This window comes from Microtus pennsylvanicus, chromosome 3, assembly GCF_037038515.1.
Source record: "Microtus pennsylvanicus isolate mMicPen1 chromosome 3, mMicPen1.hap1, whole genome shotgun sequence".
Lineage (NCBI taxonomy): Eukaryota > Metazoa > Chordata > Mammalia > Rodentia > Cricetidae > Microtus > Microtus pennsylvanicus.
The window spans coordinates 79785451-79857539 of record NC_134581.1 but is presented as its reverse complement, the minus strand read 5'-3'; positions in this window follow the sequence as shown (position 1 = coordinate 79857539).

Sequence of the window (72089 nt, the reverse complement as noted above, 5' to 3'; positions counted from 1 at the left end):
AGCACCCTGGAGAGCAAGACAAGATGATGCTGAGTTGGAAGATGGTCTGGGCTGCATAACTAGATTTTTGTTTGTTTGTTTTTTGTTTTTCAATATGGAGTTCCACTATGTAGTCCAGGTTGTCCTGGAACTCACTCTCTAGACCAGCCTGGCTTCAAACTCAAAGAGATCTGCAGGCTTCTGCCTCCCAAGAATTAAAGGCATGTGACATCACTGCCCAGCAATTAGACCCTGTTTTTTTTTTTAACTGAGCTATATATTTTTCTTCACTTCCCTCCCTTCTACCCTCTTCCATGATCCCCATGCTTCCAATTTATTCAGGAGATCTTGTCTTTTTCTACTTCTAATGTAGATTAGATTCATGTATATCTCTCTTAGGGCCTTCTTTGTTGCCTTGGTTCTCTGGAATTGTGAATTGTAGCCTGATTTTTCTTTGCTTTATGTCTAAAAGCCACTTATGAATGAGTACATATTATATTTGTATTTCTGGGTCTGGGTCACCTCACTCAATATGATGTTTTCTAGATCCATCCATTTGCCTGCAAATTTCAAGATGTAATTATTATTGTTTATTTTTTACCACTGTGTAGTACTCTATTGTGTAAATGTACCACATCTTCTTTATCCAGTTGAGGGGCTTTAAGTTGTTTCCAGGTTCTGGCTATGACAAATAATGCTGCTAAGAACATAGTTGAGCATATGTCCTTGTGGTACGATAGAGCATCCTTTGGGTATATACAGCTATATATGCTGTCAACCCTGTTTTAAGAGGTAAAATAAGATAAATAGAATGGAAATAGAGTTGACCTCTAAGCATTCTGCCTGATCATCCACTGTTTCTTTCGGCGTGAGACTTATTTGCAGCACTGTGATTTATTCTTTATTTTGGTTTGGAAGCTGAATGTCACTGATGTGAGCAACCTCTCTGGTCGTTGGGCTTTGGCCAGTTTCTGCTGCAGCGCACCATTTGTACTTAGCACTAACTACGTGGACTTGAGAAAACCATCCAGTCTTTTAGAGTCTCTGATTTCCGATTTGTAAAAGAAAGGAATTTATAATGTTTTGCAAATGTGCCGCAGGAAGAGTGTGCAGCCTGTCATCACGGGAGCTCAGTGAACACACACTGAGCACGGAACAAATGCAGGCAGGGATTGGATCTTCCATAGCCACCATTGTCATCCCCACAAAAGCCTCGCCTGCGCCCACCATGAACAAGTACTTGTTAGGTATCTGTAAAATAAGCAGTATCTGTTGCTGATGACGTTAGAGGCAGGAGAGCATTTTGAGCTGGCAGGTGTTACTAACGTGTGAGGGATCATTAGCCTTGCCCTTATAACCCACTGTGCTCTGAGGCTCTAAGCTATCTGCGGGTTTCTGCTGAGGACTGCCGGAAAGATTCCCTGCTGCCTCTGTCTCTGGCATCTTGTTTGCAACTTGCAACAAACAGCAACGAAACACGTACAGGGCCTAGTAAAGAACAGAACACAACCGTATGAAACAGACTCAGAAAGGAAGTATTTCACATAATCTGCAGATATGGGAAATGTATTTTAGACTGAAGACCAAAGGAGAGTGTATTTTGGGTGGAAAGTGAAGACAGTAGTCACGTTTATTTCGTTTTATTTTATTTTTCAAAGGAGGCGAGGCAAAGGGATTTTGTTAGCACTCTTTCAAGGAAAAGGAAACGGCATCACAAATGAAGAGAAATTCTCAGAAATTTGCTGTTTTCACCTCTTTAAGTTAACAGGCTAAATTGTCTATGTGAATGGAAGCCAGTTGACAGCCAGGGATGGGAGGTGATCACACTCCACCTGGAGAAATGCACAGCACCAGCAGACACCTCTGTCTCCCTGTCACACTGTTCACTGTGGCGGAGAGCAGGAGAATCGGGTCACATTGCACAGATGCGATCCTCTGTGAGGTTAGGACGCTGTAGCAGGCACGCGGGTTCTGAGCAACAGCACCAGGATCCATTTATCTTCATTTCTTATTTACAAAACCTCACTGAACACATCCGCTGGTCCTGCTGGAGAAAAGAGACTTCCTGAGACATGATGTAATTCTTGCAAAGGGGAAACACATGCTGAGTCCTGCAGTACAAAACAATATCGAGGTGCTGATAGCTGGGCTGTCAGTCACATGACAGGATACAGCCATAACCAGGCAGCACCCAGGAGTCCTTGGAGTGTGGTATTGTGGGGGAGGAGGCAAGAGTCTCTGATGCTTTCCAAATATGCAGACTCCAGTAAGTTTCTAGAACCCAGGGAGAAGCTTTTCTGTTTTAGGTGTAACAATCTCCTTCCTCATAATATGCATCCCTCAGGCTCCCTTTCTGCTCAGAAACAGAAGGGACTTGTGAGACTGCTGGAAAGAAAGAGCTCCACAAATCTACATCTTAAAATCCAGCAAAATAAGTGACAATTTTATCAGCAGCGTCACTTTTTTCCCGGTTATAGAATAATATTATCTAAGTTTCAGAGGATGGAGACATAGCTCAGTGGTTAAGAGCACTTGCTGTTCTTGCAGAGGGTGAGTTCAGTTTCCAGCACTCACACAGGACAGCCCATAATCACCTGTAACTCCAGCTCTAAGGGACCTGATGCCCTCTGTTGGCCTCTGCAGGCACCCACACTCCTGTACATATACCAGCACACAAGCATGCATGTCTACATAATTAAGAAGATAAATACACTTGAAAAAAATACGGGTGTTTCAGAGCAATGAGCTTGCTACGTTGGCATAAGAGCCTCAAAGAGACTTTAGGTTTTATTTTTCTTAAAACAGTTAAAAATTGGATGCATATCCGTAAATGTCAAGAGATGAAAAGTCAAGGCTTGACTAAGATTCAGCTAGCAGGATAGCCCTGTGTTAGATGCTATGAAAGTTACAAAGGTGTCCAGTAACAGAGGGGACATGAACTTCATCATATCTTAACTAGACCGCTTGCTAAAAATGTAATTTCCAGGCTATTCATAATTGCAGTCAAGTTTGAGAAATACTGGTATGAGCGGCATATTATGGGAACCTAAAAGAAGAAATTACTCCTGGAAGGCTGACAGTGGGCGGCTTCAGGAGACATGAACTCTGAGATGGGTCTTCCCAATGGGCAGCTGGAGCGCTGTATAAGAACTTGGAAGCAACACAATGGAGGACCAGAAAAAGAGGAACAATGCAAAGCCAAATTGCATTCTGGGTGAATGAATTTTCAGATAAATTTTAACGGTCCCTTTAAAAAGGTTACCACATTAGAAGATTAGAATTTTATATTAAGTCATATAAACACAAACTCTTCATGTGTAAATAATAACTGAGTCATAAGAACAGTAAAATAAAAAATAAGGTTTCTTAATCAAGATCAATATTTTATTAAATTCTATGAATGCATGTATAGTAAGGTTTTTTTCTTTGTTGAGATAAGTTCTCTCTGCAGAGTCCTGGCTGTCCTGAAATTCATGTATAGACTACACACAGGCCTCAGACTCATAGAGAGCTGCCTGTCTCTGCCTCCCGAGTGCTGGGAATCAAGGTGCGTGCCACCACACCCAACTTAACATGGTCTATTTTTATACTCTTTGGGAGACAGATTAGTGAAGAAGTAAGCTACACAAGGCTGCTTTTCATTGTCTTTTTCCTTGATTTAGTTTTGGTGAAATGTCTATAAAATTGTGTACCCACTCATTTTAGAATATATATAAAGTCATTTTTCTCCTCTGTGTGCTTTGTTGTTTTTGTTTAAGATAAGGTTTCTTGTAGTCCAGGCTGTCCCTTAATTTGCTGTGTAGCTGAGGATGACCTCCTGATCCTCCTGTGTGTCTTTCCCAAGCAATGAGATTACAGATGACATCGTTGATTTCTTTCTCCATTCGTGTATGTTTTCTTTTAAGTCAAGGCTTAGTAAACTATGACTTAAGAGCCAAATCTAGCTAACTGCTTGCTTTTGAGTGCAACTTGGGAGTTAAAAGTAGTTTTTAATTTATAAGGAAGGTAGACAGACAGAATAACATAAAGGGACACTTTTTATGTCCCAGAAATCTTAAAGTGTTTACTATTTGGTTATTTATCAAAATGTTTTTGTCATCTCTATTTTGTCTTTGATTTTAATGAGTATTTTTGAATGTGTGTTTTTCAAGGGATATATATATCTGAATATATATATATATAATTTGTGTACGTGTGTGTGTATGTGTGTGTATACTTATCTGGATTTGGTAGCAGGGTAGTTATGGGTTTGTAACACTTGTCACAATCTTTCTACTTTATAGGCTAGCTTGAGAAACATTGGTAATATTGTTTATTTATGTTTATTTTTTTAATGATCTGGTAGAATTTAGTGGTAAATCCATTTAGGCCCGGGATTTGTCTTTTTCTTGGAAGATTTTTTTGAGTAATTCGTGCTCCATTTCATAGCTTGTTATTGTTCTAAGTTGTTTATATCCTTTTGGTTGAATATTGGTAGGTAATATAGTAACAAGGCCCCAGACCTTAACATGACTGACTTTGTGATGGAAGTGCCATTCAGACTGTGAAACTCAGCACGTAGACAGCGCCATCTGCCAAAAATGAAAACAAAGATCTAATCCATCAAAGTCCATGAGTATGGGAAAGACTCTGAATGTACTAGCCTTGCCTTTTGCATTCTTTTATTTTGTTTGTCTTTTTGGTTTTCAAGACAGGGTTTCTTTTTGTAGCTTTGGAGCCTGTCCTGGAACTTGCTCTATAGACCAGGCTGGCCTCAAATTCACAAAAGATCTGCCTGCCTCTGCCTCCTGAGTGCTGGGAACACCTGCTGCCTTTTGGCTTTTATAGTTCTGCTTCTGGCTAATAGTTCTTGCTAACTACAGTACACAACCCAGAACCTGGTTTTTGTGCTTCAAAGCTCACGCTGAGAAAGGTTCGGGCTGCATATACTGATATCCTGAACACCCAGTGTTGCTAATACTTTCTGTTGACTTAGACCCATGTCTGAGCAGTCTTCTCTGGTGAATATCCCACAGCAATACATATCTAGAAATTTAATTATGTCTTCCATAGTTTCAAGTTTTTTCAAAAATATAGGTTTTCATGCAATGATCTGATGAATTTCATTGACGTTTCTTGTAATAGCTATTCTTTTAGTCTAATTCTGTTAATTTGGGCTTTCTTTTTCCTTTGTGTTGGCTAAAAATTTGCCAACCATGCTTTTAGTTGGCAAGAACTGGCTCTGTTTCATTGAGTTTTTATATCCTTCTCATTTCCATTTCATTGCTTCCTACCCTGACTTTTGTTATTTCTTTCTGTTTACTAAGTTTGGATTTGCCTTGTTCTCATTTTACTAAGACAATAATAAGTTGAATCCTTACGGTTTTTATTTAGGATATTTAACATTTTTATATGCAGGCTTTGAGATCTATGAACTTCCCACAGATTTGTTACATTACATTTTTATTTTCATTTGATTTTAGGAATGGAAAAGATTTGCCTTCTGATTTCATTAATAATCCATTAGTCATTCAATAGTATGTTCAATCTCTATGAAGTTTTATACATTATGCAGGTATTTTTGCTGTTGTTTCTACTTTAATTTCTTTGTAAGCAGATTAGATAGAATCAACTCATTTAATTTTCTTGTACTTGTAAAGATTTACTTGGTGTCATAAAATGTTCAAGTTCCGTAGGCAGGAAAGAAGAATCTATATTTTACTGTGTTTCAGTATTCTGTAGCAGTTTGTTAAATTCATTTTAATCAATGTAATTAATTTATTTTAGTGGTTCTCAACCTGTGGGTTGTGATCCCTTTCATAGGGGTCACATAAGACCACTGGAATGCACAGATATTTACATCATGATTCACAACAGTAGCAAAAAAGACAGTTACGAAGTAGCAATGAAAAAAAACTTTATGGTTGAGGTCACCACCACATAAGGAACTCTATTAAAGGGCTGCAACATTAGGAAGGTTGAAAACCACTGATTTATTTATTTATGTGTATATCTGTGAGTGTGTGTTATATGTACACATATGCAAGCTCGCTCATGTGTGTGTGTGTGTGTGCATGTGACGATCAGAGATTGATATTGTCTTTGTCAATCATTTTCCACCTGATGGTTTTGAGAGAGGGTCTCACACATCCCGAAGTCTGTGGATTTGGCTAGAGTGACTGGCCAGTGAGCTGTAGAGAGCTTCCAGGCTCTGCCTTCCCAGTGCTGGGATTACAGATGCATCTTTCAGCTCTTTATTTTTGTTCTTGTTTTATTCTTGTTTTTTGAGACAGAGTTTCTTTATGTAACAGCCTTGACTGTCCTAGAACTTACTTTGTAGACCAGGCTGGCCTTGAAATCACAGAGACCTGCCTCCCTCAGCCTCTGGTGTGCTGATATTAAAGATGTGCACTACCACTACCCTGTCCGCATGTTGCTGCTTTGTTTGCGGGGTCTAAGGATCTAAACTGGGGCCCTTGTGCTTGTGAGGCAGGAATGATATTGACTGAGCCGTCTTCCCAGCTGGTATTTGATGCTTTCTTAATCTTCTTAATTTCCTTATTTGTTGTTTTAGGGCAGTTTTTTTATTCCTGAGTCCTTATGGATGTGTGTAGGCAGAGATTTTCATCAGGATGGCCAGCTCCCCAAATAACCACACAGAGACTTATTATTAATTATAAGTGCTCAGTGGATAGCTTAGATTTGTTGCTGACTAGCTCTTTCAACTCAAATTAACCCATCTTTCTTATCTATGCTCTACCATGTAAAAATACCTTTTTTCTTGAGCATGACATGTTCATTTCCTGTTTCCCTCTACATCTGACTGGTGATTCTGCCCTCCTTCTTCTTAGCATTCTCTCAGTCTGGCTCTCCCCCCTAACCTTTTTCTGCCTAGCTGTTGGCCAGTTGACTCTTTAATATACCAATGAGAGCAATACATATTCACAGTGTACAAAAGGATTATTCCACAGTAGACATGTTCATCTCTGTAAACAAGAGTTGGTGAGTCTGATATTCTGGATTGGCAATGATTGTCTTTCAGTGTTTGACTACACCATTCTGTGTCCTTCTGGGTTTTAGAGTCCCTAAAACTTCAGAGCTGAGGAATTTACTGTTGCTCTGGTGAGATCACATTTGTGTGTGACTTTGTGTCTTTTCCCTTGAAGCCTTTAATCATTTTTCTTTGTTTGGTATGCTTAATATTTTAACTATAGCATGACACGGGATGTCCTTTTCATGGTCGTGCCTTTTGAGTGTTCTAAGTGCTTTCTCCATCTGATGGTCCATCTCTTCATCCAGATTGGGAAAATTTCGTTAATGATTTTTATTAGCTATATCTTCCACCCTTTTAGCTTCAATGCTTCCCTTCTTATATGCCCATGGCATACAGAGCTGGTCTTTAAATGACATCCTATATGTCTCAAACATTCTGTTTCTGTGCTCTCATTATTTTTATTTCTGTTATCAACTGAATGTCTTAATTTGGGTACCTGGTCTTGAAGCCCTGATATTCTGTCTCCCACTTCTATGGCACTGGTGAAAATTTCCATTGAGTTTTAAATTTTAAGCTGTCTATTTCCAAAAGTGGATTTTCTGAGTTTTGGACTGAGTTTTCCTCCCAGAGTCTATGTCAGCTTTCGTGTTTCCTCTAGCCGTTTGTGTGTGCTCTTGGATTTATTCAGGATTTTTTTCTTGTCCTTTTCAATTTTGCATAATCACTTTTTAAAGTTCTTTACTGGAGGTTTTTCTAATTCACTGTCATTGAAGTCAGTGGATTCGTCAATTTTAGAGAAGTCATGTTACTTAAATTTTCAGGTTTCTTGGTTTTCTTCATTGGAACTTATGTATCAAGGCCAAGGATATTGGTTTTCTCTTTTCATTTGTATTTCCAGTGGAAAATTTTGCAATCTTCAAGAGGGACTATATCGTCATATGGTTGAGGTGATGTTTCTTCTCACTGTACCAGAGCTCAGTGGCTAAAATTCTTCACACACACTCTTGGGACAGTGGGATCAATCTCCAGCGGTATTCTGATGGTCAATGACTCTCTGATGAGGTGACCACAAGTGATGGCTAGTCCTCTAGAGCAATGCTGTGAGAACCAATTTAAAAACCATCACCTCCTCATCTCCAATAATTTGGGGGCAGTGAAGGAGAAAGGATAGTACAGTTTGTATTAAAATACTGATTAGTAAGGTAAGTGATCACTATTAGGGCAGGAGAGAAAAAATTCAAGAGGAAAAGATGAACTGAGGAAAAGGGGCAGCTTCAGATCAAAGGAGAGAGGAGGAAAGAAAGAAATACAGTCATTCTGCACCTTGCCAGCATGCAGTAGTGCAAGCAGAAGGACCCTCAACTTCAGCTCCAGGTTAACTGTGCTCCTTAGGAAGTAAACAAACCAAAGAGGGGAAAAAAGAAGAAGCAGGATGGGGCTGGGCCTCTCAGCTGAACTTGGTATCAAGTAAGAAAACTATAAAAACTAAGGAAGGTGTAAGATGGTATCTTAAAGTTGTCTTGATTTGCATTTCCCTGATCGCTAAGGAAAAAAAAAACTAAGGAAGGGGAATGGGTGGGGGTACAGAGTCTACATGTAACCCCTCACCTGCGTATGACAGCGAGGCATCTCTCAGAATGACCTCATCCTTCATGCCTCTGTGTTGTCCCTTGTGTGCACAGACAGGCATGCATGCCTTTTTGTGGGGCTTAAATCAGATTTCCACCCCATAGTGTAATGCTAACTTGGAGTTTCCCTGTCTCTCTAGAGGTGTTCCGCAGCCCAGGTCTCAGAATACTGTCCTGCAGCATTTGCCCAGTGCCATAGGTCCTCATGGTAAGGAGGAACCTCAATCTCCTGAGCTGCCTCCTTGGTGGCTTAGTAGGTGTCTTTTAAAATGGCTTCTTGCCAGGTGGTGGTGACCCACACCTTTGATCCCAGCACTCGGGAAGCAGAGGCAGGCAGATCTCTTTGAGTTTGAGGTCAGCCTGGTTTAAAAGAGCTAGTTCCAGGACAGGCACTACAGAGAAACCCTGTCTTGAAAAATAAAAATAATAAAACAAAACAACAACAAAAACAATAAAAACAAAAGGCTTCCTTTCATTGTTAATGTCTAGTGCTAAGAAGAGTTATTTCCCCAGCAAGGCCTCTTCCTCTATGCATGCAACTGCTCCATGAGTCTCCCCTTTCTCTCTCTGTCTTTTAGATGGTTTGTTACTAAATGTACAAAGAACAGTTTCTGAGGCTCTCTGTTTGCCTCTAGTCATGGTTTGCTCCCTCTGCAATTGCTCTCCTGCCGGGAGACCCTCGGGGGCTGAGTCCTGGTCCCTGGGCTCCGGATTCTCTCTTCTGTCCTGGGCTCCAGATGTCTTTCTTCCTTTGCTATTGATAGCATAGCATTTTTCCCATGGCCGCCCCTTATAGGATGTTTGCTCCCTATCTCTGGTTTACTCTCCAGAGATGCTAGCAGTGGTGCATGGCTGTGACCAGCCATCTTCCTGAGCTCAAACAGAAAACAAATCATAATGAAACAATAAAAATATCTTGTCACTGAAGCAGCCAGCGGTACCGGCAAGAGTCGTTTTTCACACTTTCTGTCCACTAGAGCTCCTTTCCTTGTGTCTTAGGTTCTGTCCCTCCTGGGGCAGGAAAAGGCCGGGAGTTAACTCACCCTTTTGTATTTTTATGTTGCTTTCTAAAAGACCACTGGGAACGTTTGTGGCTAGAGTTAGTTGGAAAACCTTTTGGCTACCCCCATGGCGATAGGAGCGAATGTGGCACACAATGCTCCCAGGCAGAAATCTATTCCCAAGATGATTGCTCTGCACACTTGGTGCAGGGCTGATAGTCAGGGCTGCCATGTGTTTGGGTCCCCGGCACCCTTTGTGAAGCCCAGCTGGAGGGTGGGAAGGAGTTATGAAGGGGCACTTGGTGGGCTCGTGTGGTGCGGTGGCGGGCGGTGATGGTTTGTGTAGCTCATCTCTCACGATTTTCGTGTTGGAAACTGAGCTCTCATACGTGTGCTTACTTATTCTTGGAGCTCCTGAAGCAGATTTCCTGAGCTGTTCGGACAGTTGATTTTTTAAAAATTATTTTAAATTATGTGTTATGTGTCAGTGTGGGGTTTCTGCATGTGCACCCAGAGGCCTTTGGACTCCTTGGAACTTGAGCTACAGGTAGCAGTACCTGGTGCAGTGGCTGGGAACTGAACCTGGGTCCTCTGGAAGATGAGTACAGGCTCTGAACCACTGAGCCATCTCTCCAGCTCTGCTGTTGTGATCTTAAAGGGAGGTGAGTTCCGAGTCCTCACGTGTTGCAGCCCAGCATCCCATTATACAGTTCTCAGTGGGTTAGTTTTGGGAGCACCCCCTGTATGGAACTGGGGCCTCTTTCCTATCAGCTCTGTTTTGTATCAGCACAGGCACGGCTAGCACACACAGAAAAACTCTCACCCCAGAGATCACGAGCATAAAACAAACAGACAGACAAATACCAAAAAAGACACCTTTGTGTTGAATGTGCTACAGAAAAGGCAAGACTGTCAGTTAGGATTGGCTTGGGGCAAACACCACATAATGGCGGAGCATATGCTACCGTTTAGGATAAGTGGGTTGCTTCCTTACTGAAAATTAGGTTAGGTTACTCTATATTCTGCCAATAATTGCTTCCACTGGCATAGCCCTAATTGCTGTTCCTTCCCACTCTGTTCCCATCACAGAGGTGCTTCAATCAGACCAGCTCCACTCTTTCCTTCCATCTGTGACTCCCAGATGGTTCACGCAGAAGACGCCTGCATTTCCTAGATGAGGACAACAGAATAAACGCCCAGTCAGCATGTTGAGGATGGAGCAGAATAAGACATGTATACCAAAGGGATATCTGGCCCAGGCTAGGACTACGGCATGAGCAGAGAGTGTTCTACTCTTGCTGGTGCCTTGGGAGCTCAGGGCAGACACCCTCTAGCACTGGGACTCAGACATTTGAGAAGGTACTGGCTAAAAGATGCCATGGAGTTCTGTGAGGCTGTAAAAAACTGAGATTCTGGAGCCGTTGTAATTGGAATTAACTGCTTCTGCTGCTGAGTTGAGAAAGCACTGAGAGAAACAGCAAATAATTTGGAAGAAAATGGTGCTCTGAATGAGCCGTATGGCCAGTAGGGATCCAATGGGGATGAAGAGACACAATTGCATGAATCTTTACCCCAGCATTATGTATCAAAGTGGTGAAGGGCTTGTCTGAAGCTAAGAATCGATAACCTAAAACTCAGCATATCAGGCTTTGTGCATAGTGTACGTGACCCTATGACCTCCTCCTTATCTCCTTGGCTCTGAATTCGAGATTCTTTCATGTTTACAAGTCCCCTTCCACGCCGGCATAGCCATTGGAAGCCATGTGTACAGCTGTGATCTTTGGGATTTTCTCTTTGATGGGATTTTCTCTTTGATTTTAGATGCATGCAAGCGAAGGGCAGCCTGATGCAATGCATGCAGGAAGGAGTACTGTGCAGACGGCCATACCGTGAAGGGTGAGGGAACAAGAACACTTGAGGGCTTCTTCCTGAATCTGCTCTCTTGTGTTTTCTGGTCCTCACGTATTGTAGCATTTTTCTTGTGTGTGTTTTTCATGGAAGCCTGATCTCAGAGGTTCATCACTGTGTAGGAACAAAGAACAATGTTTTCTCTTTCTTAGCCTTATAGTGAACAATTGCAAGCGATTCTGATTGGCCAGCTTTGTCCTCAGTCCTGTCATTATGCCAGAAGATTAGGGAATGTGCTATAGTTTAGCTTAAGTCTTATGTTCACTCCTATGAATTGGTGTGACCTGAAACAAACAAGCAACAACAAGAAAACATGAATGACTATCTGAAAAAAATCAGCATTTATGTATGGTACTGTCAATCCACTGTAGTGGTTTGAGAAAGAGTAGCTCCCACAGGCTCATAGATTTGAATACGTGGTCTTTAGGGAGTGGCGCTACTTGACAGGGATTAGAAGGTGTGGCTTTATGAGAGTAGGTGTGGCCTTGTTAGAGAAAGTGTGTCACTGAGGGTGGGCTTTGGGGTTTCAGATACCCAAATCAGGCCCAGTGTCTCTCTCTTTCTGCTACCTGTCAATCTGGATATAGAACTTTTAGCCACCTCTTTGGCACATGTCTGCCTGCATGCCACCAAGCTCTCTGCCATGGCAGTAATGGACTAGACCTCTGAACTGTTTCATTGCTGGCACTAATGAAGTGTTTTTCTTTATAAGAGTTGCTGTGGTCAAGGTGTCTCTTTACAGCAATAGAACATTGACTAGACACCCACTTACACAATTAAAGACAAAAGCTCCTGGATTATGCATATAAAGCTGGGTAGATGGAGTTTGAACATAGACAAGGCTACTGGAGGTAGTGTCTTGTCTCCATTGTCACAGTTGTAGATAGCACAAAACCAAAAGTGAAGATCACGTTTTGGCACATTGTCTAGGAACCCTATGCTGCATATCTGAAAGATAATATTCTCTCTCTCTCTCTCTCTCGTAAATGTATAAATGTTTGTGTGTGTGTGCACATGTGTGTGTGTGTATATTCTAAGCTCACTGAGGATACATAATCAGTCTTATTAAATCTTAGATATTAAAGGATGGGCCACAGGTAAGGAATAGCAAGTTCTCAAGAGAAGAACATGGGACAGTATGCCAGATATAATACAAGATTGACAAAGAGATAAGGAATATGTAGGCTTAGTCTCTCATAGGAAAATGATATAACCGAGAGGATAAAATTAACACATCATCTACTTATTTATGGAGCAACCTACCACTGGTGGTTCTAAGTTACCCCATCTCTGTCCCCAGTGCTGCTTGTTCTTCCTTCATCTCTTCTCTCTCTTCTTCTCTTGCCTTCTGTCTTCAGTAACAGCAATGACTATTAGGTTCATTCAGAGAAACAGAGCCAGGAGGAGATGCTAAAGAGTGTAAGAAAATATTCTATAGTAGTGTGAGGATTGGTTAGGCAAGCCTGAAACCCACAGGGTAGACGGGGGATTGAATAAAGAAGAGTCCAGTCATTCTTCCCTCACATAACTTGCTCACAGGACCACCTTTCTCTGCGTGTTCTTTCAGGCTTCCATGATTAAGCACTGGGACAGCCTTTGCTGCATCCCGCTTTCCTGTGTCCTATGTGAGTTAGTGCTCAGGGCGACTGTTCTTTCTAGGAAGCAGTTCTTACAATGCCGATTCCTTTCCCTACCCCCTTGCACATCTCTACAGTAAGCTCACGTCTCTGATTCCTAGACGAGATTTTAAGCTTCTATGAGGAGGTCTTTGTCATTCCCCATTATTCTTCCTTTATAACACTGTGTGGTTAGTCATAAAATTCTATTTTTATGAAGACACTCCTTAAAACAAGATTACTCTCTAGCTATGAACGATGTATTGATGCGAACGGTGTATGACGTACATCATAGTTTCAGGCTGAAGCAACACATCGCAGAATACCATGTTTAATAATGGTCTATGTTTTAGTGAATCACATCTCTGTATTTGGGGACACCTGTGTATGGTTTCATGAGCACAGAAATTAAGATGGACAAGGACATCCACTGAGCCATCCCCACTGCTCTATTGACCATCTTGGGCAGTGGTTCTCAATCCTGAGTTCACTTTAGAATCAACTGAAGAGCTTTAAAATTGGCTACAAGAGTAGGATTAGCCTTGACTTGAACAAAAAGACCTTTATTTCAGTGCTGAGAAGCCCTGACCTGACATCCTGCTGTATGAAGTGATTCAGAAGTGTGCTTTATGTTTAAGAAACCATGCACTCAAATGCACTCCAAACCACATAATCTAAATGTGCTTCTGGCGTTACTTAATTGTGGAAGTAGAGAAAAATAGTAACTTAGCTGAGAAATGGATTTCAGATGATCTGTACTAGTGAATAAATAGAAGTTACATGTGTATGTACTACATATAATCTATGTGTATTACACAGGGATATACATGCATGTAAGTGTATATGTTTGATATATGGGTGTAGTATTTCTATAAGGACCGTATGTGGTTATTTTGAAAGGAAGTGAGTTTATATTAATAATGCCTTTGCCTGTATTTTATACCTTTCCTTTTTTCTAAACAAAAGGCATTGGCCAGGGCAGGCTTCTCTGGTACGGACCAGAAGGAGGAGGTCTTAGAATTTGCCTCTGGCTGGGGACACAAGCTTTGGTAATGAAGATGTGGGCAAGCATCATCTGGTCATAACTAAGTCATATTCCAGGTTCCTGGGATTTCCTCTCCTCAAAGCAAAAAGATAGATATGGACCTCTAAAGAGGCAAACTTGAAGTATATTCTACAAGGAGAAAATTGAAGTGAACTATTGGCCTTGTTCTGGCAACCCTGGCAACAAGGACTTACGGCTATGAGGGTTTAAAGTTACAGAGAACAGTTCACATAGATTCGTCTGCTTTTGGTCTGTCACTGCATCTGACAGAGGAGCCCAAGCGTGGGTGAAGCGTGAAGGTTTGACGGTAACACCTAGGTGAGGTCAACTGCCCGAGAGTCAAGTGATGGGAGACACTGGGTAAGCACAAATGATCTGATTTTCATTTAATTAATGATTTTCACTTAATTAATGATTTTTTGAGAAAGAGCTTTCACTCTTTCTATGTAGCCTTGCCTGGGCTGGAGCTCTCTGTGTAGACCAGACTGAAACAGAACTCACAGAGAGGGCCCTGCCACAGCCTCCCATGTATTGGGATCAAAGGCATGTACCCAGCTAGCACAAGTTGCCTGTGTGGACGGGTAGGCTGGCGCCTTCAGTTTCTAGACTCTTCACTTTCAGAACTTATTCCTGCCATTATCATTGCCATTATTAAGAATCAGATTGCTTGGATGTATTTAGTGATGAGGTAGGGTTGACTCATAATGGCGCCTGAATTTTAGGGCTTCTGCCCATTATTGGTTAAACATGGCTCTTATTAAAAAATTAGATGCATGTACACTCACAGTGTTACAAATTATATTAGAACCAAAATGATAGGGCTTCTGAGATGGCCCAGAAGGTAAAGGAACCTGCCACCAAGCCTGATGACCTGAGTTTGATCCCCAGAGTTCACATGATGTCCTCTGACTTCCACACAGGTGCACACACCAATAACTGTCCCTCAGGTGTCATTTCCTGTTAATTTTGTTACATTTCACTATTCCATGTGTGCTTGAAGTTGCTTTTACAGAACAGTGTAGCGTTGGTATTACTCAATTCTTCCCAAATTTGTGTTCAGAAATAATCACATTAGCAGCCAGAGACTGGCCATTCTGGGCCGGAAGGCAGCATGTCAGGCTCACAAGGAGGCTGGCACGCAGGGAGTTTGGCTGTAGCCAAGCAGCTCAGACCGGCAGCTGAACTACTGCTTGTGATAAGCTGCAGGCAGGCCATTTTCCTCTCATTTTCACACTGCATGTACAGGCTTAGCAGTGTATAAGGCCAGTCACAAATATGACTAAGAGTCATGCAGGCTCATACACCAGAAAGGATGTGCAGGAGCGGATGCCTAGAGCCCAGATTGGCCTGACTCTCCTTATAGAAACAAGGACAAGAGTTTGGCAAACTCTATGAATAAGCTCATGCTGGGCATCAGGGGCTATATAAATTATTATGATAAACAGTATTATATTATTATTTATACTATGCACAAGAATGGATTTACACATTATTTGTATTGTTTTATTAATATTTGTAAATAGTTTATTATAGCCTTGTGTCAGTAACATTTTGATAGACCTTTATCTTCTATCCTCTACCCTATCATCAATCTATCTATCTATCTATCTATCTATCTATCTATCTATCTATCTATCTATCTATCTATCTAATATATATATATATATATATATATCCATCTAAATACCTCTATTAAAAAATCTGTTAAGCATTTATCAGGACACTACTACATTCCTTCCACTATAGAGTTTCTTGCTCACAAGGTAGCCTGGGGTGCAGCAAGAGAATGAAGAAAAGACAGACTGTCTCAGTGGGTTCTTCTCTGTGAATGCTGTAGACTTCAAAGGAAAAAAGGAGCTGCATATGTGATTCGGGGACTCAGTGCAAGACAATGTTGGAAGGCCATCTGAGGTCCACACACTTCCTACCTTTAATTTCCCTACCCGGAGAGGGGATCTCTGAGCGTTAACACAGGCTCTGCCCTAGAAGCATGAGTTGCCAGGAGCAGCAGCTATGGGGAGGAACAAGGGATTGGAAATGAAAGCAGAATCCCCCTTGGCTCCCCCCCCCCCACTCTTTCCTGCAAAGTATCTAATTTACTTGTTAGAGCCAACCACACATTGTTCGTCCACACTGTCTATTTTTTAGTCTTAATTGATACTAATTAAAATCAAAATAAAATTACGGCTGTGACACTGGGCTGGGGATTTGATCTGCTGCCAGCACGCCTGAAACCAGTGTGGGTTCCCACATAAGAACTCGCGTTTGGAAACTCCAGGTATTTTAGCAGTGATTGCACATCCAAAAAAAGAAAAAGAAAAAAAGGTGGCATGCTTACTCCCTAACTCTTTTCATGCTTGTATTCTAAACATAGCAAAAATCAGGTTTAATTTTTTTATTGGGATGCAAATGCTTTCATTCATTCACAATCAAAAGGTACACTTGGTACATGTGAATGAACATGGATAGGGACCTAGGACAGACGCTAATTGTTTATCTGTCGTGCTAATGAGGCCAGGCTCCTGGGTTCTGCATTCCCATAAGCCTGTTATCTGGAGAGAAACTCTGACCCATAATTACAGAGGGGAGACAATGGGTGGGAGTACCTTGCAGCTATGGTAATTACTCATTTGGGAATAGGGAAGGAGTATATGAATGACTCAAAGCAAATTAGTCCTTGCCATTCCTGGAAGACAACTCAAAGGATTTTTTGGGGGAGGTAAGTTCTTAAATGTGTTACAACACAACTTAAGATTTTGAACTGGATAAAGCTAAATAGCTTAAATCTTACCCAGAGGAGATAACACAGGTCAAGTATCTAACTATATAGGTTGAGTCATGAGCTAACAAAGAGGTGACATTCTGAGTTAGATGAAGGGGTTCAACCACCATGCAAGAGTTAATACTCATTACTGCATGTTAGATAAAATGCTAAATGCTTTGTATTCTCTCACAAAATCTTCATAAAAGTCTATGAGGTAGGGAATGCCAAGAGTGCCCCCATTTGGCATCTATAGTCTGTAGCAGAAATTTCCCTACTTTGTTGTAAACTACCTACCTGATGTTTTCATCAATATATTTAAAAAGTGTCCTGATTCATGATTTTCTTTATTTTGTTACTATATAAAATTGTTGAAATGGCTACTTCATCAGAACATGAAATTTGAAGTGACCTAAATCTGTATTCCTGAGCCATGCTTCACTTAGGTTTCATCCGGAATAGAATATCTTTTATCCACTTGTGCTGTCACCAAAGGGACATATTATGATCTACTGATAAAGGAGCCTCGTGGTAGAATAGTATTTACATGTACTGTTCAAAAAATTATTATTATTATTGAGAATTTCATACATGAGTATATTTATGTCAGTTCTACCTACATTCCATCCTCTAACTCCTTCCCTATTACCTCCTCCCATTTTCTCTCAACTTCACGGCATTTTCTTTCTTAATTACCGTATATATAAGTAGATATATTCACATATGTGTATGTAAGCCCAATTGCTGTGCCCATTTAGTGTTGCTGATAAGTGTATGTGTTTGGCAGTGACCACTTGAGATTTGATAATCCACTGGGGGCTCATTGTCAGAAAACACTAATTTCTTCCTCTCACCAGCTTTGCTTGTAGCTCTCATCTAAGGGTGGAGACTTGTGAGAGTTCCCCTGTTCATGCTGGCATGCAGACTGGTATCGTCATAATGCGGGTCCTGTTTAGTCGACTCTGTCAGCAACATTTTAGCTTCCCTGTCACATGTAGACTCCCTCGCATAGCAGATAACTTGACCTTCTGGCTTTCACCGTCTTCCATGGTGTTCCCTGAGCCTTGGGTGGAGGAGTTGTGCCATAGATGTCATCAACTGGAGACAGGCACCCTGCAGCCAGGCGTTCTCTGCATCTTGAGGAGTCGTGGATATCTGTGGCCATCTCCATCTGCTACAAAAGAAGCTTCTTTGGTGAGGGGTGAGAGCTGCACTTATCTGTGGCTATAAGGACAGGTATTTAGAATGCAGTTGGGAATGATGCTGATTTTGAAAAGTGGCAGTAGTTGATATTCTCCTTGGGTCTATGACCTCAGCAGCCACAAGCAATTCTCCAGGTTAACAGTACCAGGTAGGAATTCCCATCTATTAAAAGGTTCTTATACCCAGTTAGATGGCTGTTCACTACTCCCAACATACAAGTGCCACTCACATATCCTTGGATATGACTCCCAAATGACACAGGCTGTCACCACTGCCCTTGTTTGGCTCCCATAACTTCCAGAAGACACCACACTTTAGACACAGGGTTTAGAGGAACAGAGCTGGAGCTGATCTAGGCCTCCTGTCTAAGAATTAGCTTTTATGGCATCTGAAAGGGCTGAGTGAGCTTCTGAGGGGGAAAACAATGAGTCCTCTTCAGCTGTGAGGTCTGCAAACCACAATGCCCAGCACAGCAAGCTAGAGCCATTTGCTGCTTTAAAGCCTGTTCCTGCTGCTGTTGCGGTTCTTACCAGCTTCTGCCTCTAAAAACAAGACATTTGGAGAATAACAGATTCAGAAAAAGTAAGTTAAGTATTTCAAAGGGCAAACAGGTGGACTTGGATCTGACTTTGAGTCAGCATCATTGAAAAACCCAGCTCCTCCACCAGCGTTCTATGAGCTAACTCCTTAGCACTTCAGGGAAAATTGCTCACCTTCTGTAGGACTTGTTACTTCCCTTATATGATGGCTATGATGATCTGTTCACTTAAAAGCTGTGAGAGTCAGGAGAGTGTCTAGGAGGAGTATAAAGGCTTGTGTAAACATAGAATATTATCATTCTAGTGATGATATAGGATATATGATAGGTATTATAGATGCCGTGAGTACCAGAAAATATTGATGGAGTCATTTGTTTATAAGCTGATTAAAAAAAAACAAAAACAAGGTTTACATTGAGCCACTAAATGCCGGAAGTAAAGCATTGGCTTTGGAGTCAATCCTTTTGGAAACTTGTTGTTCTTGTTTTTGCTGCAAGGCAGGATCTCTCTGTAGCCTAGGTTGTCTTCAAACTTACCAACTTCCTTCTTCCACTTCCCAAGTACAGGAACTACAGGTGTGGATCCTCATGCCTGCCGTCTCTTTGAAATTCAGAGCATCGTTTCTTAACCCCATCAATCAGTAGCTGTGGGGATTTGACAAATTACTCAAACTCGCAGAGCCCCCACAGCCAGAGCTATTTCAGGACTGGTGGCAAAGGTTAATTAGGATGCGACAGGTGTTCGACAAACACATAAGCTCCTTTGCCTGACCTTGACCCTTGCTGTGTGTTGTGAAATTTGTGGAACTAGTGAGAGACAAGTAACACTGTAATTTTAGACTTAGAAGAGACTTTGAGCTCATCTTATCAAAACTTCCGATTTTACAGAATGGAAAGGTGAGGTTAAAAGTGATGGAGTCAAGATCACACAATCAACCAATCACAGACCTAGAAATAGGCCTTCTAGCTCACAACGTTCGGGTTAGCTGTGGTACCATGTAAGCTGGCTTTCATCACTGTGATGAAATGCTCAAGGCGATCAATTTAAAAGTAGGAAATGGTTACTTTGGCTCATGGTTTGGAGATTTCTGTGCATGGTCAGCTGGCTCTGTGGATTCTAGGCTACATGAGGCAGCATATCACTGCAGGGCCCACGATGGAGAAAAATTTGTCTACCATGAGGCACCTGGGAAGTGAAGAGAGAAAGAGAACGGCAGGCCAGAGTCCCCTCTGGGGTACATGTCCAGTGGCTTTTCTTCAAGCTCCCTCTACGCCCCAGCTCTTTAAAGTTTCCATTACCCATCCGTCGGAGGACCAAGCCTTCATAGTGGGCATCTCAGATGGATTAAGTGCAACCTTCTTATCCCATTCCAAAACACAGACACAGGAACTTTCTAGGAAGGTGGTTTGTAATAGTGAGCCAGGCTTTTCTGAGCCCGCACAGGTGACTCCAGAGCCATTTCTAGTTGGAAGGACATATATGAGTGATCCACCTTGACATTTATGCACCTATTTATCTCTCAAGTACTCAGAATCTTGAGTCTTATTCCCAAAGAACATCCTCGACTTTTGAAGGAAAAATAGCAGCACATGAAAAAGTTCGAGCATCCAGAATCACCTGCCAGGCAAAGCATATAAAGAACTGTAGGTGTCTATGGCCATCTCTGCATGGGTACCTCTGGAGGATGAAGACTGCTCTTTAGGTTTTAAGAACATGTCTTCTGCCTGAGCTAGTGGGAGCTCTCGGACTATGGACTGACAGCTGGGGAACTTTTATGGGACTGAACTAGACCCTCTGAATGTGGGTGACAGTTATGCGGCTTGATCTGTTGGGGCAGGGCCCCAGGACCAATCCCAGGTGCATGAGCTGGCTTTTTGGAGCCCATTCCCTATGGTGGGATACCTTGCTCAGTCTTGATATGGGGGGGGGGCAGGCTTGGTCCTGCCTCAAGTTGGTATGCCAGACCTTGTTGACTCCCCAAGCAAGGCCTTATGTCCTCTGAGGAGTGGAAGGGGGCAGAGGGTGGGAGAAGGGAAGGAAGGGGGAACTAGGGTTGGTATGCAAAATGAAAAGTAATTTTTTTAAAATTAAAAAACAAAAAAAGGAATATGTTTTCTGTTTGTGTGTATGTGTGAGTGCAGGCACACCCATGACAAGGAGTGTGTGGAGCCAGAGGGACATCCTTCTACACTGTATGATGGAAGAGTATGTGTATGCTAGGTTAGCTTGCCCACATGCTTCTGGGTGGGTAGTCTCCTGTCTCCACCTCCCATGTTGGTCTATGACTGCAGGGATCACAGACTCACTACAGAATCTGGTTTCTCGTGGATCTTGGAGATTTGAACTGAGGTCTCTATGCTTGCAGGCCAGTGCTTTATTCAGTTCTGGATGTGAAATTCTCAGAAGTAATAAAAAGAAAGGGCTTTCGATGCAGGGATAGGAGTATGTAGGGTGTGTGAATTAACAAATGCAAGAGAGTGTTGGGGACCACTATTTTGGGCCACTTGGAAATTAGGTAGGAGAAGTAGATTGGGACACTATAGAAGGCTTTGAATATTGTATAGGATGTGTGTTCTACAGAGAGTGGAGATCTTCTCAAATGTTAGCAGCAGCGGAGCACCAAGGACATAGAAGGAACAATTTCTCTGGTGGTGCTGTTGGAGAAAGGCTGCAGCTAGGACACATTAGATCTGATTCGAGTAAGCTGCTAGGATGAAGGGCAAGAGTGAAGCCCTTGAGGGAGGTGAGAAGGATGGTATAGAATCCCCAGTGAGTTGCAGACCAGGAAAACTCACGGGTGATTTGTCAAGTGGGTGATGATAACACAAGCCACAGTTCTTTGACAAAAACAGAATGCAGCAAAAGGATGTGGTGGGAGGAGATGGCGGGGACTTTGGAATAATGACCTTCTAGGCATGATGTTTAATGTGCTGGCAAAATGGAGAAGCCCAGGAGGGCAACAGATACAGAGATGCCAACTACAGACCCTTTGGTGCCAGCTTGAAATGCGAAACTCAGAGATTCTGAATTATTGAGGACCCAAACACTCTGCCGTATAAAATCCCACCTGTTACTGAATTATTCAGATTTGATTTTCCTCTCAAGATGAACTGAGCAAGGAATCTGATTCCTCACTTATTTCTACAAGTGGGAAAAAGAATGAGTTCAAAAGTATCATTGATTTCTGAAGGTGCCTGGCAGATGTTTTATAAAGTGAGCAACATCACACACTGTAAAGTATGGCATTTAATGACCTCCTTTCATACACAGCTGCTCATGTATACACCACCCAGATCTGGATCTAGAACTTTCCAGTATCTCACAAATCCCCTAGAAAGCTTTTCCCCATACCACATCCCCAAAGATGGCCCTTCATCTATATAGATCATTTTTGTCTACTTTGAATTTTCTATAAATTGAATAAAACAAGGTATACTTGTTTCTTTTAGCTAAAATTCTTATAGCTGAGTGTAATGTTACACACTTTTAATCCTAGCATTCAGGAGGAGGAGGCAGGTGGATTTTTGAGTTCAAGGCCAGCCTGGTAAACATAGTGGCTTCCAGGACAGCCAGAACTACCTAGCAAGAACCTGTCTCAAAAATATCTCCTCCAAAGTAAATAAAAATTAAAAAATAATTGTCATAATTTCTCAATGGAGGAATTTTGCATGTAAGTGGAAAAAACTTTAGAATGAGCATGCTCACATTTATGCTCAAATTCTGCCATTAGCATTTTACTACAAGGGATCCTCTTTGGAGCCTATTTTACATTTACTTTTTTGAGCATCTTATACATGAGTATTGTATTGACCTCATTTCTACCTCACACTTTACCCCTCTAGCTCCTCCTGTGTCCCCCTCCCCGACTCCCTCTCAAGTTCATGGCCTCTTCTTCAATTATTACTCTTCGGAGTTAGCATCTCATCTTTACTTTTGATTCATTCGTCTCTTCTTTACTTTTCCTTCTTTGTAAACTGACATCTTCATAGATTATTTATTTGTCTGTATTCAACTCCAGCTCTACTACTTTTTTATAAGCTACATGCGTTTATCCTAATAATCTTCTGTTGATTAAGGGCACTTTTAAACACTACAAAATTACTTCATGTATAACGTGGGAATTTCCCAATAGCACTTTGCGTTGCTGTCTCTCCTCCTGCCCTCAGTGTTCCTGACACTGCACCTTTGATTTTTGTGCTATGAGCATGTTGCTATAACTTTAAAGAGCCAGCAACTTTTGCAAGAGATTTGTCGTTAGTTCTAAAGTGTCATTTATTGTCGCATGCATTTGTGGCCGTTCTCAGCTGTTTCCTCCTTTGTGGGAGTCACATTTGTACCTGGTGTTCTCACTCTTCTCGGAGGACTTTCTGCTAATCTCAGTCTGCTGGCAAGAAAAGAACCAAATTCTTCCTTTATTGTTTGTTTCAAAATCTTCCTCATTTTCCTTTCATTTGTTAGAATTGAAATATGAAAAATATGTTTGCGAGGTATAGACTTTTTGGTTGTCAGTTCTTCTCATTTATATCCCTCTGCGTTGTCTCTCACCTGTTCGATTTCTCATAAGTGTGTTATCAAATTTCCCTTTGTCCTTGCTTGTAATCCTTCCTATAGAAGTTGATGCTATAATAACACATTCAAGTCATCTCTGGTCTTCAACAATTTGATCGCGATATGTCTCTATGTGTGTGTTTCTTGTTTCTTCAAATTAAAAAAATTTAAGCTTCTTTATCGGAAAAAGTTTACCGTTTTCTCAAATTTGGAAAAATTTCTGTCATTAGTTTTTCAGTATTGCCAAGTGTGTTAGCCTTCTCCCGTAACTCCCCGGCGTTTCCTGGGGATCCAGTTCTCCGCGTGCAGAGCCACACTGTCCACGCTTCTCAGGGTTGTTCTCGTCTGTGTAGCTGCCCCTGTTTCCGCCTTCCACCTCACTCATCTCTTCCGCTTTCCGCTTTATCAAATTCCAGACATTTGATGCTCAACTCTAGACGTTCATGTCAGTTCTTCACGTCTTCTGTCTCTATTCATCACGACCACGTTTTATGAGAACCTCCTGAACATGTGGATGCTGCCTGCTGATTCTATCCTCTGTACCACTTGGCAGGTTTGTGTTGGTTCTCCAGGTTACAGAAGTGTTTCCTGCTTCCTTGAATACCTGCTCATTTACAAAACATTATTTTAATTTTGATAAAATATATGCAAACATAAGCATAAATAATTTGGAGTGCACAGCTGAGTGGTATTAAACATGCTCATAGGGACATGCAGTTTCCTGGAGTGTTTTCTTCCTTCAATGCTGAAACTTTATGCTTACGTAAAATTCAATTCATTCTCCTGCTCTTTTAGGCCCCAGTAATCACAATGCTATTTTGTATTTCATGACTAGGACCACTATAGATACCTAATATTTTAGACATTTTTTTCTTACATACAATATATTTCATTTGTCTTACTGTTTTGAATACCTATTTGTATGCACATTTAAAGGAGATTGTTAGTATAGAGTTCAGATTAGCCTGGGCCTTGTTAAGCCCAGGTTGATTTAAGTGACCCTAATGATAGAAACACAGGGATGAGCCACTATATCTGATCTCCTTACTTTTTAAGGATATATAATAATAATAATAATATAAAAGGAATATAATAATATTACTTTAAAAGTATACACTTATCCATTAATTCATAGATGGGCACTTGTACTGTTTCCACCTTTGGCTGTTATAAGCAGTGGTTCTGTAAATATAGTCAACTGTTGAAGGCTACAGCACAAGAATTTCACTTTGTTGGGTGCAAGATTTTTGTTGTATTTCTTTAAAGATAGGAGCTTTCTTTTAATTCACATACAAAAAGTTGCAACTAGCTTTAAGTTTTTTTCTTACTGGATAATTCTAACCATTTTCTGTTTAGTTAATTTATGAGGTCACTATTAAGCAGGGAAGAAAAGTTAAAGTGGCTGCTTCCTGACTCTGGAAGGAAACAGCGGAAAATGTGTATCCTGCAAGGTGTAATTTTTAAGAGGAGAGGAAGGGGAGATCAGCATTCGAATGGGCTAGGATGGGTGGTAAAGGAGATGGAAAATGAGGGAGAAGGGGAAGGGGATGAGGAGAAGGGGATAGTAGTATTTGTCCCAGAGGGGAACAACGGACTGCCTCTGGATAGAGAGCAGACAGACGTGACACATAGGAAATGGTTTATAAATGTAAAGGGGGAAACCCATGTAAGAATAAGGTGTTTAATTTCAGTTGGGTACGTCAATTAGGTGAACCAAAGGGGGCTTTTGGTTGCTGGACTTCAATACTTTGATAGCTAGACCTTGGTAGTCAGCCTCAGGAGGAGGAAGTGACCAAATAAGGGAGTAGACCTTGGTGGCTAGCTTTAGGAATGTAATCTAATGGTTTTTAGCGAGGCAGAGGTAATAGGGGGGAGGGCAAGACCTGGCAGAGCCATGTTTGCCAGGCTCAGGCCGGCTAGAGTTCCTTCAGTCAGGATTAAAGTTGTGAACAACCATGCCCACCCAGCCTCTGGGAGAGTTTCTTAAGAGCAGTAGTTACTGGAAGGGCAGGTTGTGACCAGACTGGAGCATTTGTTCAGGGTGAGTGCTAGCTTGGCCCTGCTGGAGAGTCTGAAGGCAAGAACGCAGGAGGCACAGGAAATCTGGGCTTTCATGGCTGAGTGGGCTTTGTGGGTGGGTATGCTCTGCTCTCCTCAAGGAGATTTTTATCGAAGTAGTCAGGCAGACAGTTTTCTCTTTTACAGCTGCTCCCCTGCTTCAGGCAATCTCCTTCCCTTTACTGTCTGACAACTCAGGTTCCCATCTTCCTTCAGAAGTTGGCTCAAGGTTCATCTTTACCAGGAGACCTATTTGGTGCTTGGTCTGTAAAAAAATTTTAATCTGGGTCAATGATCTGTTAAAGAAAATGATTCCTCATGCTGGACTAGAGGAATGACTGCTGAGAGGCCAAAGCGGCATAGATAGCATCGAGAAACTGGACCAGTGGAGGTCACATCGGCCAGTGTCCAAAAGAAATTGCATGTTGTCGGGTTTCTGTCCTGCCCGGTTTTTGCAGTCGTTAAGTCCCAAAGAAATCACACAGAGGTTTACATTAGTTATAAACTAGTTGGCTTAGTAGCTCAGGCTTTTTATGAACTCTTATAATTTATATTAGCCCATTATTCATGTTTATGTTAGCCATGTGGCTCGGTGTCTTATTTAGTGAGGCAGTCACATCTTGCTTCTTCTGTGGCTGGGTCACGACCTCAGACCAAGCTTTCCTCTTCCCAGAATTCTGCTGTTCTCATTGACCTGCCTCTACTTTCTGTCTGGATGTCATGCCTATACTTCCTGCCTGGCTACTGGCCAATCAGCGTTTATTTAAAATATAATTGACAGAATACAGACCATTGTCCCACACCAATTGCAGAGCTGGTCAGGTGACAATGAAACCATCTCTTCCTTTTAGATTTTCTTTGTGTGCTCTCCCTGGGGTGACACCCAGATCCAGGAGGAGGTTAATAGACAGATCTGAATGAGTAGGCTGTGTGTGGCTACCATGTTCTTGTGTCTGCGACCTTGGAAGCAGGAGGGGGCCAGTGGTTTTAGAATGGTGTGGAAAGAAGCTAATGCAGATGGTGCTTCTTGCAAAAACACACAGAAAATGGAAAGTTTGCTTCCAATTAGTTTATAAGTTGTGCGTATGCTTGCTCTTATTTTATAACCACACAGTGAAAATAATTAGATCTTAGTGAATTTATAAACGGTTTAAATAATCATTCAGTTTATGTCTTGACTATTCTCGTCAATTTCATTGATGTGTAATTGACACAAATAAAATTGACTTTTTTAAAGCACACTATTTGACAAACTTTTCACACATGTGCTTATATATCTGCATGCACTTACACGCACTCACACACCATGCAATCATGGTCATGTTGAAGATACGACACATTCCTGTCAGCCCTAAATGTGTCTTTATTCTCCTTTGCTGTACATTTCTTATTTCTCTTTCTGTCTCCAGTCAACGATATTGTTTCTATCATTAGGGATTGCTTGTTTGTTTCTCTTAAGAATGTTAAATCAAATCTGGCCTCTTTCAATAGACTTTTAAAAATATGTTTAAATTTTTTATTTTATGTCCATGAATGCTTACCCACATGTTTACCATATGTGTGCCTAGTGACTGGAGAGACCAGCATGGGGTAATGGATCCCCTGGAATTGGTGTTACAAATGTGGATGTTGGGAACTAACCTTAGGTCCTCGGTAAGAGCAACAGTCCTCTTAATGGCACAGCATCTCTCGGGACCCTCAGTAGCCTTCTGAGATTTGCCCACACCATTTCCTAGAAATTTGTTCAGGAGCAGCCACCAGATAAGTGCACATAGGTGTAAGTTTCTAACTTCTGCTAATTAAGAACAAAATCGTTAATAACTTTTCATGGAAATATATCTTATGTTGATGGAGGAGGGTCATCTGTCTATCTCTTGCTTTCATTGGTTAATTAATAAAGAAACTGCTTGGCCTGATAGGGCAGAACTTCGATAGGCGGAGTAGACAAAACAGAATGCTGGGAGGAAGAAGGCAGTGAGGCAGACGCTATAGCTCCCTCTCCAAGATGGACGCAGGTTAAGATCCTTCCCGGAAAGCCACCACCTTGTGGTGCTACCCAGATCATTAGAAATGGGTTAATCAAGATGTGAGAATTAGTCAATAAGAGGCTGAAACTAATGGGCCAGGCAGTGTTTAAGAGAATACAGTTTCCGTGTAATTATTTCGGGTAAAGCTAGCCTGGTGGCGGGACGCAGCCCCGCCACTTTATGTCCTCAGGATACATGCCCAGAAGTAGGATGGTTGATTTGTTTAACTTTAAGAATCTTCTACTTGGTTTTCCAAAACAGCAATGCTGTTTTCTATTCCCATCAGCAAAGTCTAAGAATCACAGTTGCTCTTCATCCTTTCCACTGCTTAGATTTGTCAGTCTTTTTAATTTCATCCTTAACATGTGTATGGAAAAGCAACGTCACTTCAGTTTGTTTCTATCCCTCTAACAAACTGACAGTGATCAAACTATTTATTTCTACCTCTTTCAGTGTGTTTTTGTGATGTGTTCTTTTATTTTGATGAAAGGTTTGTTCAAATATTTTGCTCTTTTATTAATGGATTGTTTTTCTTATTGAATCCTGAGACCTCTTTATTTGGTCTATGAATGAGTTCTTCATTAAATGTAAGTTTTAGAAGTATTATGTAACATGTCTATTTTTAAATTATGTTTTACATTTGTTGGTTGTGTGTGTGTATGCACACATATGTGCGTGTGTAGTCACAGCGCACACGTGGAAGTGAGAGGACAACTCATTGGAGTCTGGCTGTACTTTCTGCTAGGGTTGGCAGCACACACCATTGCTTGCTGAGCCATCTCGTTGGTCCTTGTTTGTTTATTTATTTTAGTGACTGAGGTTTGCAATGCAGCAGTTTTAATAAATTATTTTGATAAATTCCAAGTTAAGTTGTTATACATAGCTCATGTTCTTGGTGTTGTTAGGGTCTTCTATAAAAACTGCTTAAATAAGACACATGGAGATTTCTATCTCATGCTTGACTTTGGACATCTTACAGCTTTAGATTTATCTATGACTCATGTCTAGTTAATTTTTGTGCATAGTACAAGGGTTGCCGTAAGTATTTTCACACATACATCTCAACTATTCTAGTGCACTCCCATCCGTGTTCAAACACTATGGATCTTTCAGTTTAATCAGCTGGCCACACCTGTATGTCTGTCTCTGTTTAATGATCTATGCTGTGCACTAAGCCAGTACCAAACTGACTGATTATTGCAGCTCTTCAATCTTGAGATAAGATAGTATATAATTCTTTCAAGTCATTTTAAATTTTCAAAATTGTTAAGCTTTTCTTAGATCTTTTTCCATGTAAATCCTAGGTTCTGTTTGTCAGTCCTGAACACTTGCTGAGGTTTTTGGGGGGATTATACTCAGGGAAAAGTGCTATCTTAACAGTGTGAACCTTTTAATCCTTGAGCTCCACACATCTTTCCAGGAGCTTCGGTCTTCCTTAGGATTTCCTAACTATATTCTGTAGTTTTTAGTATATCAGTTTTGTACACACTTGGTTCTACTTCTTTCTAAATATTTAATACTTTCACAGCTATTTTAAGCAACATTAAAAATTCAGCTCTCAGTTGTTTGTTGCTACTGTTTAGAAACACAAATAACTTTTGTTTATTGATCTTGTGGATTAAATTTTTAGGATCACTCCTACAAAGTAACACACATTGTTTGTCTGAAACAACAGGAACTTAACTCTTCACAGTCCTGAAAGTCTGAAGGGACACAGTAAGGTTTACTCCCTGTGGGAGTCCCCAGGAGGATTGTCCCCTTCTCTTCTAGCTTCTGGTGGTTGCCCTGTCTTTTCATGTCTTCTTATTGTATCTCTCTAATTTCTGCCTCTATAGTCACATGGCAGTCTCCTGCTCTCAAAATGTCGGCGTCCAAATTTCCCTCTTAGAAGACGCTAGTCATTGAATGAAAGGCTCAGCTTAGTATGGCCATGGTTTTGTTTGTTTTTTTATTTCATACAACTTTATTCAAGAAAATGATGTGCTGCTATTGAGCAATATGGATATGCTTGTCACAGTGTATAGTTACATCAATGCTCATGCACCGTTACAGACACAAGGCTAACCATAACGTAGCACTTACCGTCCGCCACACAATGCTTTCTACGCTTTACTCATTTAATTGATACATTTTTTTATCAGAATTCATAAAAATAAGATATTCAATACACAGTTCGAAAACTTGAAGCTAACCTTTGAAGTATTTGGAGAGGAAAGTTCGGTTTGCAAGGTTAAACTAAAATCTTTAATCTAGCATCTGAGAAAATTACACATAAAAGTTAGTAGCGACCCAGGCAGTGGTGGTGCACACCTTTAATAATCTCAGTGCTTCAGAGGCAGAGGTAGGCAGATCTCTGTGAGTTTCAGGCCAGCCTGGTCTACAGAGTGAGTTCCAGGACAGGTTCCAAGTCCAGACAGAGAAACTCTGTCTTGAAAAACCAAAAAAATAAAGAAAAAAATGAAAGAAAATCAGTAGAAAAAGAAAAAATATCCCAGATCACTTGAAACAATATAAGCTTAATAAAATACTTGGATATTTTTCTTGGATCAGAAACCATATCAACTTTTAGGAGCAGAAAAAGATTCCATATGTTCAATTTAAAAAGAAACCTCAACTGTCTTCGCTCATGTCTCCTTTCTCCCTACATTGTTCACTTCAGAATTAAGATTAAATATCAAAGCCTGGCTAGGCAATTTCTCACCTCCTGAAGCAGCTTACACAAAAGTAGCCCTGCTTTGGCTCACATTTCCAGGGGTTCAGTTTACAGTCGTCTAGCTCCACTGTGTCTGGGCATGTGGTGAAATAGAGCATCATGGGAGAGAGCTGGACAGGGATGCTTACCTCATGGCAGTCAGGGAAGAGAGGAGAGGGAGACAGGGAGTGGGAGGAATAGGGAAAGGGGAAGGGAGGGAAGGGCCATGTTTTGATGTGATTGTATCTGCAAAGTCTCTATTTCCACATAAGTTCACATTCATTGGTACTAGAGGCTAGACTTCCATCATACTTTTTTTGGGAGACAAAAGTGTACTCACAACACCTTGGGTCCTGCAAGCTGCTTAGCTTTATATACTGTTTCTAGTATTTATTCGTACAGGCTATGTAGAATTTCTGCATTTGTGTATTTTTGACGAAACACTGGACCATATTGAAATAAAAGCCCCTCTGTGTTAATTATCACCAGGCATTAAAGGGTGTTGTCTTAATTAGGATTTCTAGCACTGTGAAGAGACACCATGAACCATGGCAACTCTTATAAAGGAAAATATTTAATTGGGGCTGCATTACAGTTCAGAGGTTTAGTCCATTATTGTCAATGGCAGGAAGCATGGTGACATGCAGGCAGACATGGTGCTGGAGAGGTAGCTAAGAGTTCTACATCTGGATGGCAGGCAGCATGGAGAGACAACGAGACACTGGGCTTGACTTGAGCATCTGAAACCTCCAAGCTAACTCCCAGTGATACATTTCCTCCAACAAAGCCACACCTCCAACAAAGCCACTCTCTATGAGTCTATTGGGGCTGTTTTTATCCAAATCACTAAAGACGCTTCTTGTCTTTGATTTTGGTCTATCCATTGCAGTATTGATGAAGAAACCTAAAGTCTCCTTTGTAAGTCTATCAAGCTTCTCTGCATACAGGGCATTGTCCAAGTCATCACTTGGTTTCCCAACTGCTTAGCAGGTGAGGGTTGGACAGAGAGAGGCCTTGGATTCAGGTGCAAAATTAGGGTGACACCACCATCATCATCAAGGAAAATAGTCTCCTGCTGGAGTGTGAACGAGTACACACTGAAGCTCTGGGGCTGCCAGACACCCACTTTTCAGCACATGGACTGAGACCGGAGAAAGAAAGGGAGAGGATGAAGCAGACAGACAGTGAGACGAGAGGGAAACAGTCCTGTCTGACTGCACAACACCTGTTCAGAACACGCTTCCAGCTCCCTGGGATGCAGGCTCTTCCATCCCTCTGAGTCCTGCGTGTTTCCACATTAGCCACACGGTAGAGATCTTCACCCTGCTCCCCATAAACCACTTGAAACTTGCTGCTTGAGAACGTTGGTCAGCCTGCTCTCTTAATATCTCCGATGTTCTTATCTCTTTTCCCTCCTGTAAAGTCAAACTTTCCTTCATGCTTTCTTCTTTTGGCTAATGGAATTCTTTTCTCTGGTAACAACAGAGGCTCGTCACCGATTTTTAAAACCCCTCTCCCGTTTTTCTTCCTTTGAAATATTTCTTTGGTGTTTTGCATGCCTACTCCATTCATAGGGCTCCAAACTTACTCATTCGTCACATTGTGTTTCTCGTCGCTTTGTATTATTCAAATATTACAATTTCCCAGCTATCTGCACTGCTTAAAAATGGCATAGATCAGATAGCTTCTGCTATTTCCTACCCTATTCATTAGTCAAGGTCAAGTTTAAATGTCATTTCTACTATGAACCTGTATTGACGATGTGTTTTTTTTTCTTCTAGAAAGAATATAGACAATTCTATGGATATAATCTTCATTTGCATGTGTTTATGTGCACCACATATGTTCCTTGTGCTCATGGAAAGCAAAAGAAGGCACTGGAGCTGGAATTACAGATACAGATGGTTGCGAGCCACCATGTGGATGCTGAGAACCAAACTTAGGTCCTCTGCAAGAGCTGTTAAGTGCTCTTAACTGCTGAGCCCATGTCTCCAGCCCCGTGGATGCTGGGCTTTATTAATGACCTTCTATTATGCATCCCGAAGTTGTACGATAAGCAGCAAATAGAGAACTTCATTAGTAAGCGTGTGTGGAATGAATTAGTGAGTGAATGAGATGCTCCGTCTACTTTGCAACCTGTGCAGCTGGGAGGAATACATAACCATCACAGACTCCTCAGACACACCTTCAAGCCTCTGCCATCTTCGCCCCGCTTTACTGTGTTCTTCTAGGTGATCTCAGTCACCAAAGCTTATGTTTCCTAGACCACGCCCACATTTCTGTCTGCTTAGGATGCTGTAGCGGTGGGTGCTTTTGTGTGAATCTAAGCCTTGATTTAGTCTGCCAAATCTTGATTCATCACTTTCCCTTCCAAACCGTGCCTCCTTCTCTGCTCCTTGCTCCCCGACAGTAAATGATGACCTATTTCGCCAATTGCACAGTGCAGATGTAGCTCAAACATTTGGAGCACTGTCTGCTTCCTGGTAGGCACTTGCTGTATGCTGAATAAATAAATTCTATTAACTAAGATGGTCAAATCAATTGAAAATGATAGATTTGATGGCTACGTTAAACAATGGTCTTAGATCATAGCTAAAAAGAGAGAATGCCATGGAAATTTCCTTTCTGAGGTCTTTGAGACATAAAATGAACATCATTCGTGAAATCTTAATTTAAAATCCATACCTGAATGCTAATTATTTGTGATTTCCATCAAACTATCTGAGGCATCTTTTTGGTGGACACATGGTAGGGCTGCCCATTCCTGAACCATATGTGAGGGCTACTGTCAGTTTTCCTGAGGGAAGCCCTTTCAGAAACCTTGTATTTTGTCATATTAGGAACAGGGCTGAGAATTAATCTTTCTCTCTACTTTACTCAAGCTAATGGTGAAAACATTGAACAGACTCAGTGAGAACTAGACTGAGGTGACTTTGAGTTTTGGCTTTTTTTTCTGGTCTCTTACTTGGAACAAGTTAACATTTCTCGAATCTTGGTTTCTTCCTACATAACACAGTGGCACTTCCGCAGCACACAATTGTTTGAAAGCAAGCATGCATGGATCGAAGCTGGGTCTCCATGAGCAAGCCTTCCCAATAACTCTGAGCTACTTCTCTCTCTCGTTAGACGTGTGACATTGTCCAAGTGACTGCTTTCCACTGTTAGTTTCCTCCCTGGTAAATGACTTGTAGCGGTGTAAATGAATGCAGACAGATTGTAATAATATATACAGCTTTAATGGGGAAGTAGACTTACAGAACCACAGGTTCTGCCTGCCACGCGGGAGGCCCGGCTATCTCAGTTGGTAGAGCATGAGACTCTTAATCTCAGGATCGTGGGTTCGAGCCCCACTTTGGGCGCCACTCTGTTGTAATAGGAGCAGCGGGCTGCTTCCCGCCACCCAGCTAGCTTTACCCGAAATAATCACACAAAAACTGTGTTCTTTTAAACACTGCCTGGCCCATTAGTTCCAGCCTCTTATTGGCTAGCTCTTACATATTGATCTAACCCATTTCTAATAATCTGTGTAGCCCACGAGGTGGCTTATCAGGAAAGATCTTAACCTGCGTCTGTCTGGAGTGGGAGAATCATGGCAACTCCTGACTCGGATTCTTTCTCCCAGCATTCTATTCTGTTTACTCCATCCACCTAAGGGTTGGCCTATCAAATGGATCTAGGCAGTTTCTTTATTAATTAACCAATGAAAGCAACAGATTAGAGAGAATCACTCCCACATCAATGATTTAATTATAACTGATCGCCAGATATGTTCAAGTGTAGTGCATAACACACAGTAATCATTTTGAAGTCCTTCCTTTTTTTCTTTCCCCAGAGGTTATGGAAAACGTTTGCTTGTATTTTGAGTCTGGTAGAATTCCAACTCAACTTTTAGGCCCTCTTTCTACTCTAGGTGGCCTGGGAAGACAGGACCACAGAGGTGTATTACTGTTCGGCTCATTTGAATAATTGATGCTGTCAATAGCAATGTTCTGGAAGAGTACGTTGTCACTGTGGAAGTGGCAAGCCCATGCCCCATCATCAAGATTTGCTGTGGGAGTTGGGTGGTGGTGGCACATGTCTTTAATCCCAGCACTCGGGAGGCAGAGTCAGGCGGATCTCTGTGAGTTCGAGGCCAGCATAGTCTACAAGAGCTGGTAAAAAAGATTTGCTGTGGGGCTTTCCCTCCTGGAACCTCTAAGTGGTAGGAAATCAGCAGTGGCCTGAGAGATCTTTCCAGGTATGTGTGATTGCAGTAGCTGCTGACTATGGTAAGCGCCAGCCCGTTTTCAAACCCTTATGTGTAGCACTTCAGTTACTGTCCAGCCAGCTGCTGACTTGAGCTAAAGCAAAGCATCCTGTCCCCAGACCCACAGTTGGTTGTTTATTATTCCTGTCATTCTGCACAATAATCGCTCCCTTGCCGGGCAGTGGTGGCGGCACACGCCTTTAATCCCAGAACTTCAGAGGCAGAGGCAGGTGGATCTCTGTGAGTTCGAGGCCAGCCTGGTCTACACAAGCTAGTTCCAGGACAGGCTCCAAAGCTACAGAGAAACCCTATCTCGAAAAACCATAATAATAATAATATGATAATCACTACCTTATATACTGATGTAATCCATTCTCTTCAAACATCTAGAAAACTGAGTTTTCTGTGCCTAACAGCTACAATGAAACAAAAATTATTTTGTTTCTCAGAAGCGTGGCTCTAGCATGCAGTAGGTGAGGTGGTGGGGGTAGCTTCAGTGAATGTGCCTTTGCTGCAAGGAGAGTTGAACCATGGGGTGGGAGGAGGTGGTGAATGGAGGTGGAAGTAGGCTGCTAGAAGATGCCACCACAGAGTGGAGATGTTTCAGGATGTGCTGAGTCCAGGAAGAAAGGTTTGCTTTTACTATCTCTTTGTGTCTACTGTGACAGACCCTGCTAGTCACCAGGCTACTTCTAACTGGCGGTTTCCGAAGACTCCTCCTGCAGGAAGCATCTGTGGGGTTTCCATAAACAGGGTTGGTAGAAGAAACTTGACTAAGGTGTTGGTTCATTTTTGCCAACTTGCCACAAACTTGAGACTCCTAAGAAAAGGGAACCTCAGCTGAGGAGTTGCCTCCATCAGACTGGCTTGTGGGTATGTATGTCTGTGGGAGCATTTTCCTCCATCAGACTGGCTTGTGGGTGTGTCTGTGAGAGCATTTTCCTCCACCAGATGGGCTTGTGGGTATGTCTGTGGGAGCATTTTCCTCCATCAGATGGGCTTGTGCGTGTGTCTGTGGGAGCATTGCCTCCATCAGACTGGCTTGTGAGTGTGTCTGTGGGAGCATTGCCTCCATCAGTCTGGCTTGTGGGTGTGTCTGTGGGAGCATTGCCTCCATCAGACTGGCTTGTGGGTGTGTCTGTGGGAGCATTGCCTCCATCAGACTGGCTTGTGGGTGTGTCTGTGGGAGCATTGCCTCCATCAGACTGACTTGTGGGTGTGTCTGTGGGAGCATTGCCTCCATCAGACTGGCTTGTGGGTGTGTCTGTGGGAGCTTTTTCTTGATTGCTAATTGATGAAGAGGCGGTTAGCTCTCTATGGGTGGTGCTATCCCTGGGCAGGTGGTCCTGGTATGAGTAAGAAAGGGGGCTGAAGGTGAGCTTGGAAGCAAGCCAGCGAACCACATTCATGATGGTTTTTGCTTTAAGCCTTGAATTTCTGCCTTGGGTTCCCTCATGGTGGATCATACAAGATGAAATAAATCCCTTTCTCCTTAAGTTGCATTGGTCAGGGTTTTGTCACAGCAGCAGAAAGCAAACGAGGATGGCTAAGATGAAGGCAGGGAAGAGTAGAGGCCATTGTTGGGGAGGCAGGATGGATGGGAACGTTTCCATGTAAGAGACTTTTGGGATTTGGAAGCACATAATTTATTGCCCAAACCTCTAGCTCCCTGGACAGATTGCTGTTGGTATGTGCCTTATTTATTTTATTTTCATATTTTTTAAAGAAGAAGACTGGTTCTTGTTTCTTAGAAAAAACTGCAAAGCAGGGCATTCAAATACGCCAATGGGAGCAGAAAGGAGGGAAAAATGTACTTGGCGGGAATTCAGAGACCGCCAATTGTCTTTATTGAAATGGCACCGAATTAACAAATCAAAGGAGGTAGAAGGCATCTTCTTTAGTAGAAGATTTAAAAAAAAAAAAGCCATTGCTTCTCTGTAAACAGTATAGAAAAATAATACTTGCAAGTTTTGTTTTCCTCATCTTAAAACAAAGCAATCTGTACATGCTTTGGAAACATTTAAACGGGCTGCCTGCTTACTGCTGGAGTTTCCAAAGTCCTCTGCAGTGCGCCAGGCAGTCAGATTCTATTCCCGCCTCAGGCCCGGGTCTGCCCTCTCCCTCAATACCCCCGCCCCCATCCACACTCCTCTCTACAACGCGCACTTTGGCAAGCTCTTTCTCTCTTTCTCTGATGAATGGCCAAAAATGAGATTCTGGACGAGAACAATTAGAAACTTTAATTACCCTCCAGGCAGCACACAATTATAAACCGCATTCTTATTATTTTTTTTTTTAATAAGGAATTAGCTACAGATTGGGTAGCAGCTCCTGTTATGCTTTGAAACATTTCCTTCTATTCTGTGCAGAGCTGTGCATTCTGGCGCTCCTCTCTCTCTCTCTCTCTCTCTCTCTCTCTCTCTCTCTCTATATATATATATATATATATATATATATATATATATATATATATGCGGACTTGCCAGTTCCAGCACCTTCGAATGCATTATCCGGTCCTTTCGTCTCCAAGATGACCTGAAATGACCTTTTACTTGGCAGGAGACGTGACTCAACTGATAATAAAAGAGTTTTGAGGGGGGGAGGGAAAACGGTGGCTAAGGAGTGCGTGTGTGTGTGTGTGTGTGTGTGTGTGTGTGTGTGTGTGTCTCGCGCGCACGGAGCGGGGGGGGGGGGGGTGGTGTCGATTGGCTGTCTGCTCCCGGTTGCTGAGCTGCAAGACAGTCCGGGAGGGGTATGGAGAAAGAGAAGGCGGGGACTAGATCCCTTTAAAGACAAATACTGCCGCATTTTTGGCTAAGGCATTTCCTGTTATTAATTTTCCACACATCACCTATTCCAGAAGGAAGAAGAAAGGTTTTTTTCCCCTTAAGGCACACCAGTCTCTTTGTTTAACCCGGGACCCGAGGCTGCTCAGCCGTGACCGCGGGGAGTGCTGGAGGGGATGGGGGCGGGGCCGACGTCTGGGTATCAACCCCCCCCCCCCCCTGCCCCTACTGCGATGCCTCAACCCTTGGTTCGGACTGACCGACTTGGGGTTCCACCCCCGCAGCTTGCTTTCTTTTTGCAAGACCTTGCAGCTGCGAGCACCTTGGCAAAGCAACCTCGCCAGCTAAAGTGCCCGCAAGCGATTCCATCTTACACCAGCAGCCTTGGAGGGGCGTGGGCTTTTTCCAGAATCTTGATTTCTTTGTTGTTTAGGAAGCCTCAATTTTTCACAAATTCCAGAACTCCAATAGATGTCCCATACAAGTTTCATCGACTGGATTCCCCATTCTCAACCCCCCACCGACTTAAGTAGGGAAAGAGGGGGAAAAAAGCTATTTATCTGGGTACTCCGTGAGGTGGCAGGAGTTGCCACAGCGACAGCGCAGGACCTCCCCTGCCAGAAGCTCTTTTCGTAGCGTGCTCTGCCTCCCCAATGACCCCCCTCTTTAAAGGACACCGCTAGCCACACTGTATCAACGTGGGATGAGAACACACAGATTATCTCCACCCTGGAGGAGACAAAGGCGAGGGCTTCCTCAGGTGGTTTGCGGGGGGGGGGGGGGGGGGATGCTTTTAGCCAACTTGAGTAGGTAAGTCGTCCCTGGAGTTAAAATTGGCCTTTAGTCACCTCACCTGAGCCTCGAGAGTTTCTTGTGTACACAATGCTTGTGAAGTGCTGGCACCGGGTATGGAGGTGTCTGGTCCTTCCAGATGATGAAGGTAGGCACCTGATTGAATGCAGGCCAGATGGAGATGCTCCTAGCTGAGAGACAGGTATCCAGAGAAGTGCTGCCTAGGCTGTATGTTCTCGCTACCTGAGAAGCTTCACACTTTCTGACTTTCCTCCGCATTTATTCATTCGTTCATTCATTCACCCACTCAATCATTCATTCATTTAGCACAGATACTTTTCTGTTTCTGTGCTTGTCACCGCCCGTGAAAAGTACAATCCAAAAAAAAAAATCTATTTAAGTCCGGTGGTAGTGGCACACGCCTTTAATCCCAGCACTCAGGAGGCAGAGGCAGACGGATCTCCGTGAGTTCGAGGCCAGCATGGTTTACAAGAGCTAGTTCCAGAGGCTCTGAAGCTACAGAGAAACCTTGTATTGAAAAACCAAACCACCAAACAAACAAATCTATTCGGGTTTGCCCTAAACGAGTTTGCAAGGAAGATAGGAAACACAAGCAAACAGATCACTACAAATAAGCAGAATAATGCCCCATGGTTCTGCTGGAGGATAAGGCCTCCAGTGTGACCTCCATTCAGCTTTTTATTTTTTTTGAGACACGATTTCTACACAGCCCTGGCTGTCCTGGAACTTGCTCTGTAGACCAAACTGGCCTCAAACTCAGAGATCTGCCTGCCTCTGCCTCCCAATTACTAGGATTAAAGGTGTGCACCACCCCTACCCATATTCAGTACTTTTTTTTTAATTCAAGGAACATTTGTTGGACTCTCTGTTCAGAGGGAGTAAGCATTGTATTGCGGAGGGTGCTGGTTTCTTTCTGACCTGTCATTGAAAGGGAAGCTAGTATCACTGAGCGCTTCCCGTGTGGTACCTAATTCTGTTAGCATCCACATCCTGCTGAGTCATGTGGACTTTCACTGCCATCCCTTTCCTGCCTGTTTTGTGAGTGGGGCCACCCCTGGGCTGGTTGTATTGGGATCTGCAAGAATGCAGGCTAAGCAGGTCGCGGGGAAGCAAGTCGCGCCCTCCATGGCCTCTGCATCGGCTCCTGCCTTCAGTTTCCTGCCCTGTTTGAGTTCCTGTCCTGACTTCCTTTAGTGATGAACAGTGATGTGAATCTACAAGCCAAATCAACCCTTTCCCCTCCAGTTGCTTTGGTTATGGTTTTGTTACTCAGTAGTAACCTTAAGACAATATAAATAGTGCATTTTGATCCTGTTCATTCACCATTACCATCCCTTCTGTTCTCCCATTGTCCCCGACTCCTTTAGTCCTTCTACATTGCCCCTTAGGTGCCTCAGTCAGCGTTAGGTTGGGGGCATAGACCCCAGCCCATCGCATCCATCCTAATCCCCAGGCCTCAAAGTTGTATTGGTCTGGACTCCAAATCCCAGCATGCTAGGACCACTCCAACAGAGAATTTAAGTGAACTCCCAAAACAGGATCCTGTGGTCCCTTTTTCTTCCTCTTGGTGGTTGAGTTCAGGGCCTCTGGGTTTCCCATAGCAGCCTCCCGGTTTCCCCTCGGGGGCAACCCAAGAGCACAGGAATCCCATTAAACCTGGATAGTTTTTAATTTGGCTTGTTTTGTTTTGTGTCGGCAGAGAACTTGCGTTAGGAAAATTTCCTAACAGTCAGTTTCTCTACAGTTGCCATACCGTGTTTATAGCGCTGAAGTAAATGTTTCTCCCAGAAATCAGTGTCTCCTAGTAGCTCCTCTGGGAGGGGTGAGGCCCCAGGAACTCTCTGTGAGTAGCCTTATCCTTTGAGTTGGGCACTCTTACTAATAAAGCCATCACTTGTTATGATGGGAACACCTGGTTCTTAATAACTGACGTCATCCCTGCCCAATCTGATACGTCACCAGGCTTAAACCCTCAAGACTTTCGAAACTAAATACACCTTCTGAGGCTGGAGTTCGTGTTTCTAGGCCCAGGGCTATCTGAAAGAAGATCTGGGTTCCTCTGTGAGTGAGACTGATTTGTTTGACTTTCAAATGGATAACAATGATTTGAAAGTGATGTTTTATGATCCTCTAGGTCTCTGTGGAGTTCGTCTGGTAAGTTTTAAAGGTGAGGATCACCGAGCACGGGGCCAAGCCCATGTGAAATGCCATTTGCTAACTGATTGTGGCTTCATGATCATGACTTTAGGTTGTCTTTGAACTGATGGGTTAGAGTCGGTGGTTGGCATTTTACTTTCTTATGTCTGGGGTGGGCCAAAGGTCACATTATGAGGCTGACTGGTCTTTTCTTTTTTTCCTTCTTTCCTCTCTTTTGTTTTTGTTTTTATTGTGTGTGTGTGTGTGTGTGTGTGTGTACAAGCATGCACAGGCTTGAATGTGCAAGCCATGTGCGTGTGTGGAGATCAAAGGCTAACTTACAGAAATAGGCTCTGTCCTTCCACGCTATGGATTCCAGGGACTGCACTCAGGCAAGCCCCTTCGCCCACTGAGCCATCTTACCAGAGCCCCAATGCGTCTTTTCTTACTCTTTGTTTGCCTTTGACTTTGGCATTGCTTCTCCTACGTTTTTAATTTCTCACTTGAGAGGCAGTCTCCTGTAGCCCAGGCTGGGCCTCCAGCTTAATATGTAGCCACATCTGGCTTGGAAATTTAAATCCTCCTGCCCCTCCCAAATGCTGGGCACAATAGGTCCTTCTTTGATTTTTTAAATAGGCACTTGGTCTTGCCCTCCTCCTTTCTCCCTTTTTTAGCTCATTCAAAGAAAACAAGCATCTTGGTGCAGAAATAACTCTGTACATCATGATTTACACTACCATTTTTCCCCATAGGAAAATATGTTACATTCTGCAGGCCTCGGCCTCCGTTGCAACTGCCTGATTGCGTGTGCCAGAGCGGCCGTAGGCATCACATAAGTGAACAGTTGTGTTGCTTCTGAAGAAATGTTATCCGTGGACACTGCAGTTAGTTGGGCTCATCTAACTCTTACGGGTCATGAAATACTCATTCTTTTTATTTTCTTTCAATCATTTACAGATTTCAAAGTCATTTTTGTGCATCCATTGTAAAACTTAAGCAACTTACTTAGTATTTACACTCCCGTATGAGTTTCAAACGCCCTGGCTCCCTCAGAGTTATTTGCAGTTCATATTCTTTCTCCAGGTCCCAGAAGAACATATGGAAAACACTTTTGTGAGGAATAGGGTACCTCATAGTGGTGACCTCCCCTTGCTTCTCTCTGGGAAGGTGCCTGACAGGCTGAGCCAGGCTGGCCAGCTCAACATATTCACTTACAGGAAACCCTCCAAACATCTGGAAAGAGTAAAAAGTGTATTTACTGTGATGGTGAACTTGGCTTTCGTTGAACTTGGACTCAAGCGTCTTAGTTGTGTTCTGACTTGGGTAAGGCACTTAAGCTTTGAGTTTCACTTTGGTTGACCAAAAATAATGTCTGCTTGGAAGAGTTATGACATGGCTGAACTGTAAAGGGTCCATGTGACAGTGTGTTTTAAGAGATGGTAATTATGACATGCTAGATCTTTCATACTTGTTTGAACAGTATTAATGGACACTTGGCTCTTGCTTTAACAAGGGCAGGAGGAACTAATCTTGACCCCTGAAGCATAGCAGTGGGAACAATGGACTTGTGGCATGTCTGATATTTAACTTTTCACATCCTTTCAAGGGTTGATGTAGAGACTGATGAGAAGACAGTGAAAGATATATGTGGTAGGAAAACAACCCAGACCTTTTGGTGTAACTGACACCAAAGCTGGAGGTATGGAATCAGTGGCTGTGTCTTTAGGTTAGGGTTTGGCTTAAGATGACCTAGGATACTGGAAGGAAGTAAAAGGATTGAAAGTCTAACGCCAGTGTAGGCCAGACCTTATCTCTTGTCTAACCTTCCCAACTGACTGGTTTTCCAACTATTCACAAATGGCTCCTTTTATTTTATTATTTTTTTAAGACTAGATTCTATATGTGAGAAAAATTTCATATTGCCTTTCTGGGTCTGTCTTTCTTAGTACAATGTCTTCCAGTTCCATTCATTTTCTTGTACATAACACAACTTGGTTCTTCTTTATGTTGAGATTATACATATATTCCTTCTCCATTCCTTATCTGCTCATCTTTTCACAGGCATCTAGTGCTTCTATCACTTGGATATTGCAAATAGGGCTGCTGTAAACAGAGATATGCATATCTTTATCATATGCTTACAATGCATCACGCAAGCATATACTCAGCTGTAATATAGCTTAGCTGGTAGCTTTATAAGTAGACGTGTGTCTGAAGCAGCTCTTCACATAACTGACAGAAGCAGACATGACAATTCCAGTCCCCCAAGAGAGAAGAGAGGCAAAGGTGAAGTAGAGACAAGTGGCCAATGTTAATTCAAGTCTTCACTGTTAGTAAACAAATAGGGGGTGAAAACTCTTATTTTATGAGTTCACAGTATGTCAAGGGTAAGAGAAAAAGACAAGCGATGCTAATGTTGAGACTCATTCAGACAGTAGAGGCTGGGTCTATAGAGAAATCATTTTGAGATTAATTTCATTGGAGGGAAGTTGCACAATCATCAGTGTGCTTATTGCCTTGATCTGTTCTGAACTTCGTCTCAAGAAGCAGAGCCACGCCTGTCCACGAACAGTCTCAGCACCTGTAAATTACTAAGATTCTTCAGGGTACATTCTTACACACTCATGTGTGTGCATGCGTGTGTGTACTTTGTCTGGGATGATATATTAGATATCTGTTTTAACCCACCCTAAAATTTAGTGGCTTTAAAGAACCCCAATTTATCTCGTGTCCATGTATTCCAAAATGGCACACATTTGCAGATCCTACACAGCAAGCTCTCTGTCAAGTTCAGTAAATACGTAGGCTAGGCTGTGGTCATCTCATCATTTAATATGGGAAACTCAGCTCCCAAGATCATGTGACTCTTCATAGGCTCTTATGAATACTGGACTGTGGTCTAAACTCTCCCCTGGAGGTGTTAGAGGCCACCTTCAGTTTCATGTGACTTGAATGTCTCTAAATGGCTGTTTATTTCATCACAAGACACAGAATGAGAGATCAGTAGAGTCTAGAGAGATGAAAGTCATGGCCTCTTGAAATCTGATGATAAAAGTGACATTTGGCAATTAAAAACTCACTTATTTTGTTAGAAGTACATCACTGGTCTAGCCCACACTCACAAAAGCAGAGATTACATAAGAGCATGAATTCTGGTGAAGATCATTGAGTTGGCTACTTTAGAGCTAACACTGATGTATTGTGGGTAAAGACAAGCGCTGGTCATTTAGTCTTGAGTTTTTAAAAAGGCCACATTTTCTAGGTGCATGTTGGTTCTTAGGCTCTCATATTTGTCTCGAGTACCATTGCCGTTTTCTCGGTGAAGCACCAGATAGGTTAAGTGTCTGCACATACTGTTTTTAGTACAGTCTTTCTCTGTCTGTGGGTCCGGCATTCATGGATTTGACCCACTGTGGACTGAAAACATTTGAAAGATTTGCATCTGAACTAAACATTTATAGATGTTACCTTTTTGTTGCTACCCCCTGAAAAGACACAGTAGGAAAAGCATGTAGTATTAGGTATGACAAGGGATCTGGACACCATTTCAGTAGCATAGGAAGGCGTGAACAGTTCCACGCAAACACTATGTCATGTTATATAAGAGAGCTGAACATGCTTGTCTCTTGGTATCCATGGGAGGAATGGCTTTCTGGAACCCATCCTTTGCGTCTATGAAGGGATGGCTATCTTTGCTCATCCTCAGACATACTGCAGTGTTTGTGTTGTTACCAATGTCCTTGAAATTAATTAATTTGGTGGCAGCTTTCTCTTTGGGCAGCTACCAATGGTTATGATTAGTGAAGTATCTCAGAATGTGGGAAGCTGTGTTACCTACTTCCTTGTTGCTGTGATAAACACCATGACCAAGGCTCCTTACAGAGGTAGGCTTATTTTGGCTTACTGTTCCCAAGGGTTAGCCTTCTCCATGGGAGCGGTCACAAAAGCAGAGAAAGAGGACTGGGAATGGCATAAAGCCCTCCCCCCAGTGAAGTACTTCCTCCAGCAAGGCCACACCTCCGGAATCTATCTATACAGTGCCACCAACTGGGGACCAAGTATTCAAATACAGGAGCCTATAAGGGACCACCTTACAAGTCTGCTTCAGAAGCAGGAGGGGAGAAGTCATTGTCTTTTCTTGCCCTCTGAACTTCTCTAACCATGGGAACAGAAACTTGGCTTGGCCATGCCTGGTGTATTGTCTGCAGGTGTTAGCTAAGTCTCTCTTGGAGACAGAGCTCTTTGTTCAGCACAACCTATGTTTTGGTGCTCTCAAGGAGAAGAGGCAAGATTCTTAACTGTAATAGAACAATGATAACATATCAGGGATGGAAGTTAGCACAGCCTTCCCTTCCCAGGTATCCTTAATCAGAGCACAGGAATCTGAAGTTGTCTATGCAGGAATAGAAAGCTAGTTAAGGCTGACCTCAAGGCCTTTCTTGTTCTGCTTCTATCCCATACCACAAGCACTATAGTGCAATGTGAACTGGAATAAGTAAGGCCAAGATTCAGATTCTATCACTTTGTCCAGTGTGGTCCCTGTTATACCCTGTACCTTGTAGGCAGAATTTTTCATCAGGACCACCAGCTGCTCCCAAATAACCACACAGAGTCTTACCTGAATGTATGCTGTTGTGTCCTCAAAAGTTCATGTGTTAGAATCTCCACCTCCAGATTCCTATGTGAAAATATCAGGATGTAGTCCCTTAGCAGGAAATTGGGGATAGAAAAGGTCATGAGGATAGGTTCCCATGATGGCATTAATGGCTTTATAGGAAGAGGAAGAGAGATCCTAGGTGTTACAACTTCTGTGTCTTGCCATGTGATCCCATCTGCCATGTCCTAATGAAGCAAGAAGGTCTGTATCAGGTTCACTAGGACTGTCAACTAAATAAAAATCTAGTTTTTTTAAAATTACTTGATTTTAGGTTTTTGTCAACAAAAACCAACAAAAGTGTATGTAGGTGGACTTGACTGACTGGCCATGAGCAATACATGTTATATGTTGTATTAATAAAGAACGAATGAATGAATGAAATCATTCCCAGCTGTAGAATGAATGCATTGGATGAATGGTCACAGAAAATTGGTTTCTCTTCTCTGGGCTTTGGTCCTCTCATATTTAAGCTGAGAATATTAGTCCGCGTTTTGGAACTTCAGCTCTGAATTGCTATGATTGAAGACCCACAGAGTCACTCGTCCCTTGTTGATGGAGATGCATTCTGGGAAAGTCAGTGCTTGGTGTTTGCATCTTTGTGTGAACATCATAGAACGTGCTTATACAAACTGAGATGACTGTGATATCATTAGGTGATACTTCCATTATGGGACCACTGTTGTATATGTGTGGTTCATTACTGATCAAAGTGGCATTATGAGGAGCATGACTGTCCATGAAGGCAGAGATTGAGGAAGAGGAGGAAGGGAAAGAGAGAGAGAAGAGCAGGAGGAGGAACAGCTTTATTCCCTTTAGGGTCTCTTGCTGAACCTGGCTGAATGACCAGTGAACTCTTAGGATTCTGTTTCAATTCCCCAACACTGGGGTTACAGCACATGTCTTTATGTAGGTGCCAGGGATTTGAACCCAGGTCCTCAGGCTTGTTTGTAGTGATACCTTGTTTGTACAAATAAAGCTTTCCTGAAGTGAAGAGGGTGGAGCTAACCACTAACCACAGAAATCTAGAGGTCTGTACAGACAGACAGGAAGTGATATGGCCGGGTGGAGATAGGAGGTGATAAAGCAGGAGGAAACAGGAACTCAGTCTCTTTTGGGCTGGGAAGTTGAAAAGTAATGTGGCTGTGGTTTTTCTCCTTTATCTCTCTGATTTCTCAGCATTTCTCCCTATATCTGATTTCAGGCTTTTATTATTAAGATCAGTTAGAACTTGAGCTACACTTGTTCAGCTAGCGCTTTAGCCCGTTGAACCATCTCCCAAACCCTCAGACTTTCTTTAAAGAAAACTCTTGGTTGTTTTATTAAAAAGTGACTATTAAGATTCTCTTTTACTCAAACATCTTATGCAATTGAATATGAAACTATTTAACCTAATTACTATATTTTAAATCAATTGCAGTCCGAATAAAAAGTGTTATTTGAGGGAATTGGAGGAAAGAATTTAGAAGAGAAAATTTTGGGTTTGTGTTTCTTTTTCCAGCATTTTTTTAAGATTTAATTTATTAATTTGCATGCATGTGAGTATATGTGCACATATGCATGCATCTGTATGAGTGAGCGTAGTGGCCTAAAAGGGTTTTGGGTGTCCTTCTCTATCAATGTATTTTGAGGTAGGGTTTCTCGCTGAATCTGAGGTTTGCATTTTCTTGGCCAAGCTGGAAGCTAGCAAACCCTAGCAATTCTCCTGTCTCTGCCTCCATCAGAGCTTGAGTTATAGGTGTGTGTGTGTGTGTGTGTGTGTGTGTGTGTGTGTGTGCTCAATTTGTTATGTGCTGCTGAGATTTAAACTCCAGTCCTTGTGACCGGTCAACAAATTGTCCTATCTATCTCTCCAGCCTCTTTCCACATTTTAGGACTGATATGCTCACATGCTAAATCATGTACTGAAAGCCTAAAGTTGTGTGTGACTGTGTTTGTGAACCAAGTCTAAGATGGAAAATGTGAGTGTATGGGAGACATTTTCTTCCCAGAGACAACCATCCCTCATGAACGTTATTGACTGAAACTCCGTCATGTCTCCAGAAGCCCTCTTTTCTCTGTCGCTGTGTGTGAATGTCAATTGAGCAACTATGATGCAACAACAACAGCAAAACACTTTCCTTTCAAAACAGACAAACAAACAAAAATGGAAGTAAAAGAAAGTCCCAAAAATGTTCATCTGAGCTGCCCCTGTGAGCTCTCAGGGAGGTGTGCCTCTCCTGTCAGCCAAAGTGACGGGGACATAGCTCCTCTCTGCCCCCAACCTCAAGACACTGGGTGCTGCCAGCATCTCTGTGTTTCACTTAGGTGATGACAAGGGATTTGATGGGTATAAGGTTACTATAGTTTGTCAGGAAAGATTTGTTTGGTGCCAGAGTTCTCAACTCCTCTTTCACGGAAGCTGAGTAAGGGTCCATTTCCTGTGAAGTGCTCACTGTTATTTACATAGGCAAATGCCATGAAGGTAAGAGCTTCCTTCTGAGTCCTGGTGTCTGAACCTCACCGGATTTATTTGTTTCCACAATTTTACAGTGGCTTGCACCATTCTAAGGACAGGGAGGATACTACCCCAAACTAGGAATGTAGGATTTTTTTTAAATGTTTCACTCTTTGGGGGAGTCTGCCACCCAGTTCCCAAATAAATACATGGAGACTTATTCCTACTTATGAATGCTTGGCCTTAGCTTGACTTGTTTCTAGCAAGCCTTTCTTAAATTATCCCATCAACCGTTTGCCTCTGGGCTTTTACCTTTCTCTATTCTATATCTCTTTCTTTATTTCTTACTCCATGTCTGGCTGTGTGGATGGCCCCTGGCATCCTCCTTTTCTCTTCTCCCTTTTCCCTCTTTTATTCATTATCTCTGCCTGGCAGCCCTGCCTATCCCTGTCCTGCCTAGCTATTGGCCATTCATCTCTTTAGTAGACCAATCAGGTGGTTTAGGCAGGCAAAGTAACACAGCTTCACAGAGTTAAACAAATGTAACATAAAAGAATGTACCACATCATTGCATTATTAATATTCCACAGCATAAATGAATGCAACATATCTTAAAATAATATTTCACAGCAGGGGAGTGAATCAACACAGCATTTGTGTCATCTAGCTTTGTGCCACTTTAAACACATATCTGGCTAAGTTTTCAGCCACCATTTGGTGACAGGCACAGGCTTGTTTGTCAATGATGGCTTGCTTGTTAGTGTCTGGGAACAAGGGGCTTCCATTAGATTGGCCTGCAGATGGGTCTGCAGAATACTTTCTTGATGAATGGTTGACGTGGGCAAGTGGACCTGGGAGGTATAAGAAAAGTAGCTGAATGTGGTCCTGAAAAGGAGCCCAGTAAGCCTCATTCCTCCATGGCCTCTGCTTCTGTCCCTGTCCCCAGGCTCTGACCTGGACTTTCAGCTCTAACTTCCCTTCTGATGGACTACAAGCTGTAAGGTAAAACAGTCCCTTCCTTTCCCTAGTTGCCTTTATCCGTGGAATTTTCTCCCAGCCCTAGAAAACAAACTAACACACCCATGAGAGTTGGGATTTGGTGCTCACGGCAAATACAGGGGCGAGGCAGGCACTGTCTCTCCTGTAGGGATCTTACATAGGGACTCTTTGGTTTGTAGCTGTATTACTCTAAAATCAGATGATTTACATCAACAACAGTCATTCATTTTGCTATGAGCCTGAGGCTTAGTCAGGGCTTGGTGGCATTGCCTAGGCTAGTATGCTCTATCCGATGTTTGAGTCTCTCCGGGGATGACAGAGCAGGAGCTAGAGTGAGTCAGACTAAAGGACACTCTGTTTACCTCTCTCATCTCAAGGTCTGCTTAAGACCTCCACTCTGTGATGGCTTTGAACATTTTATGTGTTCATCCGAGGCTTCCAGAACTACTATTCCAAAAAGCCCAACGTGAAACTAGACACTGGTCTTTCTTTCCGGCAAGTCGCTGATGACTACACTCAAGGGGAAGGGAGTTGGGCTCTAGCACAGCACCAAGCTTGGTGTGTGTGTGTAAGAGATTAAAGCTCACACCCTGGGATGGCAATATTACAATGAGCAAAACAATCAATGGAGGCTCAAGTCACATGTCAAAACCAATCAGGTCGTAAATGGCAGAGTAAAGATTCAAACCTAGAGTCTTGACTCACGATAAGACACCCCAGGGATGCCTTTTAAATTTCATTTTTACATACAGCGGAGGGGGGTGGAAGGGAGGGAAGGTCAGCTGAGGCTCAAGGGAAGGAAGGCCCATATGCATCCCTTTTGATTTTTTGGCAGGGTGTGGCAACCCAAGTCTGTCAAGTTGACCAAATAACAGTACTCCAAATTATTAAGCAGCTACGGGAGTGGAGCGGGAAGTCCTGTGCGGCCTAGGTGCCATTGCTTTGGACGTTCGCAGATGGGTGACACCTGGCACAGTTGCCAGACGCCAATGCACTGTACCGTCTCGTCACTGTCAATGCCAGGAGACCGCAGGGGTGGCAGGAGGACGTGCCCAGCCGCTTTGACCTTGACCTTAAGCATCCAGACTGTAATGGCCTCCTACTGTGGTCTAAAACTCTCTTGTGCTGTGCTTCAATGTGTTTTCAGTGGCTCTGCCAGATGGATTTGGAAACGAAAAGTGGTAATCTTCCTCAAAAGAAGGCAGATTGACGCTGGCTTATGCTCTAGAAAGCTTGGTAAGGACTTTGCTCTTTCTAAATTCCACCGGCAACCTGAGGAGTCTTGGTTAATAAAGGGAACTTAAACTTTTCTTCTTTTCACTAACCACAAGAGATGTACCATTCCTATCTGCTAATAAGGATACCCACTGCAAGTATACGGTTTCTTTCTCATTGTGGCTGAATGGTGAAAAAAAGCAATTTCTGCTTTCAAAGATGGAGGCAGAAGTCTCCATAGAGTGCTGAGCATTGTAGGGAAAAAGATGAAGATGGCCAGAAGGCATGAGAGCTCAGCTAGCCCCTGGCTATTACAGTCCTGTCTGTAGGGGGATAAAGTCTGTAAAGGAGAAGCTATGGCTGGAAGATGGTTTATTCTTTAAACCCGGTAAAACTACTGAAAGCTTCAGGATCAGGGAGAATCAACTGAGGAGAGCCGTTTTCCTAGTTGTAATTATTACATAAACCTAGAGACAGTCTGGGATAAATCTATCAGTTCCTAGAATTGTTATTAAATAGTACAGACCATTTCTAAATGAACAATAAAGTTTGTGGTAAGTATGAATAAATATGGATGATTGTTTTCTTTCTACCCATTTTTTAATCTAAATTTTGGCAGCAATTAATGATATTAGGATTTTTGTTTCCCCTTCAGTAAAATGCTTTATGTTTTCACTGTGCGTGTGTGTGTGTATGCATGCGTGTGTGTGTGTGTGTGTGTGTGTGTATATACAAAGGTGTCTTCCTTGACTGATCACCTCTTTATTGTTGAAACAGGGCCTCTCCCTGAATCTATAGCTTCCCAATTCCTGCTGGGCTAACCAGCCATCTCTCTCTAAGAAGACTCTGTCTCTGACTCCAGAGTGCCAGGGTGACAGGTGACTGCCACATTAGCGAAGTGAGGGTGGCTTCTGGGGATCCGAACCCTAGCCTTCACATTTGTGGAGCAAGAGCTTTATCTGTGGACCCCTCTCCACAGTCTTACACTGCTCATTTCAGAATAAAGACGCAATGAAGAGGAGAGACCTGCTCCTTCTAATCATAGTGAAAGACCACACGATTCCAACCACAAAACCAAAGCTAGCATTGCTGGGACCTCTGCTTACTCTAAATGAATGACAAATATACAAGAAGAAAGGTGACCTTACAAACTCCAGACCATAACAAGATCATTGTACTTCTCCGAGGCCAGACCCTATATTTATGCAAACCTTAAGAGTGTATCCGAATTGCCTACTCTGTGGGGGATCTCAGTGCATGGTGGCGGGGCGGAATGGAGGCATAAAGAAAACATTAAGGAAGTAAAAAGTAAAATTACTATTTGAAGGTTTACCTTGGTTCATATGATTTTGGGTGGTCGACTATGAATTTCCTTGCCCTTGGCAGAGTGGGGGTGATGGGGGTGGTGTTCTACAAAACCATTAGAAATTGCGAGATTTCCAACTTTGCAGAGCCAGCATTCAGGACTTTCCTTTAGAGCTAATACACTTTGTTCTCTGGCCATGAAGTCAGGGCACACCAGAATCCTCATTAGGGCATCTGCAGGTCTAGCTGTGAGGTCCATTCTCTCATCAGGGACTGCTGCAGATGGTCACTGCTAGGGGTCAGACCAAGGTCCTCATGCATGCTTAATCATTGAACTACATCCCTACCCTCAAAGGACATGTTCTGACGAGCTGGGGGTCAGGGAACAGACACCATCTGGATGTCAATGGGGTTAGCCACAATGTCTCTACTCAGACTTCCCCAGCACACTTGACATTGGCAGGGTGCATCTCAGCAAACCATTAGCCTGCCTTCCTATCCTTCCAACCTCTTTATGATTGCTGTCCTCTCAGTGAGAGCAGGCTGGGAGAGGCTGGAAGACACACCGGTCAGTGGACTGTGGAGTTTTGCTGGGGTTCCCTGCTTCAGCCACAGAAACTATGCCACTCCCAGCTACCTTTCAAGAGGCCAGCATGTGCCCATCCTTGCTTTGAGAGCTGTGAGCTCAGTTTTTCAGAAGTCCCAGGAAAACCGAGGAGGAGTGTTCCCATCTCAGTTATCATAGCTCTCTCTGTGTCCCTCATCGAAGTTCTAAGTTTGGTTTCCGGCTCCTCTGCTACCCCGAGCATGCCTTTAAACGTGCCCATACTTCCAAGATAGGAGGCTGAGTGGTAAAAGCTTGTGCCTTTTCTAACAGCAGCTGAGCTATTGACCTCAATCGTGTCCTGACGGCCCATACCCTGGGGGCTCAGAGGGAGACCCTGCTTTGTTTGCCTTTCTGAATGCACAGGGATTGTCCAGGATGTTTTGCTGTGACATTTTCATATATGTACTAATCATATGTTAGTCATATTTATCTCCTTTTTTACCCTCTATTGTCCCCACCCCTTCTCAATTCCTATTATCTTTTCAATTTTCACACAAGGCAGAACGTGATGCTTGACTTTCTGTATCTGACTTTGTTCAAGCAACAGCTGGTCCTCCGGCTCCATTCATGATTTCATGCAGAGGGTCAGGGTTCCCTATAAGAACAGAATAGGATTCCTTAGACTGGACTACACAGTACAGTCTGAGTAGTCCGTGGTTGCTCAGCTGGTGTCTCAGCAGTCCCGATCTGGTGCGAAGGGCCTGGAAGATTCCTGGAGAGCCACTGGTAAATCTCCAGTCTGCCCTGGAATCCTGAAGATGGGACAGATGGACTTACCAGCGAGAATGAAGACAAGCATACCATAGAAACAAAAACCTTCCAACTTCCACCACCTTTATTGGGGAGGCCACCCACACTTAGGGTGCGACTTCCCGGTTCATGTAGGCTGGTCAAGGCAATTCCTCGCAGGGGTGCTCAGTGGCTTGCGTTTTAGCTGATGCCAGGTTCAGACAAGTTGGCAGCCAAGGTTAGGACATCAGGATGTGGGAGTTCTGTCTTTAGTGGTCTGGGGACTTTCTATCCCAGCTGCTGCAACTTGCCAGTTGATGTTGTCGGCCATTTCTTCTCCTGCAGTTGCCACAGGCATTTATTGGTGGCTTATTTTTGTGACTAGGGAAGTGGGGATGGGATGCAACCTGGATGCCGATTGATTTGCCGTTAGAAGGCAGCTGTTTCCATCTTCCTGCCATGTATTTGCCAGACTACTCCAATGTCAGGCAGTCACGTGCTGTGGGAAGCCAGGCTTCCCTCACAGTGTCCCCAGAAACGGCCAGGGAAGGGGGACACAGGAAGGCATGGGAATTTTGTCTTCTCTCATCCTTCAATTGGAGAAATGCCCTTTACACTTTCCATGTGCATATGCATTTTGAAAAGGGCTGTTTGAAAAGGATAACGGAAATGACTGAGAGGTAAAATAAGTTTGGGACTCACAGTGCTTAGCAACAAGGCTAGGAGATGACAGAGATGCTTGGCCAGACAACCTGGAAGGACAGCGTGGATCTTACCAAAGAAAGAGTGTGGGGGTCCCCAGCAAGCTGGTCAGACCCTAGCGGAGCGGCACTGAGATAAGGCTCCTTCGGGTTTTGTGAGTTGGGCTTTGGGTTGCGGTGGCAGAACTTTATGGATTCTGGTACCAACAGGTTCTCACGAGAGGGATCAGCTACTCAGTGTACCGCTTTAGACTTCCCATTATTGCCATCTCTTTTTCTATTTCTGATAGGGTCTCGTGTATCCCAGGCTGGTGCGGAACTCACTATGTAGCTGTGGATAACTCTGAGCCTCCATTTTCTGGGGTTCTCAGAGTAGAACTCAGGGCTTCATACATGCTAGACAAGCACTCTGTCAACTGAACTACATTTCGGTCTCCCCGACCCTCGCCTCATTGCTTGCTTTCACCCTCCTCTAACTGCCTACTTGCTTCTGCTCCTCATCTTTCTCTGTTTGTGGCAAGCAAGTATGTGGATCAGGCTCAGAGACTTGCTGGAACAGCTAAAACATGATTATGAAGGATTTTATCCATGTAACATAATCTCATAAAAAGTCCTTGTTTTAAACAGAATTGAATGATGTACCTCTGTCCTGGGGCTTCGGAATCTAGCCCACCACTTTTGTTTTTAGAAAAAGTAAGAGGAACCAGCTAAAGGAATTATATTCTTTATAAAGCTTCTAATCCCATAATGTTATTTGAAGGTGCTTGGAATGGAAAAGCACTTGCTCTAATCCCCCTGTTACTAGCCATGCTGGGTCAAGTTGCTCCTTGTGGGTTCCATTAGGACACAGTGACCATAGCCAGAGTCACAGACATGAGGGAATTCTGCCTACCTTGCTGGAGGAACTGGCTAGCTAGATGGTCACAATTTCATCTCTGGTCTTTTTTTTTTCTCTTCTAAGTATTTAATGCTAAGTGGCAATTTAATGGAAAGGACTTTTTAAAAATTTTACATTTAGCCTGTGGCAAGGAATCCAGCTTCAAGACGGATGGCTCTTCTCACGATGACAAGAATGAAGAATGGCCTTTCTTGCAGTATTTTCCCATCACCTCCTGGCCTCCCCACAAGGCTGATGTCATCCTTGGCTCCAGCCTACTTTTTCATTTTTCTAATCCCATTAGGTTCTCTTTCTTCCCGTTATGTCCCCGTCAAGGGACTGACTAATAACCAGGAGGCAGATTTCTGTGGTCATGCCAGCACTGAACTCCCTGAGGGTGGCAGGGAGAAGACTGTCTGTCACCAGGGCTTGGTGCTAGTGAGAGACTCTCCCGGGTAGTTCTTTAGGAAACATCTGCCTGGGTAAAGATGCTGTATACATCTGAATATTCATGCTGGCTTTTAAATTCTTAAATTTTAAGTTCTGTGTAGCTTAACCTTAAGCCTTTTCAAACTCTTGATGAAATGTACCCTCAACATTAAGGAAGCCAAGAGAATTTGTCCTCGCTCCCATTGTTGAAGTCTTTCCTAGTGTGTCTGGTGTCTTTACAGTTTTCTTAACAGCTGATCTATAGGAGAAACATTCAGATTTGATTTGCAAGTACCCAGATTTCTGGCGACTTCCCACTCTTCATGGGGAACACTGATGAACAGCTAATATAGTATGACTAGTAACCAGTGTGCTTCCCTATCAGTCAAGCTTCCAAGAGCCAACAGTGTGTGACATCAATTCTAATTTTTTTTTCTGTGCCAACTTTGTTTGTTATATGGCTATAACTTAATCAGATGCTACATTTAATGTTCCTATGCAAACTGAGTTGGATACTTACAAGAGATGTGAGAAATCAAGGCACTAGAAACTCTTCTGGAGTTAAGTATGTTAAAAACACAGTTATTATTCACCTTGCATTTATTTTCTTGTGTGAATTGGTGTATTGGGGGTGGGGGTTAGGAGGCATGCGCTCATACCAAACACAGCATGCTTATGGAAGTTAAAGGACACCTTGTAGGCATTGGCACTCTCCTTCCACCATGTGGGCTCTGGAGATCCAAACTCTGACTGTTAGACTAGGTGACAAATGTCTTTATATGTTGAACCATCTTGCAAACTTCAACCCTCAAACAACCATCCAACCACCAACCAACCAACCAAACAAACAAACAAACAAACAACCATCAATCAACCAACCACTCAACCAAATACCAACTAACTAACCAATCACCAACCAACTAACCAACCAACCAACTAACCAACCAACCATCCTTTCTTCAAAATTAAGACAGACGTTCTAAACACCTAGAATGTTTCTAGGAACTTTTAATAGTTTCTCCAGGAAAGTAGACTTTTGTTTTGATTTGTGTTTCGAGACAGGATTTCTCTGTGTAGCTCTGGCTGTCTTGGAACTAGCTCTGTAGACCTGACTAGCTTGGAACTCACAGAAATCCTCCTGTTTCTGTCTCCCGAGTGCTGGGATTAAAGTCGTGCACCAGCACCACCTGGACCAGCACAGTAGTCTTAAATAGGACTGCTGGTAGCAAGTTAGTGCTCACCACCATGCTGGGTTAAGCATTTGTGAGAAACTAAGGGGCATTTCAGTATGAGGACACTGCATAAGTCAGGACACAAAAGGGTCTCTGCGTGTGTGTGTGCGCGTGTGTGTGTACATGTGTGTATGTGTGTAAGCTTGGCTTTGACAGGCCATGAAACCTCAAAATTATTGAATAATAATAAGAAAACATATGTCATTTTGCTTTGGTTTTCTATTGAAATATAAGCTATGTCTAGGCAAAGGCATAGAGCACCGATGTGGAGCCTGGTAAATTATCGCCAGGTCAACAGACCCATGTCTGAGGCTCCCAGAGGGAGAAGAAAAATGGTCCAAGGACTCCAGGTGTCACTCTTCCAACCCTGGCCAGTGAATCTTTCCCTTAGGGGAGATGCCAGCCTGAATCCAGATGTGGATTAGCTCTGTCTGTGCCCTTTGTATGAACAGGACCTTAGAGAAAGCATCTTTATGTGCTGGCGGTTGTACTCTGAGTTCATGTTGCTGTATGTAGTCATGCTTTCTTCACACTTTTCATTGGCACTGCCTGGCATGATGACATCACCATGTCTTTATGCATTGCCCTTTTAATATACCTTGAGGATGAGTGCTTGGCCGTTTCCAACAAAGCTGACCAACTGGTCTTTCTTATGTTTGTGCTCTATTGAATATGTGCACATGTCCGTTTAGGTGATCCCTAGGGATATGTTTCCGGAGAGAGGGTGGTGTATGGACCAGTGTTCCCTGGTGGAGTAAAAGTTCACTCCGTCTGCAGGTTTCTGCGGTCTAATTACTCTGCCCTAGTGCTAACTCTCCATATGGGCTGCGTTTTTAATGTAGCCTTTCTGGTGGGGTTCACAGGCAAGATTCATTGTGGGATGTTTTTCTTGTTTTTAATCGGTGCACAGACACAGTGCAGATTTATAGAAGAGCTATAATGTCTGACGCATGTGTACACTAGGTAAAGGACACACTTCTCTTTCCATGTTGGTTTTACTGACAGCAAATGGAGTTGCATAGTCTTTTGTAGATTTGCTGGCAATATTCCTTCATTTAAATTTATTTAATTTTATTTTACACTCGTTGGTGTTTTGCCTGAATGGATGTTTGTGTACCTGGTGCCTGCAGAGGCCAGCAGAAGCACTGGATCTCCTAGGAAGGTGTTATAGGTGGTGGGTAGCATCACGTGGGTGCTAGGAACTGAACCTGGGTCCTCCGGAAAAGTGTTCAGTGCTCTTAACCATGGACTAATCTCTCCAGCTTCCAATACTCCTTCATTTAACTTTAAATTACCCAGTTTATATTTTTATTTTAATAAGGAAGCTAAATTATTTATTCATTGTTAGAACATTTTTTTAAAAATAGATTTTGACTGTAATTCCTCTGCCATATACACGGCATGCCTAGTTATTTCACTCCCTTAATGTTCTCTTGCCAAATAGAACATTTTAACTTAAATTTACCATGCTTTTCAATTTATGCTGTCCTTTATGGTTCTCATATTAAATCTTAGCCTAGTCCATTGTCCCAAATGTCCCATGACTTCTTATGCTCATCTTGGCTTCCAAAAGTATATTGAGGGGGAGAAAAGCCTATTGAGGATTTTAACAAAATGAAGGTGTATCGTGTGGCCTGAATTTGTGGAGACAGGGAGAGTAGCCAGGAATAGGCAGCATTCACACAAATGTCAGGGACAAATTCAGCCAGACTAGAGACATACGATTTTAAAAAAAGCAGAAAAAAAAGGCGAAGGAGGAAGAAGAAAAAGAGAAACAAATGTGTGAGACACATATTCTCCCCTGATCGAATGTGAGAGAAGTGTGGTAGAACCTGGAGACTTGCTTGGGTTTGGAGAAAGCATAAGCATTTTCTTGCAGGATCTAGCTTTCAGAGATGTATTTTTGAAAAAGCTATTGTAGCCCCTGTTAAAGAAGATCTTCAGCAAGTATTTGCTCTGTGCAGAGAACGGAACAAATGGGAATAGCCTCCTGTAACAGAAAAGATAAACTCGGATCATGGCAAGGTTGCAGACGTCTCTGGGGGTCGAGCAATGCTGTCGGTCTTTATCTGAGCATGGTTGGAGGTGATGCTGGTCCATCATTTATTCCGATGAGTAGGTGTGGGAATGAGACAAGATTTAATCAATAAATTTTGTAGCTCCCTGACAGCTCTAGTGACTCCTTATCTGCGCTGGAGCTGGCTCCTGGAGACCACTCACAGCTATGAAATGACACCTGTCTAATGCCAGGAAGAGCAGGTTTGCCACGCTTACCTTCCCCAAGTAGTAATTGATACATCCTGCTAGCATCTCTTTTCTGTCACTCTCCCCTGAAACACCAATGTCACATTTGAATTGCTTATACCTTAGCGCGCTCTAGTTATGCAGACCTCAACATAACAATGTCATGAGGGGAAGGTTTGTGTAAATGTTTCAGGGAGAGCAACCTGGAAGTTAGATTCTTGGGTTGCTACTTTATTGTCTCTGTGTCCCAGCCAAAGATGTTTTGGTGAGTGAAGTAAACCATGGTTCCCATAGGACTGGCAGGTGATGTCAAAGTATCTCTCTTTTGCTCTAGCTCAGGATGCTATGGCAGATTGATAAAGATATTGTAGATTCTAGGGGGTCTTATTCAAAGCAAATGAAGAAAAGAGCAACTCATGGGGTCCCCTGGGATTCTGAATTGTCCCAAGTTCCTAGGATCACAATTGAGTCTTGGTTCCAGTTGTGTGTGGACATCCATGTGCCTTGGTTCCTCCTCTCTCCTCACAGGACCGAGGAGGAGTTTCTGTCCATTCGAAGATTATAGTCAGCTGCAGCCCGAGCCCTAGTCACAGCCCCATTCCTTTGCTCTGCGCCACCTTTAAGGCCTCACATCTGTATTTTAGTGATGCAAGTCTTCGCTTTATTCTCTGTAGCTTCCAAGTGTCTTAGTGTGAGGCCTTGCACACAGAAACTTTTCAAATAATGTTAATTAATAAATAGTTGATGAAGGAGACAGAGAGATAAAGGCTCAGCAGTTAAGAGTAATTGCAGCTCAATCATGAGGACTAGAGTTTAGATCCAATTATCCTTGTTTAGTGGCTAACAGATACCTGGAACTCCAGCTCCAAGAGCGCTGATGCTCTTTTCTGGCCTCTGCACACATATGTGCACATACATTCTCGCACACCTGTACACAGACACTTTCACACATACATAATATATACATACAGAATACATACATGCATACATAAATAGAAATCGTTGGTGACAACAGGATAATAGGTTGAGGGATGCAGACACTGATATACCTTTTTGTGATTCGCTAAGAAACAGACAAAACTGGGGCTGGAGAGATGGCTCAGTGGTTAAGAGCATTGCCTGCTCTTTCAAAGGTTCTGAGTTCAATTCCCAGCAACCACATGGTGGCTCACAACCATCTGTAATGAGGTCTGGTGCCCTCTTCTGGCCTGCAGACATACATGCAGACAGAATATTGTATACATAATAAATAAATAAATGAATACATAAATAAAGTATTGATAAAAAAAACCAAAACACTTTATTAAAAAAAAAAAGAAACAGACAAAACCTTATTGCTGCCTGACTTGAGTTCCATCAATATCCACAAACTAAAAGTTGATTTCTTCATTTTTTTTGTTTTAACTTCTCTATTAGCAACAGATACTAAAAATAGAGCTTTTTGGTTAATACCTTAGAATTTTTCCTGAGCTCTTGGATTTCTGCCGCCAAGCTATTGGCCTCAGATTGTGGTCTTTGTTCTGGATCTCCTGCTGGCCTCTTCCCTCCTCCTGAACCACAAACTGATCAACCGACGTGGACAGAGAAGACAAGGTGCCTATTCCCATCTTTTCCCATAGAGGAAGATGGTGAGTGCCTGTTTACAGACCCTCGGGCAGGAGCTCTGATGGGCACTGGAATAGTGACGTTCCTGCCATCTCTTTGGCCCTGACTTTTCTCTCAGGCACCGTACAAACCTTTCCTCTCTCTAGACTAGTTCAAAAGCACGGTGCGGAAGTCTTTCTCACTCCTTCAGGGAGATGACCCTTCTGCAGTGGTCTTAGATCACTTTCTGGTTGTGTGAATTAGGGGGGAGCTGCTCAATGCAGCTGCTTTGGAAGAAATGCAGCTTAATCCCCAGGAACACAAATGGGGTTCATGGACTGATGTGGAATAGAATATCTGTTTAATACGTAGAGATGTGGTGTATTTGTTTCATCTTGCCTGACTAAGGCACCCGATTGGTCTCATAAAAGGCTGAATGGCCAATAGCTAGGTAGTAGAGAGAGAGGTGGGTCCGGCAGGCAGAGAGAATAAGTAGTAGTAGGATCTAGGCTTGAGAGAGAACCAGGGAGACAAAAAGAGAGACACCAGGGGCCAGTCAGCCAAGCCACTTCCAGCCAGCCAGACTAAGAGGAAGCAAGCAAGTAGGTCATGCAGAATGAAAGAAAGATAAAACCCTTTAGATAAAACATAGGTGAACAGATTAATTTATGTTTAAAAAAAAGTGAGCCAGAAACAAGCCTAAACTAAGAAAAAGGATTCTTAACTAATAATAAGTCTCTGTGTCTATTTGGGAGCTGATTGGTGGCCCAAAATGCCTGCTCCAATGGGCTTAACAGTATGATCACACAGAGGACTGTCATTAAGACTAAAGACTAAGACTCAGTAAAGTGTCTGCTGATCAAGCATGAGGACTTGAGTTTAGATTTTCATTACCCGCTTACAAAACCATTGTGTGAGATGCATTCATAAGGCCACTCTGTGGAGGAGGAGACAGGTAAACTGATCCTCAGAGCTCACTGGCCAGCTAGCCTTGCCAAATGGCGAGTTCCAGTTTCAGTGGGAGACCCTGTCTCAAGAAGTAAAGTGGAGAGTGACGGAGTAGAACCCCTGACACAGATCTCTGCCTTCCACTTGCACATGAACACACCTACAGGGACGTGTATGCACCCCCCCCCACACACACCTAAAGGTACCTGTGCAAAAACCGGAAATGGAATTCCTATTGGATTCCAGTAAGAAATAACTTTCAAACATTTTTCCTGCTCTTTGACAGTGGAGTTGAGAGGAAGAAAAATAAAAGCTAACATGCAACAATCGCTGTTTGTTTGTTTTGAGGTAGAGTCTTGCTTTGCTACCTCAGCTGGCCTTGGGCTCACTGAGTGCAGGCTTACCTGTGCGTACCGCCTCACCCAGAGTTAGTCATGTTATGTGAAGAAAACGCCCACAACTCAATTCTGATTTAGGCCATTCTACATTTTAGGCTCTATTGCTTGTAATGTTTAATCCTACTACCGATTCCCTGTGAGGAAGCTTGCCACTGAAAGAACTCAGCTCAATCCAACACAGGAAAAACAAACAGAAGAAAAACTAAAAATAAGGGATTTGTTGGGAAAATAGTGTCCAAATTCCGGAACAGAAGGATGAGATCTCAGGGCAGGAAGCTCCAGGAAGCTGAGGACTGGAGTCAGAGGTTCCCTGTTGCCAACTTCTTTCTCTTTAGTCTCTACTTCCTGTTTCTCTGTCTTTGGCTTTCTTCCCCTCTCCCCTTCTCTCTCCTGGCCTCTGTCTTTTACTAACCTCCTAGGAACTTTTCTTTCTTTTAAAAAATACTTATTTTTAAACATTGTGTATGTATGCACATGGATGCGTGCACGCGCGCGAGTGTGTGTGTGTGTGTGTGTGTGTGTGTGTGTGTGTGTGTATGATTATGTAAAGATGAGCGCAATGCCCATGGAGTGGTCAGATCCCCCAGTGATGGAGTGACAAGTGGGTTGGGAGCCACATGACCTGGAACAAGAGCGGCCCATGCTCTTAAGGGCTGCACTATCTCTCCAATCTCTCCTAGGTGACAGATTAGCCATCACTGCTCCCTGGGTAACAGCCATTACCTGACTACATCTCCTTGAACGATATTTCACACTTGCACTGCCCCAGATGCTTTTTTCCATCTATGCTATATTCTTTAGTCCATACCCAAGACTCCTCAGGGTCTCAAAAATGTAACATAACTCAAAAGTCCAAGTTTAAGTCCTCCTTTGAGTCACAAGGCAAACTACGTGGTCTGTCCCTGTAAAAACATAAAGCAAATTATACATTTCCAATATACAATGATACTTGTCAGTAGACAAAATTAAAGTAAAATCCCAATAAGATAAAGATATATAAGGAGGTATTCCAATGTCTTTTTCTCAGAGTTTCAAGTGAGTTGTTGTGGGTGACCTGAATCTATACACTGCACTTCAGATAATACTGGTTTGCAAGATGGAATTCAGAGCTCATTAGAGATTAATTATATTTTCTTCATTATCCATGAAAAGGAATGATTGCAAAACTCTTCTCTTATAGTTTAAAGACTAAATAGAAGCCATCACCCATGTTCTTAACTTTTAAAAATGAATGCATTTATATGCGTTTATGCGCATGTGCAGGTGGGCACCCTTGGAGGCCAGAAGAGGGTGTTAGATTCCCTGGAGCTGGAGTGACAAGAGGATGGGAACTGCCCAGAGGAAGTGCTGAGATTCATACTCCAATCTGACCATTTGAAATTTCTCTATTTAGATCTGTATGCCAATTTTTAATTGGATTATTTGGTCTGTTGATGTCTAGCTTCTTGAGTTCTTTATGTATTTTGGAAATCAGCTCTCTGTCAGATGTGGTGTTGGTGAAGATCTTTTTCCATTCTGTAGGCTGTCATATGCCCTTTTGATGGTGTCCTTTGCCTTAGAGAAGTTTTTCAGTTTAATCAGTTCCCACTTATTAATTGCCAATCTTAGTGCCTGAACTTTGGGTATTCTGATCAGGAAGATATTTCCTGTGCCAAATACGTTCAAGGCTATTTCCCACTTTCTCTTCTATCAGGTTCTGTGTATTTGGTTTTATGTTGAGATCTTTGATCAACTTGGACTTGAGTTTTGTGCGGGGTGATAGATATGGATCTACCTGTATTCTACATGCTGACATCCAGGTATTGAACTGTTTTATTTATTTCCTTCCACTGTGTTTTCATATATTTTTAAAGGGATTTATTGTTTTCATCTTTAAGAACCTCTATAAGATTCATTAAGGCTATTTAAAAAATTTTTTTCTTGTGTTTCGGCTATGTTGTGGTTCTCAGGGTCTACTTTGGTGAGGTTGCTGGGCTCCAGTGAAGACATATTGTGCTGGATGTTATTGACTGTGTTTTCTACACTAATGTCTAGGCATCCAGGTTTGGGATGAGTGCAATTCTAGGTGCTGATATCTGATCTTGCCGTTGTTGTGATGGTGTTTTGTTCCTTGGTTTCTGTTGCTTTTTCTGCTTCTTAGGAGTATGGTGGCTGTGTGTTGCTTAGTAGGGAATTCTTTTGGGATGCTGATCTTTGTGATCACTGGGAGCTCAGGGCAAGCTGTATTTCTAGGTATTGAGAGCTGACTCTTAGAAATGGTGGTGAGGGCTGGGCAGTGGTGGCTCACGCCTTTAATCCCAGCACTCGGGAGGCAGAGGCAGGCGGATCTCTGTGAGTTCGAGGCCAGCCTGGTCTACAAGAGCTAGTTCCAGGACAGGAACCAAAAAGCTATAGAGAAACCCTGTCTCGAAAATCAAAAAAAGAAAAAAAGAAATGGTGGTGAGGCTAAGGGGGTTCATGGGAGGGAGACAATCAGGATGTTCCACTGGGATCTGCCTAGTACCCTAGGAATGGGAGCAGAGAGTAGGGAGAGGCCCCAACAGGTGGACTGCTGCAGAGTTGTTGATGAGACTGGGGGATTGGATTTGGAGGAGAGGAGGGAGTGAGGATCTGAAGCTTGCCTCCTTCTTCACTTGTTTTCTGGCTGTCATGAGTAGCCTAGTGGGTTCCTAGAGGATGTTTGCTGGAGTTGGGGACAGGGATAACAGGATGAGTCGGGAGGAAGGTTAGAGGAGCGGATCTGCCTGATCCACTGGAGATGGTAACAGAGAGAGGAGGAGGCCTCAGAAGGTGGTCTGCTGCAGATCTAGGCTTGAGACTGGGACACTGGATTTGGAGGAGAGGAGAGAGAGATGAAGATCTGCAGCTAGTCTGCCTCTCTGGCCAGACCACATCTCTCTTTTCCTTCACTGCTGCTTCCATGAGATTGTCCATGTCAATATAGAGGCGGCTCTTAAGCTTTTGTGTCCACCTCTGTTGAAGGAGCAGCAGCGGGCTGTGTCCCACCACCCGGCTAGCTTTACCCGAAATAATTACATGGAAACTGTATTCTTTTAAACACTGCCTGGCCCGTTAGTTCCAGCCTCTTATTGGCTAGCTCTGGCTAGCTCTTACATATTGATCTAACCCATTTCTAATATTCTGTGTAGCACCACTAGCTGGCTTACCAGGAAAGATCTTAACCTGCATCTGTCTGGAGTGGGAGAATCATGGCTACTGCCTGACTCAGCTTCTTTCTCCCAGCATTCGGTTCTGTCTACTCTGCCTACCTAATTTTCTGTCCTGTCAGGCCAAGCAGTTTTCTTTATTAGTTAACCAATGAAAGCAACAGATAAGATACAAGACCCACCTCCATCACACCTCTGATTAACCCAAAGCTGTGCCAGGTAAATGGTCCCAGCTCCTGCTGGGAATTTAATGTGACACACCAGGGCCTAATGTAGGAAGGGTCAGTCCACAGTCTGAAAGTAGATCACTGGGAATGATTCATAGAGTTCTGTCTCATTGATCTCTCGCTTTCACGATTCACATAACTCTGCTGTGGGAGATACAGGCCACAATATCTTTCTTTTTTGCTGGATGCTTTTGGTGGATAGAATACATGTTAATTCCAGAGGACTCCATGGACATATGTGCATGGGTGTCCTTCAGATGAACTGGAAATCACTTCCCTTGGCCAGGAGCAATGTTGAGTGTCACCCCATGTCAATAGTTTAAGATTTAGGACAGTGGCGTTGTCCTAGCCACATGGGTAAGAGCAGGGGAGGAAACTCACTTTCTAAAGGGATAAAACCTTGGACAAGGAAGACTCACTGCCTCCTGCAGGTTGAAAAAGTCCTCATGTAACATGCCAACAATCCCTGGGTGATTTCCTTGAGTACTGATGATCACATATGAGCCACACCTGGGCTGGTCTGTACACTGCTTTTTTGGAAATCAGAGAAACCATGTAGAAATTCCTTTTAGTAAGCTAACATTTCTGTGATGTCCACATACCTGATGGTGTTTATCTAGTACTTGATTCCTTTGTAGTCTATAAAAGCATTTCCATAATATCCGGAAATTAAAAATATAACAAAACCTTACATTCACCAATGGTGATGAATTAGAAACAGCCCTGGAATAGCTCTGGATTGGCACCTAGGTGGGAGCTGCTGGGAGGCGGGTCCTTGATATTGCTATTGATTGGTTGCCTCACAGGTGTCTAACCAATTCCTGTGCACACCCACTAGCTCTGACAGATAGCTGATGGTTGTCACACGGTACAGGAAATGACTCCTGTGTTTTGAGCAGAGTCCATTTTTGCATCACAAGACTTTCCAAGGCTTGCAGAAGGGGCAAGTGAACTGGATCTTCAGGATGCTGGTCATCTTCTTGAGGGCTGCTTGCTTTTGGATTTCTTTGGTTCCATGGCTACAGGGGGATGAAATCTGTACCCAACCCTGCCTTGCAGACAAGGCTGGTTCCCTGGAGTCATTAAAAAAAAGTATGTATGTATGTATGTAAACATGCATGTATGTTCCACTTCATGGCTGCACTTCCCATGGTGGACAGACCTACAGAGCTTCTCAAAGATGCCAATGACGCCATAATAAATACATTCTTTTTATCCTTAACGGCAGAGTGTGCTCTGGACACATTGGAAAGATGAACTCAGATGTCTTATATCCTAGTGCACTTAGTGATAAGGAAGAAATATTCAGAGAGAGTACGGTGAGGCCCACTGGGCTTTGCTGAGCCAGAAAAGAGAGGTGGGAGGCCTTTGACCTCTTTGCTCAGGGTGATTTGGCTCAGAAGATGAACAGTAAATCAGCTGGAGAGGAAAGTGGTCCAGGTCAGACTGGAGCAGAGATTCAATCAGCGGTTAAAGCAAGGTTATCTGGGTTGACTTGGGTGCTGCCTTGGTAATCAATAAAAGCACAGAACATCTTTCCTGCATTTCTTGCCTATTCCTTTGATTAGGATGATAGAGAACCTGACACAGAGCCTAACGCTTAATTCTGTGAAATCCACATATACTTCAGATTCCTCAAGAATGGAGTTTTGTTTTCTCCCCCACCTCTTTGAAAATTACAAACTTGGGGGTTTTGGTGAGCTCTCTGTACAGAAGAGGTGGCCCAGCTCCATGCTGTAAGCTTTCTGCCTTGCTTCTGTCACCCCTTGTCCCTTCTGTCAACACCTCCCCCCCATCTCCACATACACACAGTCTGCCCTACACTTCCAGAGTCTGCAATATTCTGGGGTGGACAGGGGGCAGTCTAAAGTCTATTCCTCGGGAGTAAGTAGGAAGCCTGGAAAGTTATTTTCTGTGTCCTAAGGGGTTCACAAGCCACCCTGCTCTTTGGCAGAGTCAGTTACGAGCATGCCCCCTGAGTTATAGCCTACCGCCTCGCTTTGCATGGGAAACAAAGGTTGCTAATACCAGTTATTCGAGTTCAGCCTGCAGCTATATCTGAGATAGAGCAGTCCTCTCCCCCCCCCCCCCCCCGGAATAACTGGCTTCTGAGGAAAGATGGCCAAATGCAAAATAATTAGGAGGTCTCTGCAATTCAGAAACTCATGGTTCTTCTCCCACCCATCCATGGCCAGGGCTGGAATCCCTTCCAACTGGAACAGGAATCTGCCTCCATTCCGAGCCAAGGCGGAGTTAAATAAGCCATTGTGCCATGTGCTCATGGGTAATTAGGCATGAAAAGAGTCTGCAGTCTCTCCCTCCATTGTTCCTCACAAGCTGTCCTTTTGCCATGTGCCCGAGCCCCCAGGTCTCAGCTCTGGCACTCGTACAGAGATATGGATGTCGTCGTCATGGCAACTCCTCCTGCGCTAAGCAACTTTATGGTCTAATATTATTAAGGGGGGGGGCACAGGTCAAAAGTTAGTGGGAGACTTTGTCTCTAAAGCCCGCGATAATTGTACCAGGGATGGGGCAGCAGTGGGGGCTTATGGGAGAAGGGGAAACTCAGAGACCCAGAGCTACCCTTGGGAACACCTGTAAGGCCGACATGGGCAAATCAGAGTTGGTACAATAGCTTCTGCTGCTCCTGCCCTCCTCTCCCATGTCCCCTTCTGAATGCATCACCAGATCCCATCAGGTGCCCGGCACCCTGCTGGTCCCTTCTAGGAAAGCTCTGCCTCTAATAGATTCCACCGACTGTGTGTTTTTGCCAAAGCGTTTTGAACTATGCTTGTGTTTCCAGTTGAACCACAGCTACTGACCAGGGAGTGCTGGGAATATTTAGAAGAACAAATTCTCTGTTCTCAGAAACTTAAAGGGGCAACGAAGCTGTTTTTCGTTTCTCTCTTTGTGGTTTACAGTAGGAAATGTCAACACTTCACTTGTAAGGAGAAATAAATCAGCCCCATATAGCCCATCAACGCAGGTGTATTCTTATGTGTGTGTGTGCTCACATGTGTGTGGGTGCCCATGTGCACGCGTACAAATGGAAATTAAAATGTCTTCTTTAATTGTTGTTCACCTTGTATTTTGAGGCAGGGTCTCTCACTTGAAACAGAGTTTACTGATTTGGTTAGTCATTAGCTTGCTCTGAGTCCCCGTTTCTACCTCTCAACTGCCCACTTGAACCATCTGATTTTCTACAGTCATTTGCCTTGCTTGGGTTAAACACAGAGCAGAAGGGATCCCTCAGACCCTGTCTCCTCCATCTGAGCTCCAGTCGGGGGTTAATATTTCCTGAGCCACGATATAGAGGGAGACATGTTGGACGCTGCTGAGGCATATGCCCGACATGCCTGGTGAGATGCCACACACAGTGCTGTCCTTCTGCCATAGTCGGGAGACCTAGCAGTGCCCGGGGCTCCCTCGTGCCAAACCCACCGAAGTCCAGAGCAAACTGATGTTCTCATGTTACCTGTGGTTCCACTCCCTGGTTTTCACCGGACTAAATTCACACATCGTATTATCTAATAATCTCTTCGGAGCCAGCCAATGCTTTCCCAGTGCTGACCAAGAGGTAGAGTCAGAAAATTCTCTTGATCTTAGAATAAGGTGGTGCCATTGCACATCCAATGGGACAACTTCATGTGAGTTAGTGAAGTCCCCAATGCTGTCTCGTTTGAAAGGTTCTGCAAGTCCCTTAGCCTCCTTCAGAGTTAGCTCTTATTCTTCCTAGGCTAGGATTAGAGAGATGTGCCGCCCATGGAAATTTGTTAGAAGAAAGTTAATCCCATCTGTGCCTTAATGGTTTAGTTTTTTATGTGTTCATTAATCGCATCAATTATTAGGTTTTATTATGACATCTTCATACATATATACAGTGCTTTGAGAATATTTATGCTCCCTAATATCCACACTTATACTCCTTCTCTTCTCTCTGCTTCCTTCTTTCCCATGTAATGTCCCTTCTCATTTTTTTCCAGTCCACATTTGAGAGAAAATATGTAATGGGTGCCTCTGACTCTGGCTTATTTTGTTTAATACGATGGGTTCCAGTTCCATCCATTTCCCTGCAAATGACATAATTTTGTTCTTAATGACTGTGCATGTGTATGGCATTTTCTTAATGCATTTGTTCATTGATGGACAGCTAAACTGTAATGAATATTGCTGTGATAAGCAAGGGTCTGCAGGGATCTCCGTTACTGACCGGTTTGATTTCTTTATCTTTCGAGAGTCGTACAGGTGGTTCATATGCTAGCTTTAGTTTCAGTTGCTCAGGGATCCACCATGCCAATTCCCACCATGGAAAACACTGTGGACGAGTTCCTATTTGTCCTTCATTCTTGCCTTGCCAGCATTGGTTTCTTGTCTTTAAATTCTTCTTATTTTTTTATTATTTGTTGTGTGTGGGAATGCTTGTGTGCTCATGTCATGGTATCCATGTAGAGCTCAGAGAACCACTCAAGCACAGTTGACTTTCTCTGTTCACCAGTGATTGAACTCAGGCCACCAGACTGCGTGGCAAGCACTTTTACCTGCTGAACCTCCTCACTGACTCGTTTTTGTTTTCTGATTGGGGTGAGATGGCTGCTCAATAGAGTTTTAATTTTATTTCCCTGCTGGGTGTTCAACATTTTCATCTATTTATTATTGTGGCAGTTGGTTCTGGGCAACTTGACACCAACTGATGCCATCTGGGAAGAAAGAACCCCAGCTGAGAATCCTCCATCAGCTTGCCTCATAGGCATGTCTGAGAGGCATTTTCTTTATTGTTAACTGATGTAGGAGGGCCCAGCCCAATGTGGGTGGAGCCATCCCTAGGCAGATGGGCTTGGGCTATAGAAAAAAAGCAGCCCAGCAAGTCAGAAGGAGCAAGCCAGTAAGCAACATTCCTTCATGTTTCTGCCTTGAACTCCTGCCCTGATCAATGAACTACAAGCCATAAGATGAAAGAAACCCCTTCCTCCGCAAGTTGTTTCCGTCCATGGTGTTAAATCTCAACAGAGAAGCAAGTTGGAATGACCACTCATTCACATTTCTTCTCCTGAAAGGTGTCTGTTGTGTGCACTGCCTTGTTTTCTGATGGGATTGCTTGTTTTTTTGGTCCTTGATTTTGGGAATTGTTTATCTATTCTGGAGAGTCGTCCCCTGTTAGGTGTAAAGCTGGCAAGGTTTTCCTTCTCTTCTTTGGACTGTCTCTTTATTGGTTGTTTCCTTTGCTGTGCCCGAAGCTTCATAGCTTCATGCAGTCCCGCTAATTAGTGATTATCATTCTGAATTAGATTTGTGAGGCTTTCAGATTATACTGAAGCTTGGTATGAGGGCTTTAAAAAATGTCTTCAAAATGGATAAAATGGGTCAAGTCTATAAGGCGTGTGCCTTTTTTCTTCTACTCATTGTGTGGCATAGGGTTGCCTGAAGATCCTTTTCAAATCACTAAGGCTCTGGTCATATACATTGTAGACATAATGTCTATTAGACCAACCAGCAGGACTTCTTGTTATCACTATGGTGGCCACTGCAATCAGTTACCATTTCTAATGTGATTTCTTGTTTATAGTGGAATATTTTTGCATGTGAGCAAACATGTCAGTGCCTTTCCCAGTTTATTTGTTGGTTATTCAGTGTACTGGTTAGTTTTATTATGAACTTGACACAAGGTAAGGTCATAAGAAAGAGGTAACCTCAACTGAGAAAATGCCTCTATAAAATCAGCCAGTAGGCAGATTTTATTAATTAATGGTTGATCTGGGGGGGGGGGAGGGCAGTCCACTGTGGACAGTGTCACCCCTGAGCAGGTGATCCTGGGTTGTGTAAGAAATCAAACTGAGCAGTCCATGAGGAGAAAGCCAGGAAGCAGTGTTCCTCTAGGGTCTCTGCTTCAGTTCCTGCTTTGTGGTCCTGCCCTGACTTTCCCCAGAGATCGCCTGTGATCAAGCAAGAACCCAAATAAACCCTGTCCTCTGTGAAGTTGCTTTTGTTTGTGGTGTTTATCATAGCAGCATAGAGCAAACTAGGTAGCTCAGTTATTGCACTTCTGTGGCACCCAGCCAGAATTAAAAAGACAGGACCACAGCATGAACAGAGAGCTTCAAACACGTGTGGAAGGGAGAAACAAGGGGAGTGGCAGGTGAGATGGCAGGGTAGGTTTAGCTCTGTTGAGACAATCCTTGGGTATGTTAGTGAAGAGAAGTATACAGCAGATGCCAGGTTTGACATGATTCATGGTTAGTAACAATTCAGAGTTTTACTTTTCAGTATGATGATCTAAACTGTCAACATAAGATCTTACATCCTGTGAGGTAAGGAGTTAGATGCTTACATCTCTATTGTTTAGGTAAGGGAACCAAGACTCAAGTTAAGTGACTTAGTGAATAATTGAATGAGTTGAGTAAGCATTAGACCCATGTTTCCTAGTCCAGAGCTCTTTAGGAACAAATCAATAAGGCAAGCAAACTGGTTAAGTCTGTCAAAGTAGCCCATTAACATCCCCCCTTCCGTTATGTGTAGCTCAAATGACCCACGTGTCAAGTGACCCTTGGTTTGTTGCTATTGACTGAGAATTACCTCCCATTCACAGATGTATTTCTTTAATTTTAAAATAAAAAACATGTTAGTATTTTAAATTTTACAAATTATATTTATGGTATGAAAGCTAGTGCCTTGATAAATGCATATTTTGTGGAAGTCTCCAATACACAATCATCTGTGGTTTCCATGTTGTGGGATAGTTGTTCTGAACCTACTCCTCCCATGAAACTGAAATCCCATGTCATGTGACCACACCCTGCCCCACCCCTCCTCACCCTGGTGGTCACCATTCGCTATTGGATTCCATATGTAACTGACCATTAAGCACTTGCATTTTGCATTATATTGTATGCACGTGTGTGTATAAGGTGTATATGTCCATGTGTGCCTGTATGTAGGCCAGAGAGTCATGTCAATGTCTTTCTCAATAGCTGTTGATGTTAGTTTCTGAGACAGGGCTTCTCCACAGACCCAAAACTTGATTTTACAGCTAGATGAACTGGCCAGCAAGCCACTGGAAACACCTGCCTCTGCCTCCCCAGGGCTGGGTTACAGATAGGTGCTGTCATGCAGGTTCTGGGCATCTGAACTCATGCCCTCATGCTTATTCCATAAGTGCTTTACCCACCGTGCCATCTCCCCAGTCCTGGTATTTGTCTTTCTGTGACTGACTTATTATATTTAGCATGACAACTTCCAATTCCAGCCATGTTGCAAATGGTAGGATTTGAAGTTCTTAAAGAAATTCTTTTTCTTTGTCTGTGTCACATTTTATTAATGACTGATGGACGCTCACACTGATTCCCTTGCCTGAATCTTGTGAATAACGCTCAAACAAATTTAAGGATGCATGCATCTCCAACATACTGCTTTCCCTTCCCTCTAGACAGACTCAGTAGCGGGATTGTTGGATCAGATGGTTGTACTGGTTTTCATGTTTTGTTGTAGGGAGCAGGCCACTTATTTGTCCTGGCCACCCAGCTAACTTACACCCAAAATAACGACACAGAAATTATTAATTAAAATACTGCTTGGCCATTAGCTTTAGCTTCTTATTGGCTAACTCTTATATATTAGTTTAACCCATCTCCACTAATCTGTGTATCGCCACATGTGTATCGCAGTGGCTTACTGAAGATTCTAACTGGCATCCATTTCAGGCAGAGAATCCATGGCTTCTCTCACTCTGCCCTTCTTCCTAGCATTCAGTTCTGTCTTCTCTGCCTACCTAAGTTCTGCCCTATCAGGCCCAAAGCAGTTTCTTTATTCATTAACCAATGAAAGCAACACATGAACAGAAGAACCTCCTACACCAATGTTTGAAGGAACTGCCATCTTGTTTTCCATAACAGTTGTATTAATTTGCATTCCATCATAGTGAATCATCATTCTCTTCCCCCCATGTTTTTAATAGCACCAATGACCTCTTATATTGACCTTGACGTGAGCGATCATGACAGACATGACTTGTTATCACAGGTTTAGCTTACTTTTCTTTGGATATTAGTGGGGTTGAATATTTATTTCTTTTTTTGTGTACTGGTCCATTTGTATGCCTTTTTGGGTCATTTGCTTATTTTAAAGAACGGGCTGTTTGTTTTCTTTTTGCTGAGCCTGAGTTGCTTATATAATCTGGATGCCAATCTCTTGTGAGACATCAGCTCTTCATATATTTCCCTCTGTCCCATGGGTTGTCTTTTCTTCTGTTGTCTTTTCTTTCACTGTGTTTGTGTGTTTTAGTTGGAAGCAATCTCATTGATCCATTGTTGCCTCTGTTGTCCAGACCAGCGTCTTTTATAGTTAACTTTTATAGTTAATCTCTTCTGGTTGCAAAAAAGAAAGA